Genomic DNA, 72,089 nt, shown 5'->3' on the forward strand with positions numbered 1-72,089 from the left:
TGAGTTTCCTTATTTCCTTTTGTTATACTTCATTTTCCTCCTCTTAGGGACGTGATGTATAAGTTCTTTTCGTTTCTTTTTTTGAGTTTGAACAATCGATCTGTAAAGCGGGATGTTTTTTATTTAATAGACTTATTGTTGTTGATTGATGTCATGAACTACACGTGTGCTATAAGTATGTTGTTGTACACAGAACCCTAAAATGTGAACCGCGGTCGTTTCTTATTATTGCCATCCATTATTAGTAGGATTATTAATTACAATAAAATTTTAGTTGGATTAGTTCGTGATTGAAGAGGTTTTCAAATCACTTTTACTTTTCCTCCATCTCTCGCGTGTGTATATATATATAAACCAGCATGTTTCTTATATCAATTACTATGTATATGAATATTGTAATTTATTGTCTTATTTCTTGTTTTATATCTTCATTTGTAGTTTTATGCAAGTAGCATGGAAGGTGCCTTAGCTTGTTGGGGAAGAGGCGAAGAGGGGAAGTAGTGAGGATTTAATCAAAGTTTGAACTATTGCAATTTTCTTATCTCTAGCCAACAAAATGTGAATGATACTACTCCTTACAAAGTCAATGGATCAATGATACTTGAAGTTAACGTAAACAATATACTCCCTCCCATCCTTTCCTAAAAGTTCAACTCGTACTTTGCATTTATATAGGCTCTAATTAGCATCTTTGACCATTAATAACTTTGGCTATGTATAAGTAAAATTTTTAAAAAGTTGATTTTTGAAAATTTTTATAATTAGGGAAATCTTATAAGATCAAACTTGTTAATTTCTTTTGATTGTATAAATCATAAAATAAAGTCAAAGTTTTTTATTTTGACCACATGAATAGTAAGTGAGTCGAACTTTTAGAAACGGAGGTAGTATAATATCATATTATTTTTTTTAATTATTAATTTTCCTTTGGATGGATTAACTATTAGTCCTAATGTGGATTTTGAAGTTGATGAGAAGTTCGTTCCTTTTTCAGAAGCTAATATAAGCAAGAAGAAAGTTAAATAAGATCTATGTTACATTGTTACCCAATTAAGAAAAGGAAGTAGTGATAGAGTCATAAGACTTATCATTTATCTTACTCAATAAAGTGAAGAGGTCGTGTAAAATTATGCATGCATACACTTATCTTTATATAAAATTTGTTAAGCCTATACATATATTGTATTTAGTTTGTTAACGGGACGTTTAGACCCTTGGCTTAGGTTGTATATATATATACCTTGTTTATACTCAATGCAAACTAAGAATACACATTTTTGACATGATATCAGAGCCTACCTAAACCCTAAACACTGACAAGTACTCCAATCGAGCAGAATCATACTCAGGCAAAATCAGAGACACCTCCTATTACAAACCCCAAAATGTAACGGCGTCTTGTGGGCCATTTGATCTATTTGTCTTTCACTAGCCAGACCTCATCTGGCATACACAGTTCATCATATTCTGTCCCAATTTATGCAACAACCTCGTCAGGATCATTGGGAGGCGGCCCTTCGTACGGTGCGCTACTTGAAGGGTTCTCCGGGTCAAGGGATTATATTGAGTTTAGATTGCAATTTACATTTGACAGGTTGGTGTGACTCGGATTGGGCTAGTTGTCCTTTGACGAGACATTCGATTACTGGTTGGTTGGTGTTTTTTGGTGGTTCTCCTATATCTTAGAAGACTAAGAAATAACGGGATATTGTTTCTAAATCTTCGACCTGCTGATCAATGAGGCAAAGTATCGTTCGATGTCTAAGGCCATGAATGAGTTAAAATGGTTAAAGGCACTACTCTTAAGCTTAGGAGTTTTGTGATAGTCAATCTGCGTTATATATTGCGCAGAATCCGGTTTTCCATGACAACGCTAAGCATATTGAGATTGATTGTCATTATGTTCGGGATGCAATTCAGGAAGGGATCATAAGTCCGTCGTATGTGAAGACAACAGATCAACTAGCGGATATTTTCACTAAGGCGATAAGTAAACACCAATTTTTGTATTTACTTGACAAGTTGGGCACTTGTGATTTGCATGCTCCAACTTGAGGGGGGGGGGGGAGGGTTAAGCCGGTACATATATTGTATTTAGTTTGTTAACGGGCTACGTTTAGGCCCTTGACTTAGGTTGTATATATACCTTGTTTATAATCAATGCAGACTAATTGAATACACATTCTTGACAAAATTCTCTATAATAGTTGGACGTGCTCATACTTTCTCCATCACTCAATTTTGGTCGAGTATTATACTTAAATTAGTTTCACTTGTAAATGCGTACTTTCAACCCTCAATAGTAAGCAATAGTTATACATACATATGCTCTTTTGATGTATTTGTTTTATTTTCTCATTTTTCATACCAAAGAGTTATCCAAGTATTTTTCAGTGCTCATCTAAGCTAGGTCAATAGTCGCCTCTAAGTTGTGGTGTTTGTTTTACTCAATCTTCGGCTTTACTCAATGGTTGCTTTGGGAGGTATTCACGTTTGGCGTACTTCCTTAACCTATACATTTAATGTCGATTGGTTGGCTGGTTGTCAACAATCTCAACACAAACACAAGGCTCAAAATCATCTCCATTTAATGTTTTTTGACAAAAAGACTGCTCAAGTGGGTTTTCTAAACAAGTCTAGCCCAACACTATGGACCCAAATCACACCAATGGTGGGACTAGAGCTAGTGTACTAATTGTTGAGTAATTAAGAGTAAATATATGTACGAAAATGGATATGGAGATGGAGATGGATCCTATAGTAAATTGGTCGTGTTGGTGATTAGTTGATTACTAACAGTTTAAAAACGTGTATTAGCATTCTACAAGATGTACACTTCAAATCACTCTACAAGATGTACACTTCAAATTACGTCTAATTCGTACAATTTATGTCATGTTAATAGTTATGTTTAATAGATGTATGTCTCAAATATGAAATATTTTGCTTTCCAATTTATGTTAAGTTGTCACATTAAATTAGAGAAAGTCAAATTTATAAAGCTTCATACTCTTAAATTCATTTTATTTGTGTAAGAAGTGTTAAATTCAATTTTATTCAACAAAGATAAGCATTTACTTTTTACTTTTTATTATCACTTTCTTGATTTTTAAAGATCCATATGAAACCATTATCAATTGAGTTAGTGATCTAATTGATCAAATAGAATAATGCCTTGCTCCTTTTAAATCCTACACTACATTCCGAGATATCATAGTAAAGTCAACTAGGACGGTATATTTATATTACATGAATAAATTAAAATAATCCCCTTAAATCTATTTTGTTCATCTTATTTAAACGGGAAGACAAAACACATTTGTAAAAACAAATAAAGACGGATAGAGTAATAATAAAATACTCGTAGTAATATATACAATTATCTATCTATCCAAAGGCGGATCTATGTTGATCGTTTGAAATGTTTGAGTTGGAGGTAGAGGCAGGCAATTAATGGGAGCATTAAATGAAACAATGCTGTTGTATATGAGTTAGCGCACCTCTTTATTTCCACCATCCCCCATCTTATTTCCCCCCTAAAAATGTTTTTTTTTTTTTTTTTTTTTTTTTTTTTTTTTTTTTATTGGAAAGATTTTCTTAAAAATATTTAATTTAATTTATTCTGTGTAAAATAAAGAGGTCCCCAATTTCTTCCTCCAGCAAAAACCAGCTAATTTTGCTGAAACTTCAGCTGACCCCACTTTCAGTGTTTACTCTACTGCTGCAAAAACCAAAAACCCCTCTTCATTTCTTGTTCTTCAATTTTTAGAACACTTTAATTTGTGAAATTACCTTATATTCAATTCATTTTTCTTTCAGAAATCTTCCCTTTTAATGCTTTGGGTACCAACTAATTTCTCTTGTTTTACTACTTTTGGCATTTTTCTTGTGATTTTACCAGTTTTTGGGCAGGAATGAGAGGAGGGGTCTTCACTTACTTCATCAAGCTTCAGTTTTTCAGCTCAGTTCTTGTATTATTCTGTAAGTTTTGCTGATTTTCGTACTTTTTAAGGTTGATTTGCTTGTATTTTAGCTTTTTTTGTTCATTTCGAGGGTGCCTCACTTGGTAATCCAGAGCCTACTAGACTCCGACTAATCTGGTTTAGCCCCGGGTTAATCCCTAAGGGGCCGAGGGGGCAAAGCTCCCCCAATTAGGTCTTATTGATAGTGACCTAGTTATGAGTAATATTGCAGTGAATTTCAGATTTATGTGATGTTCTTTGCAAATGAGGAAATGGGTATTTCATTATTTTGGTTATTTTTATAAAATGTGGTTTGGACCTTTAAATTTTGGTTTAAGGTAGTTGTTATTTCAAGATTTTATAGCTTTGGTAGTATGTGCTGTACTCTCATTTCAGTCCAGATAATTTTATCTTATATTGCTAGAAATTTGTCTTGGACAAAATATATTTTTTGTCTACAAGTGAGCTTAATTCCCTTTCAAGTTTTTTTACTAGTTTCTATTGTCTTGTCTTACTTGTATTTCTTTAAAGATTATTATTATTGAGTACTATAAATTTTACTAGCATCTGTATTGGATTTGTTTGTGTTTTCTATTCACAATGTCACATATTTATTTTTGTGCTTAATGTTTCAAAGGAGTAATATTCAGGATAATGTTGACTGTTGAGGAGAAACTTATGTAAATTGGCCCTTTCTTTTCTTAGAAGGTTCTTTAGAAAATGCTCTTGAATTTTGTTGGACTATGTCAATTAAGTGGTTAATCCAATATAAAAACCTTTGTTGTATACGTAGAGAGCATATGTACTTCAATTATTGATGAACTAAGCTTACACTGATTGGATACTTTACAATGTATGAAAGATCACCACAGATTCCTAGCTTTTCCTTCGAATTCTTGACTTAGTATTGAATTGTATGTGATCTTAGCTGAAAGCCGTTTTGTATTATCATTTATAGTGGAATGCTAAATGAAATTATGCGTTGAAGAATGCCTAAGTGAGATGAAAACTGCAAGTCCGGTTGAAACATTGGATATTTCTGTTGTGTGGCTGTCTTTAAAACAGCTTCATATAATAGATAAGTGTTAAAAAAAATTCTGTAATACTACATAGATTATTTAAGCTTACAGATTATTCTTCTACAGATGCCACTGAATTGTATTGTACCCCATTGAGTTATTTCGGAGATCCTGCCCCGGATGGCGGAGACTTCTTACCTATGTCGCCATTTGGGGCTCCTCAGCCCCTTCTTCCTTTTCTGGCACCTTCACCTTTGACTCCATTTACAAATAGTACAGTGCCCAAATTATCAGGTAGATACACAATAACCAGCTTTTCTTGATTTCCCAGTAAATGATGCACATTCCACTGAGGTATCAACTAATAGACTGTTCATTGTAGGAGCATGTCCTTTTAACTTCACTGCTGCTGAAAGTATGATGGGAATTACAGCCACTGATTGCTTTACTGCGTTTGCTCCATATTTGGCTAATGTAGTATGTTGCCCGCAATTACATGCCACCTTAGTTATTCTTATGGGTCAGTCCAGTAAGAAGACCAAGTTGCTTGCCCTGAATGAGACACATTCTAAGCAGTGCCTATCTGACGTTAATCAAGTATTGGTGAGCCAGGGTGCAAATAACGATCTTCAGCAGATATGCAAAATTCGAGAATCCAATCTCACTGAAGGCTCTTGTCCTGTCAAGGATGTCAGTGAATTTGAGAAATCAGTGGACACTTCCAAGCTTCTGGCATCTTGTCAAAAGATTGATCTTGTCAAAGAATGTTGCTCCCAAACTTGTCAGAATGCTTTATCAGAAGCTGCTAGAAATCTCAGCTCGAAGCTTGGTGATCTTAATGATGTCCCTCAGCTTTCAGATATTGATGATGATTGTCAAAGTATTGTTTTGCGGTGGCTGGCTAGTAAACTCAATCCTTCCCGTGCAAAAGAAGTTATAAGAGGGTTGTCAAATTGCCATATCAACAAAGGTGAGAACTGTGCTTGATAGTTGTTGTAGCAGAGTTTAATTTTAGCTTAGGAAGCTAGGTGTAGGATCCTGAAATAATGCTTCATTTCATTGGAATAATTATGCATTAGAAAAGGTGTCTAAATGTTTACAAATGAATCCGAGATGTGATTTTTTTGCCTTGGAGCTTGAACACATGCGGAAAGATTGTTTGTTACTCACCCAGTAGGCCGGCACAATCTAAAGGGATTAAAGATCTAAAAAAACCTTGTGTTTGGAAGCTCTAAACAATTCTAGTGTCTTATCTTTTTACTATAATATTGCATCTGGATCAGTATGCAGAGTCGTAGAATGACTTGTCGCTGGCTTGAATTAGTACCACTAGAAGCTGTGATGTAATTTACCAAGTCAATGTTAAAAAAAAAGGACAAGAGGTATTGAACATTGTTGATCATTAAACAAATGCTGTAAAGAATAGTCTGCTTGTATGATTTTTTCATAGCGCTATCTAAATACTCTATTGCATTATAAAAGTCAGAATTGCCAAGATAGAACAAAAAAGAATAGCCTGCTTTTCATCGATGACCCTGTGCATCTTTTCTCATCTCCAGTGTGTCCTTTAACTTTCCCTGACACAAGACATGTTGCAAAGAAGTGTGCGAATGTAATAAGCAACCAAACTGCATGTTGTAGTGCCATAGAAAGCTATGTGAGTCACTTGCAGAATCAGAGTTTTGTCACCAACTTGCAAGCACTCAATTGTGCTGCTGCGCTTGGATTGAAGTTGCAAAGAGAAAATGTTACTACTAATGTGTACGATCTTTGTCATGTGAGCCTCAAGCAATTCTCTGTACAAGGTAATTTGTTCATGCATTATTGCTTCCAATTCTTTATATCAGTATCAATAACAGAGCTAACCTTCATTTCTTCCCTCTTTGGGCCTTTTGCTTCTTCATTTGGCCTTGTCGCACCGGCTTGATATGATATATGGCAATCACACCAGCTGGAACACAAGGTAAATGCTGAACTGGTTGATTATATAGCTTTGAGAAGATGGTCCTGTATAAACTAGTTTGGTTACTTTCCCTGTTTTAAATCAGTAATTTTTTCTGCATTATCTTCACCTGGATGTGTAGCAACTGATTGTGGCACTTGCCATGCTGAGTTGCTTTCTCGATGAGTCATTTAACAAGAAAAGAATATATAAATTATTTTATATACATTGCAAATTAATGAGTTAGAGCCTCCCAATCCCATTTGGTACAAACTTAATGTGCAACTTTCTGCTGCTCAATATGAGTGAACACACAAAGGAGGGCAGAATTCTTTTTCAAGCAAGAAGAATGAAACAGATGTATACCAAAAGTTTATGCTGCACTACTGAATACGTATCTAGTCTGTTTGATGGAGGGCTTTTTAGTCACTTAAAATTGCATGCGTGTTTATTTTGTATTCCATTCTTAGATAATCATAAATGAAACCACAATTACCCAAAATTGTCCAAAATCTCAACTCCTTAAGTATGTGCTAATGCAGTATTGCGTAATGCATAAAAATCTTTAAACCTAAGGGCCAAGGGTTACCATTCTATTGCATTATTGGACAACTGTAGTGACTTTTGTCATCTATCCTCACCTAGAATCCACATTTTTTGTATCATAATTTGATATTTTTGGTTCCAGAATCTGGATGTCTTCTGCAGAGCTTGCCTTCCGATGTTACATTTGATAAGACATCAGGGATAACCTTCCTCTGTGATCTGAATGATAACATTCCGGCTCCTTGGCCCTCCGCACTTCAGTTGCCAGCTTCTTCGTGCAATAAAAGTATGTTTTGTCTACTGTATGCTCTTTTGTTTAATGCTGAATTGCTGATTATTTGGCTATTGTTGATAAACAAGATGTGTTTATATTGATCATTTGCATTGCTTATCATCAATTAGCTGCTCATGTTCATAATTCGGTTTTCCCTGCAGCTTTAAACATTCCTGCTCTTCCAGCAGCAGCTTCTGGTGAAACTGGTGAGTCAGGCATCTCGTTATTTTCTAGTTTGTAGGGTTTAAAAGGTTAAGATGAGTGCAACATTACCTCTTATGATTGACAGTTAGATGGGTAGATATTCTAGTTGGATAACTCAGTAATAATCAATCCGTGATACTCTTTGCTGATTTTTAGTTATATGATTTACGTGTTTCAGGTCTGCATAGCAAGCATCATAGGAATTACTTGCTCATGGTCTTCTCATTGATTATGATTCTATATTGAGCTGGACTATTAACTCCAAACAAAAGGGTTGTTGCTTGTACATGGAAGAAAAGCAGGGATATAAAATTTGAGGGAATTATGGTTCAACTGGGACGGAGCAAGTTAATTATACGCGATGTTCTATCAAATATCCTCGAGTACCCAGAGGCCAGAGCTACTTAGAGGTTAATTCAATTTATTTCTCATTGTAGTGATAGTGAAATTTCTTCCAAAGATTTTGTATAGGAAGTCGAGAATACATGAAAATATTTGCATTGTAAAACAATCATAATACTCCTATTGGATACTGTAACTCACCTGTAAATTTAGCAAGCGAGTAATCTACGATATCTTTATTCGGCCATGTTAACTCTAATTTATTCATCCAAACGTACTAAGATATGCTTAGCTGAATTGTTCTGAAAGAATACTAAATTACTAACTATACAACTTACTAGTTACTACTATGTAATAAGTCAGAATGCTACTACTACGTACTAGACTAAGAACACTGGCATCGTTCTCTTGTTCATGGCTCTGCTGCCCTTGGCGCTGATGTATAGGCTTCTTGTTAAAACAAACTAGAGGCAAGTTCTAATACAGGATCTTTGAGAAGCATCTCCAGTTCAGATTCATCCATCTCTTGCTGGTAGCAATCAGAGGCAAGCGTATTTAGAGGCTCTGGTACATAAGCTTCTTGTTGGACACAACCAGAGGCAAGTGTATTTAGAGGCTCCGCTACATAAGCTTCTTGTTGGACACAACCAGAGGCAAGTGTATTTAGAGGCTCCGCTACATAAGCTTCTTGTTGGACACAACCAGAGGCAAGTGTATTTAGAGGCTCCGCTACATAAGCTTCTTGTTGGACACAACCAGAGGCAAGTGTATTAAGAGGCTCCTGCACATAAGCTTCTTGTTGGACACAACCAGAGGCAAGTGTTTCCAGAGGCTCTGATGTATGAGCTTCTTGTTGATCGGGACCATAACCAAGTTTTTGTAGATACGCGTCTAGTATTTGAGGTGAAAGTTTCCCTTTTCTACAGAGATCGTGAGCTTCATCAACACTGACGGTAGTAATGTTATGGATGCTAGACCTCTTAGTGACTTTCGGACAGTTTTTCTTGTTACAGAACTTTTGGGCATGGCTGGCTACCTGGGTTGCAGACCTTGTTAACACAACCCACCTTGATATGCTTTTCCAAGCACCCAATCCATAAAGTTCCAATCCAATTACAAACAACCTGTAATAGGAAAATTAAAAATTTAGGCGGGTTTAGGATTTTTATTTTAGGTTGTCAACATCCAAATAGTATGCAAAATAAATACTACTTCCATTAATTATTATGTGCAACAAAGGAATATTTTATATCTCGCAAATAATACCCCTTTGTTGTACATAATAATTAACGGAGATAGTAATTAAAAATAAATACGTAGTAAAAGAGTAGGGTAACAAGATATACTTACATACAACAAAAATCCAAGGTACATTTAAGCATTATATCTTCACAAAATATAGTGTATCATAAAACTGTAAAATAATATTACCTGATTATATTACATGAAATAAATTTAACATTGATGATGTGTCATAGATTTATGATCAAGAATTCAATATTATTAATGTGTGGCGCAAAGAGTACAAAAATTTTTAAGGTAAAAGAACTGTGTAATAAACATTAAACATTGATGATATATTAAAGATTTATGATCAATCAAGAATTCAAGATTATTAAATCATGGTAGAAAGTACAAAATTTTAAAGGTAGCCACAAAAAAAAAAAAAAAAAAAAAAAAAAAAAAAAAAAAAAAAAAAACCTAGTCTCTCAAAGAGTACGTAAATACTAATAAAAAAAAATAATGAAACATCATTGATATATCATAGATTATGATCAAGAATTCAAGGTTATTGTGTTTGAGACAATAGTGACTATATATAATAAACTTTTAAAGAAAACCTAGTCTCTCAAGAAAACTAAAAATTAACCCTAGAATATTAGATGAAATAAATCAAATACCATTGATCAATTATATATCATAGTTTATGTTCAAGAATTCATCAAGATTATCATTGAAGAGTTAAAATTTGTACTCCATATAATTAAAGAATTTAAAGATTAATGATGATCTATATTAATTGTAAGTGATGTAATTAACATTGATTAATTATTCTATTCAATTTCTAAAACCAAAACAATAAAGAATAATTAAGCCGTTGATCAAATTTCATACTACTACGTTGTAATAATAACAACAATGTACGTACCTGTGTTCATCCTTAGACCACTGAGCCCCCCCTTTGCTGCTATTCTTTTTCTTTTTATCCGGATGGGTTGGGATAACGCGACAACTATTCTCCTCCTCGTACCAACGTGGTGGGAAGTAATCAGCCAGGCCAGCTTCGATCCTCCCAAGGTCGTACAAAAGTTGGTCGAAGTGAAGTTTAACCTCTTGCGGAGTTCTTGATTGGCCGAGAAGTTTGGAGATTTGTTGGAAGAAACTATTTGCGTCCATATTGTAAAGATCATGCAATGTAAGACACTTTTCAAAGTTCTTGTTTTCTTCAGGAGTCCATTGTATGTAATCTGAATTTGATGTTGATGGAAAATTATTAGTAGAAAGATGCATTTTTTTTTTTTGACTGATTAATTAAAAAAAAAAAAAGAAGTGCTTTAATGAAATTTAATGAGCTCAATAATCTCAATTTGATGTATATATAGACACAAGTCAACCCTTTGTCAAAACATAAAAAGGTAAGTCAAACCTCCAAACTGTCTAACCTCCTTCAAACCCTAAGCCTATTAGGATACGGCTGTATTAAGAAAAACTTTAAGCTTAATAAGAGCTAAGTTAGTTATGAATGTAGGTTTTTTTTAAAAAAAAAATAATAAAATAAAAGATATTATTTTATTGATCAAACCCTACGCCTAAGCCTGAGCCTAAGCCTAAGCCTATTATTGATCCAATTGGATTCTTGTACGGACTACGTTTACCTGAAAAGATATTATTTGTCAAAAATCTAATTTCTAATTTTTATTATAATAATAATAATTTTAATTTTTTTTTTATGATAGTGGTAGAGTTTGTTATATACGACACTCGGGTGCATCATACATTCAACTAACTCAAGTTTTTTTTTTTTTTTTTTTTTTAAGGAAAACTCACAGTTAGTTTTTGCTCATCATTTGATGATTATATGAAAAACAATCATCAAAATAAGAACAAAATACTCATGGGTGTACGGTATACCCAGGTGTATATAACAACCTCTAATTTCTAATTTTTATTACTTTAATAACTTCATTATAAATGTGACGTGTCTGACCCTTTCTTATTATTAATTTATCTTATGTTTTTGTTATTGAATTTATACAGTAATATATACTTTTAGTAGGTTTAAAAAAAAATTAGTAAAAAATTGTGTGAGATAAAAAAAAGTTTAATCCTTCAATTACAATTTGATGAATCAAAATGGAAATTATCTTTCACGACTACAACAGTTCAATAGACCCCTCGTCGAAGAAAACTATAAATTAAATTAAATATTTATTTTAATTTGAATTAAACTAAATATTTAATTAAAATTAGACATAAAAAAAAATATACGTTCAGACTAGATTATATTATCATACTTAAATTTATATTTAATAATTCAAATTAGACCATGTAAAAAATACGTTCAGACTAGATAATATTATCATATTCAAATATATAATTCAAATTAGACAGGTAAAATAATACATTCAAAACTAAATCAAATTCATCAGATATTTCATTCAAATAATAATACTCTTGATCGAGAAATCACTGATTGACCGAATAACCCAAGTAACTCCAATCACACGGTTTGGCTAGCCATATATGAAACTTTGTGCTTTTAACCATAGCGTTAATTTATTTTACACTTATTATACATTTGACCTTCTTTGTTATTTACTTTGCAGTCGTATGCATATACACTTTTAATTTATTAAATTTTTATATATTTTTTTATCTTACTAAAATATGGTTGAAAATATTAATGTTAAAGTATATACATTTATTGCTTGTAAACCTTTTTTTTTTCACCCAGATGCTCACTCGCATAGAGCTATAGCTCGTCCGCTCGTCGTAATTTTCCAACTTCGTCAGGTTTTCGTAAAACGGCCATAACTTTCTCGTTTCTTATCGGAATTGGGCATATGACCTATCGTTGGAAAGCTCTTGAATCAAGCTATCATCTACAACTTGAACACCTCAAAATCACTTGTAGTTTGAGAGATATCTATGTTCAAAATCTTCCCTACTAGATTTCGAGTCACAATCTAACACATACTATATGAATATATGATAAGCTAAGATATGTTTTAGAAAAAGGAAAATTTGTCAAAAATAACACCACCTTTCACCGATCTTCCAAGAATAGAACGACATTTGGATTATTCCAAAATGAAACGACCTTTGATACATATTTTCCAAAAATGAAACGTAACCGGTTGGTAACCTACTAAATAGGTTACTAGTGACACGTGTCACAATCTCATTCGTCAATTTTTTAACAATTTTTTTAAAAAAAAACCTTAAATTTTTTTAAAAAAATGCTTAAAAAAAACTGAAATAAAATAAAAACCTCCCATCCTCTCCTCTTCGTTCACCGGGCCACCTTAACCCACCACCCTCACCGCCTAGTCTCTCCCTCGTTGGCCCACCGTCCCACCCCACCTCTAGCGTCGCCCCTCCACCCAGCCCTAGCAGCCAACCCTTGTGTCGCAAAAAAACCCCAACTCCCTCCCCCATTCACGAAAACCACCAAACGTCCCTTCCGTTTCAATATGATAGTCTCTTATGGAATCAATCACATAAACATAAAACAAGAAAAGAAGAATATTTGGAAACTAACATTAAAGTCAAAAATACTTCATAAATTGTGTTGTATTATTTAAACTTTTTTGTGTTTTTTTAGGATACCGTCGACCATAATTGAGTAATTCAAGAGAATAATTTCTTTACTTAGAGTCAAGTCATCAATTCACAATCAATTAATTTAACCAATAAGAATTCAATAGGTATAAAATAAGAAATAAAAACTAAGTTAAAAGTGGAATACATTCAATATAGTTAGATCTTTTTGAAACGCCCAAAATAGCATATGGGACTAACATATGGAAACTGAGGGAGTATAATAATAATAATAATAAATACAGAGTACTAAAATAACAATCATTTTTTAAAATAACAATATTTTTTTAAAATGGTACACGTGTTAGCTTCTCCTTAAATTTTTTCCCGCCTAAACTTTTTTTTTCTCTTCCAATTTTCTTTATTTATTTTTATTTTTTATTTTATTATATTTATTTTGGAAAAGCTAAATATTGACTTCAAAATACTTTTATCTTAAGTTACATTTAGCTAATCTTAAGGAAAACAAATATTAATACTGTATATAGAGCTGTCAATTCAGATAAACGGGTCGGGTAAGAGTGGGTCAGGTCAACTCGGGTCGGGTCAATTCAGATTAATTCCATAACCTATGCGGGTCGGGTTTGGGTTGGGTCATGCTTGAGTCGGGTCACGTCGGGTCATACTTCTTATCGGGTTTGGGTCAGGTTACATTCGGGTCGGGTGAACAATAGGTCGGATTTAATTTGGGTTAAAACGGGTTAGGGTAATTATCGGGTTAGAGTCGGGTCCGATTCAAGTCAATAATTTGCGGGTTAGAATTAGGTCGGGTCAATATCGGGTTTGAGTCGGGTTCGGTTCAAGTCAATAATTTGCGGATTATAATTAGGTCGGGTCATTTTCAAGTCGGGTCATTCTCGGGTTCAAGTCGGGTTCGGTTCAAGTCAATAATTTGCGGGTTATAATCAAGTTGGGTGATTTTCAACTCGGGTCATTCTCGGATTCAAGTCGGGTTATGTTCAAGTCAATAATTTGCAGGTTACAATTAGGTCGGGTCATTTCCAAGTCAGGTCATATTCGGGTTCAACTAACTATAAAAAAATAATTATCATTTTTATTAGGCTAATTATTTCCTTTGACTATAATATATATGACAATATACTAGGGAAATATATCACTTGGTCTCCCATAACACAAAATGCTTTGATCAACAAATGCTATTTGATAATCCTTTATTGAAGTCAACCCTTGAGGCCTTGACATCTGAAGTACTCCCTCTATTTCACATTCAACTTTGCACATATGTCGATGCAATAATTTGATTTGATTTTTGTATAACTAAATATTAATGAAAATTATATTAAAAATTATATTATGAAATTACATATGAATACTTATGTGACAACATAATTTATGATAAAATTATGGTTTATTATGTTAATGAAAAATTATGGTCAAAGCTAATACATGAGTATAGAAAAAAGTCCAATATCCCAATTATTATTTTAGTACGAAAAGAGTAATATTTACTAATTTATTCCGAATGGAATAAATTGATTTTTACTTGACATGTCTTTATATAGTAATGTTTGTGATTTTTTTTTAATGGAATAAACTAATTTCAAATTAATTCAATTTATTTCTCATTGTAGTGAAAGTGAAATTTCTTCCAAAGATTTTGTTTAGGAAGTCCAGAATAAATTTAGCATGCGAGTAATCTACGATATTTTATTTGTATTCGGCCATTTTAAGGGCGTATTCGGCGCTAGCTTTTGAGTAGCTTTTAGTGGTTTGACCAAGTCAAACCACTACTCAACAAAAAATGTGAGTGTTTGGCAAAGTAATAATTCAAGTAGCTTTTAGTGGCGGAGGTAGCTTTTATTAAAAGTTAGGATTATTAGCTTTTGAAGTTAGAGGTAGCTTTTAAAGTAGCTTTTGAAAATTTAATGTATAGTTTTAAAAATAAAAGATTGATTCTTAAATGTAACAGCTAGTCAATCACTACTTTACCGAACAATCATACCTAAATTATCTTTTTTCACAGCTAACAACTTGTTGACAGCTAACAGCTATCTCCACAGCTACAGCTACCTTCACAGCTATATTTTGCCGAACATGCCCTAACTCTAATTTATTCATCCAAACGTACTAATACTTTCCCCTAGCTTGGCGCTGATGTATATAGCTAGGCTTCTTGTTGAACCCAATTAGAGGCAATCAAGTACTTCTAGAGTGTTCAATACGGGTTCTTTGAGAAGCATCACTAGAGACTCATCCATCTCTAAAGACTCTGGTGTACGAGTCTCGTGTTGGTGGACACAACCAGAGGCAAGTGATGTTGTTAGAGGCTCCAGTACATAAGCTTCTTGTTGGACACAACCAGAGGCAAGTGTTTCTTCTTGATGAAAGTTTCGTTCTTCTATAGAGATCTTTAGCTTCATCAACATTGACGGTAGTAATGTTATGGATGCTAGACCTCTTAGTGACTTTCTGACATTTTTTCTTATTAAAGAACTTTTGGGCATGGCTAGCTACTTGAGTTGGAGACCTTGTTGGCACAGCGGACCTTGATATGCTTCTCCAATCACCGTGTCCATAAATTTCAACTCCGATGATGAACAACCTGCAATAGGAAAATCAAAAGTTAAGGCAGGTTTAGTTTTTTTTTATTTTTTATATATATATATAGGGGATTAAGGCGGGTTTAGGGTTTTTATATTCAGGTTGCCATCATGCAAATAGCTAGTATGCAAAATAAATCAACAATATATTTTCAGAAAAAAATAAATAAATAAAAGAGTAGGGTTACAAGACTTATATACAACAAAGTATTTATTTTTTTCCAAATCAAAGGTAGGCTTCAAGCATTATATCTTCAATTAATAAACTACACTGTAAAATAATACGACCCGATTATATTACATGAAGAGTCATAAGGTGCAAATTAAGAGTGCAAAATATTTTATAGGTTAAAAAACTGTGAAAACATTGATGATATATCAAAGATTTATGATCAAGACTTCAAGATTATTGAATCAAGGTGGAAAGGTACAAAATTTTAAAGATAACAAAAAAAAAATGTACATAAATGTTAATTAAAAAAAATAATCAAACATTAATGATACATCAGAGATTTATGATCAAGAATTCAAGGTTATTGTGTTTGAGACAATAATGACCATATAAGAAAACATAGTTTCTCAAGAAAATTAAAAAAAATAAATTAACAGGCCAGGTAAATATTAGATGAAATTAAATAATTTAAATCAAACATTGATCATAAACAATTAAGTATATCACAGTTTATGTTCAAGAATTCAAGATTAATTCAGGATTGTTATAGTAGAGTTAAAATTTGTACTTCATATAAAGATTAATGATCATTATTAATTGTAAGTGATGTAATTAACATTGATGAATTATTCTATACAATTTCTAAAAGCAAAACAAAAAAAACAATTCAGCCATTGTTCAATATTCATACTACAATACTACATAGTAGTAAATAATAATTAGGTACCTGTGTTCATCATTAGACCACTGAGACCCTTTGCTGCTATTCTTAATCTTTTTATTCGGAGGGTTGAGATAATGTGACAACTATTCTCGATCTCCTTCTCATCGCACCAATGTGGTGGGAAGTAATCAACCTGGCCACCTTCGATCCTATCAATGTCGTACACTAGTCGGTCGAAGTGAAGTTTAACCTCTTGCGCAGTTCTAGATTGGCCGAGAAGGTTGGAGATTTGTTGGAAGCGAAGATTTTCGTCCATCTCGTAAAGGTAATCCAATGTAAGACATTTTTCAAAGTTGTTGTTTTCTTCAGGAGTCCATTTTATGAAACTTGAGTATGATGTTGATGGAAAATTATTAGTAGGAAGATGCATTATTTTTTTTTTTTTACTGCTTAATAAAATAATGAAGAATGTCAATGAAATTTAATGAACTCAATAATCTCATGTTAATGTTTATATATATATACAATAAGTGAAAACTTTGTAAAGTAAAAAGTCAACCCTCCAAACTGCCTACCCTCCTTATTAGCTTCAAACCCTAAACGTATGATACGGCTGTATTAAGGAGAATTTTAAGCTTTTTTTTTTTTTTTTTTTTTTTTTTTTTAAAAAAAAAAAATAAAGTAGTAAAAAGTAAAAAGAATATTAGTTAGTTATGAATGAAGTTTTGTTGATAAGGACTAAGCTATGAATTAGTTGGAAATTTGTGGAAAAACTAATTTTTATTATCAATAAATTCATTATGAATTTTAATTCAAACAAGATAAAAAAGTTCTCTTTTAATTTTTTTTTTTTTTTAAATGGCCATGGCTCATGGTATGGATCTACAACTAGATACGATGTTTTACTCACCTTTATCAGTAATACACTGTGTTATATTTACACTGTGTTATATAATCAATATACTATTTTTTTAAATTGGCACTCTCTTATTGTAATTTACACGAAAATTTTCTTTGCTATATGAAAAAGTATGAAAATTGTATAATTTGCAACAACAACCGTTTTATTGGAATTATAAAAAGTTGATATTGTGAAAGTATTTTACGAGACGAATCTAACAAAATTTCACATGACTGAATAGTGCAAAAGTCTAGTTGTTGCAATATTACTAGAACAAAGGAAGTATCAAATTAGACAGGTTAAAAAAATACATTTCGTTAAAAAACAAAAAAAGGTTCAGACTCATTTAGATAATGTGCATTTACCGCTTATAAACCCAAAAGCTATTTTAAAAAAAAAAAATTAATATTCAGTTAAAACTAGATTATTCTGTTCACTTTTAGTTGCGCCTCTTTGAATAAATGTGTCAAAACCCACCTTAAAAAAAAACAAAATTCAAATTTTGACTCATATGAACACAATGACTTAACGTGACTCAAATTTATAATTAGACCTAATTAACCCGACCTAAGTCACCGACCTCAACGAATTCGACCTAGAAAACAGAAGTAACACCTCTAGATAAAAGAGTGAATTGTTTTGTTCAAAATTAATAAATTATTGAAATACTATTCACAATTGTACTTTGTGAGAATTTTGTGAGAATTTATCTTGTACTTTTAAACAAGATAAATTTGTTCTCCCTTAAGATCGATTTCATCTTGTTTAGATCTTATTAAAATAGTCGTATAATATGAATCTGTATTTTGACACATTTTTTAGTCAAGTTCATCAGTAATAATAAATTGTTAATTATTTTAAAGGTTACGGAGTAATTTTTTTTTTTTTTTTAGGAAATAGAGTTATATTTGTTAATTATTTTATCAAACTGATTTTTAACTGACGTGTGCTGTTATTTTTTCAAATGGAATAAATTGATTTTTAACTGACACTTCTCTAGCTTTAATTAGGTAACATAAATATACTTGACAATAGTGGGATAAAGGATTTGCACCCTATTTTTTATCATCAATATATTTTATTAAATCAATAGTTGTTTTTTTAACATAAATTGTACATTTAATATGATATTAGGAATAAATTAAGTTCTAGATTAGATCCGACAAAATTAGTTGTTACCATCGAGAAATTGTTATATACACCCGATGCAAGGTGCATTCAAGGGTATTATTTATTCATTTTTATGATTATTTGATTATTTCTCATTTGAAAATACTTTTGGGTGCACCATATAGGGCATACACCCAGATGTGTGTAATTATTTTCAGTTACAATCTGTCAAAAAAAAAAAATTGTAACAATAAAAAAAAAAAAATCTACTCATTAACAAAGTCTACTCAATCATTGTTTTATTTATAAAAAAAGTCTACTCCATCCTCGAATTTTTCGTTCTCAATATTTTAATAATATAACCATATACTATGTACGGAGTATATAAAATACTTGTATAAGCAAAGTATATTAATGTATTTAAATATGATATAGTAAAATTTAAATTTTATATGCATATTAATTTAGCTTTAAAAAATAACCTCTATAGTTTAATTTATATTTTTAAATTTAGCCTATTTCAATTTTTAGGACCTTTATTTATATTCATAAGAAGATCAGTAGGTCCCTTTTTTCTTTAACCATTTTTTTCATTTTAGTGACCCTTTAATTTCGCTACACATTCTCTCTAAAAATAACAAAAAACCAATTTCCTTGTTCCCCTTGCCGCCGCTCATCAACGGTCGTCGGCGAGCATCAATTGAGGGTTTAGTTTAGTTTAGTTTTTTCAATCTCCTAAGACACTCTAACGCTTTGGTTAGCAATTTTTAACTGAAAGTGTTAAGTGGTAGCAATTTTTAACAAACTTGCTTTTGTATGGTAGTAAAATAAAATAAAAAATTTATCCGATAGCAAAAGTGAAATGCATGTATTTTGCTGTTAGCAAAAGTGAAAATTTTGTTCCTCTCTCTTCCGTTTTCCCACTACCAAAAAATAAGTGTGCCAACTTCTATAGTGCAATCATAAAATAACAGATGAAGTATAAAAGTATATGAGAATTAATTCAATGGACAATGCAATTTCCTTCCTATTAACCAATCATGATTTTTACCGTTCTTGGAAATTTTTACTTCCTATACTTTCTTATTCGTCTCTTATTTCGTGTTGCAACTAGAGATGTCAAAACCCCACCTGACTCGACCTGATTCGAAACTGACCTGAAAAATATCTGATTCAAATTTAGACTCACGTAGACATAATAATTTAGCATGAGTCAAGTTTAAAAATTAACCCGACCCAATCCAACCTTTTCAGACTCGATCCGATCATTCGAATTGAAAAATCTACTAGTAACCAAACCAGGCCTAAACCAAGTAACCAACCATTTCTACCATTTTCCCCTAGTTTAGCAAAAATGACCAAGTTTTCCCTCGAAAGAAAAAGTAACAACAACAAAGTGAAAAGGAAATCGAGCTTAGAATACTCGGCGGTCTTGCGACTCTTGTGGTCTTGCCCCCTCTTCCTTCTTCCCACAACCCCTCTCTCTCCTCCTGCCGGTCATCGACCACCGCACCACCACCACCTCCGCCACGGCCGTGCCGTGTAACAGTTGCTGATTGAGTGATTTCAACGGCCGACACTGTGAATCAATTGCGAACCAACGAGATAAAGCTGAGAAATTATTGGAGGAATTAGTAGGGGAAGCTTTTTTTCAGCTTGTTGATAATTTTCTGACAAATCAAATTGGTGGGTGTTTATTTGTTGAAATGGGTAATATTTTTGTGAAAAAACCCAAGATCACTGAGGTTGATCGTGCAATTCTCTCTCTAAAAACTCAGAGACGCAAGCTTGGTCAATATCAGCAACAGGTAATTAATTCCTTGCTTTTTTCCCCCTTTTTTGAATTTTGTTTTCTGGGTAATAATTGTAATCTTTTTAATTTTGTTGGGTTAATGTTGAAATGCCGGATTATGTTGATAAATGTTTTAGTTTATGTTGATCTGATTCTCTTTGATTTTGATTATACATTTGGTTTTATAGTATGTATATTAAAGAAAAGAATAATGCACACATTTTATTAGATAGATGGGTGAAGATTAGTTTTTGATTAAATGGGGTGTTGATTAGCTCAATTAGCTTTATTGTCCTCAATTAGGTTATGCATTGTTCTGCTTAGGGATGAAAGTATGTTTGAGTTTGGGTTCGATTTTGGTGGATATGGAAAGGATTTCGTGCTTAAGTAGAAGCTTTCTGTTGTCTGAAGTTAGTATAAAACACGGTAGATTTGATTATTGATGGGGTGAAGTTTTAAACTTTTAATGCAAAGGAGTCCAATTACAACTATTTGGGGGTTTAGTTATCAGCCTATGGTGAGAAAGGTAGCTTTGGTGGGAAGTAAGCCCAATATGCTGGAATTCTGTTATGGTTGCTTGTTGCATAGAATTCCAAAATGTTTGACTTGAATTGGGTATATCTATGTTTATACTACGTATTAGTTATGCCATTTGCTACATTCGGTTCATTTCTTTGATTGATTGGGTGATATGGACAAATGGATGATTCTAATGAACAAGCCGGCTATTGTAATTCGTTGTGTATTAGAATATGGTTGTGGGTGGAGTGATTAAAATGTTTCCAAACAAACTTACTTCAAAGAAGGGTATTGATACTATCTTCTTAGAATGCCTGCTTTGTGAGAGCCATTGAAGGCGATCACATAATATAAGTTATATAACGATGCATCACCAATTCAGATAGAGGATTAATCTTAGAAGGTCGGCTAGTACAATCAACTGAATCAAGTGCTTATAGTTTCAATACCTGTTGAACTAGCAAAATGTATTTTGGAAGAAAGTATATGTTTTACTTATTTCACTTTTAGGTTATTGTTGGGCATTGTATGTGATCCAGGGTGACATTATTATTATTATTATCATAAACTCATAATGCTAGTTGCTACCTGTATTTGAATTGCTTGATGATAAAATGTATCTAAATTGTGGAAATGATAGAATCCTCAGTAAACTGACCAGATGCAATGACACCTAGAGATGCTCAGTGAAAGGAGTCCTAATATTATCATGGTGGTTGGAGTCAAAATCTGATGAATTTTCTAACTGATTTCTAGGTATGTATCAATTATGCATTAGAAACTGGCTTTGGTGTCTGTTTGAATTGTCATTTCCCATTTGTCTAGCAGTAGGTGTTGAAAGTTCAGCATTGTGATTTGGCTAGCTAATCTTCTTGAAGCTTCAGCTTTTGGGGAACAAAAAACATTTAGCTGAGAAAATCTGCTTCTTGCAGCTTCAGCTTGAATCTTGTTCTTTTTCTGCTTTTTGGGAAGAGAGGTTTTTTTTTTTTTTTTTTTTTTTTGGGTGGGGGTGGGGGGTAATCTACTCCATTTAAGTCTTTGAAGACAATGAAAGCATAAATTATTGTAACATGGACTCTTCTTCAATGAGGAATGTTCTAGTTGGTGTGAGTTTGGACTTTGGGGTTTATATATATGAGAGTCAGAGCTTGTTTTGGTGAATGAGTTTATTTAGGGATATGAGTTATTGTGTGTGCTATGTAACAATGTATTTTGCTATATTATGTCCAATAAAAAATTTCTAATATGTGTCAAATTGAAGAAGAAATAGTTGGACATACCTGTATTGTGAGACAAGTATACAATTTTGCAAATCTGAAAATTTTTATTGCTTAAACATATAATACTTAAAAGGGATGGTTTATTGAAATTTCAGGGGTTGTAAATGAGATAATATAAGTGGTTCAATAACTCCAATCACATTGCCAATACAAATCTAGATTTTAGTCACTCCCTCTGTTTATTAATATTTGCATCACTTGTCTCTGTGTGGGGTTTTAGATTAGATTCGCGATTTTTGTTGTTTGATCCATTTGTATAGGTTGATTTCTTTTTATTGCCATTATGAGTATATGCAGATATGCTTCAACAGTAAAGTTAATATCTTGGTTGGGTTAGAATTGTATATTTTTCTGTGGTGACCCACTGGATAAATCTTCGTAGTTTGTTGCATATTCACTTTACATGTTTGTTACTTGCTCATCATGTCCAGCTATAGCACTTCTTCATATCTTTTTGTTGTTTTTTATTCCCCTCTTTTCAGCTTGAAGCTGTCATCGAAGCTGAAAAACAAGCAGCAAGGGACTTGATTCGTGAAAAGAAAAAAGATAGAGCCTTACTTGCATTGAAGAAGAAGAAGGTGCAGGAAGAGTTGCTGCAGAAAGTTGATGCTTGGCTAATTAATGTTGAGCAGCAAGTAAGAATGTCAACCATTATGACCCTCCAGCTTTTGATGCTATTTTAAGCGACCTTACACTTTCCGATTCATTAGTCTCACAATTTTATTTGATTTAGTTGGCAGATATAGAATTATCCAGCAAGCAAAAGGCTGTCTTTGAGAGCTTGCAAGCGGGAAACAATGCAATGAAAGCAATTCAAAGTGAACTTAACCTGGATGATGTTCAGAAGTTGATGGATGACACTGAAGAAGCAAGAGCCTATCAAGATGTATGCTTTCCTTTATTCATATTCTGAAAACTATAGTTTTCCTGCTGATTTGACTGTCATATTTTGTTTCTTTTTTTTTCCCAAAGGCTTTGGAGTTAGGGGTACATTTAAAGTTAAAATGAAGAAATTAATAAGTCCTGCAAATTGAAAAGAAAAAATAAAAATTTAAGTTTTAATAACAAGAAATAGGAAATAACCTTGCGAGTCTTGACCTTAGTCTTGATGGCCATAGTAGACTCCCATAGTCCCATGTCCAATCAATGTTCACTGTCCTCTCTCAGAGTTTATTGTTCATCTTTTCACGTTGTAATGCCATGATGTCAGGACCAGATATTTGGTATTTACAAATTAACAGCATGAAGCATTTTGACAGGAGCAGTTGCATACTTGCGTTCTCAATTTTCAGCCCTTAGTTATCAGTTCTCAACCACTAGCTGTTTATATGTAATTGTGTTATTAGCCCCTGGGATACCCTGGTCTCCTTGAAATTGATTCTCCTTCATTAGGAAGTTGTAGTTGGTCATTACTCATTAGAAAGTGTCTCGTGATCAACATTTCCTAAATTTCTTGCCATTTATGCCATTAAGTTGGATCACTTGATCCCCGAGTGTGTCCTTTAGAACGATCAGCACTCTGGTATTACCAATAGGGTAGTGCTTAGAACAAGAATACTACTTCTAGCTTCATATTTGTGCTTGGTAATGACATGTTTGGACAATATACATGGTAGACTTGACAGATTTGATGCTGTCAATACAATAAATTAATAAGAAGCACAAGTCACGGGGACAAGCCGGACAACACTTTACAGGTGCATGATAGAGTCATAGACAGAAGGTGGCTTTGTAAATCTAATTACGGTTGGCTATAACTTATGGCTACCTAAGCACTATAATTTTCCTGTCATGTCTCTTCAGAATTGCTTGTATGCGATTGGCTATAGCTGTACACGGTGCATGTTATGTGAACCTGTGTGCATTTCTTGTTCGAATTACAATATTTTTTTCAACTTTATTTGGGAAACTAATAATCTTTCATTTGGTATCTGTTTCTAGGAAATACATGCTATACTGGGGGAGAAATTATCTGCTGATGACGAGGAAGAAGTATTAGCAGAATTTGATAATCTAGAAGCAATGGTATGTTTAATTTTTGAGATACTTGTCCTTATCTATGCTGTGTCTAGTATTAAGGGCTTGATGAGCTGATTGAGACTGCATATTAATTTCTATCTATGGCTTTTTAGATGAAATCAGTCTGTAATCAGCTGGAAGGAACTTAAATGATGAGATTATGTTCATAATATAAAAACACACATAATATAAGCCTTGGGCAATTCTGTAATGAATTGAAGGAAGCATCCTTAAGTTGCCCAGTGCTCTTTAGGATCACATGTGATACAAATCCTAAGCCTAATTGACTCAGGAAATCGGAGAACCCCTTCCACAAACAGTATAAGATATTTGATTACGTGAAGGAAAGTTTCCCTACTTGAACAGTAGTCTGAGACTCTGAGGGGAGAAGGCTCCCACATCTTCGGTCTTCCTCAGAACTTCTTAGAGACCATATTTATTCACCACTTATAGCTATTACTTATGGCTTGTTTTATCATAATGTGCTCAACTCCATATCTTCTGGCTCCCACAAGCATATTTTTGTGCACATCAAGTAGGTCCAAAGCATCATTTCTGTATGATATAGAGATTTTTCAAAGAAGAAATTGTAGAGAAGATTTCAAATGCTTTATCGCAAGAGAGAACTTAGGATTTATACATTGTCAAGCTTTGGTGGCACCGTGGCAATATGTAGTATATTAAGTTTTGTTGTCATTATTTTTTATGGGACCCCCCCCCCCCCCACACACACACACACACACAAAAAAAAAAAAAACGCACACACAAATTAATAGTGATTTTGTATTTGTTCTGCTGTGTAATTCTGTAATCAGGTATATCTTTATATGTACACGGACATGTAGAGGCGTGTTCTTTCATGTGTATCTACTGAAATACAATTGCACATGTGAGGATGAATTTGATTCACAATGTTGTTGTGAATGTTTTACATTGTTGGAAATAGCTTATTCAACTATACTCTGTCCACAAACTGTGAGAAATATACTTGTTGCATCAGATATTCTCTGAATTAGCTAAGTTCAATGAGAAAAAAAGGGTAAGACTTTATGCAAGAAATGCTAATCTATATGCATATTTATGGGGAACTTAGATTGAGATGTAAACTCACTTGTTCATTCAGATGTAGTGATGTACTTAAATAAATTTAACAAAATTTTCCTGTATATCATGACACATTGATACCATCCTAAGAATATATGCTCATATTTTGTATGAACTTGGTAGTTGGTAGTCATTAGGCATGGAAATAATTATGAACCTTGAACTTTGATCTTTTTAGATTAATTCATACTTAACTATACAATTGAATACACACACCTGTGCACATGTGGCACAGCAAGAACTAAGGGCTGTACACCGGTCCAAAACCGGATCGGGACCTGAATCCTTGATTTTTAAGGATCGGAAACCGGGCCTGAATCAGCAGGTCCGGTTCCGGTCCAGACCTGAAAAATCAGGTCCGGTCCGGGTTTGGACCTGAATAGACCTGATTATTGATTTTTTTTTTTCATTCTTTTTAAAATAATATTGCTGACCTGTTTTACTGTTTAGACCTGTTTAGACTTATCAAATAAAAAAAGTAGCTTTACCGGTTTCAGGTCCGGACCTGAAAATTCTGGGTTTTACCCGGACCGGACCTGAAGCCCGGAATCCTTGAATTTCAAGGACCGGGACTGGACCTGAATCTACAGGTCCGGGCCAGTTTTTGTACACCCCTAATCTGTACAAACCTTATTAGAACTGAACAAAGATATGTAAACTATGTGACAAGGGACCATGCCTATGTATTTGGAATATGCTTCATTTGTATGCAGCCCTACTAGAAAATCTCTGATCTCAAATGCAGTCTTGCAGCCCTACTAGAAAATCTCTGATCTCAAATGCAGTCTTGCAGCCCTACTAGATATTCTACTATTATATCTTGTGGTTGCATATTACACTCTAGCATCGTGTATGTTCTTGTTGTAGTCTTATCTGATGGAGGTATGCTTTTGTTGGTGTAGCTTACTGTCCAAGATCTACCAGAAGTTCCCACTACAGTTCCTGAAGAGGAAGAGAAGTTGGATCTACCTGATGTTCCTACCAAGGCTCCCGTTGCTGATGATGTTGAGGAGGTTTCAGATAAAATTCCTGAGAAGAGAAAAGGTAGATATCCTTCCGTCTTCCACATTCTTCACTCTTTGTTTTTCACCTTTTCCATTCTAAGATAGTGATGGCATTTCAGAAATTTTCTCAAAGAATTTCTCTTTTGTTTTTTTTCTCCTCCTCACCCTCTCTGTCAACAATATATTGATGCTTTGGCTCTTCTTTGGCAGTTATGGAAGAGCCATTGCCGGCATAGCCTGCCTAAGACTTTGGATCTGATCGTGGAGTGTGAGTTGATGACACAAGCACACAAACCCTTCTCATTGTTTCAATAGAAGTGATGTTCAGAAGGCCTATATTTACGCCCCATTATTTTTTTTTTTTTTCCTTTCTGGTTATGTATAGTATTGCAGTTGTGTACATTTATCTTTCAATCCTATATTCCTATCCCAGCTAATCAGCCTAAAATGGAAGAAATCGGCTGTTTGAATCTTCAATGTGTACAGATTTACAACTGTTTATTCAGTTTACGATTTACCGGACATGTCTTGTTCAACTTCTAGTTTACTTGCCCGTGATTATTGCTATTCGCCATTCCTATCATATGTTTGAATAAGCCATAAGTTCTTGAGTATTTACAATGTCAATCCTGCCTTTATTGGACTCACATGTCAAAATGGTTAATCTGTCAATAATCCTCCTTCAAGTTAGATTCAAGTCAAAGGAACAACACTAAGCATTCACTATAGATTCCTTCAAAAAAGCATTCACTATGGATTGAGAAAGAAGTGTAAATAGTTACTCGTATATACTTACTCTATTTAGCTATTCAGTATTTACTATGCACTAGAAATTACAAGGATAAAACAACAAATCCACGACAAAGAACTATATGGCTTATTCAAACATATGTAGCAAAATATTTGTGTACATGAATAATTGAATACCACTAACCTTTCGTTGCAAGTAGAACTCGTATTTACCAAGGTCAAGTGGTAAAGGTGGATAACTTGATTTATATGCACCTGGATAAAAGGTGTACCTGAAGCCATTTTATGCTCATTTTAAAATTTAAAAGGAGTAAAAAGAATATCAAATGAGGGAAAAACCACCCTTAATTGTACCTACTTCTATATACACCTGGTATATTATAAAAAGTAATGAGTTTTACAACTTTGATGCTAGAGGTTCAACTCCTATTAGAGTCACTTTAAGTGTAGGAAATTCCCTTATCCTCTCTCCTAATAACCTAGGAGAAGTTTCATTAACAAGTAACAACTTTAAATTTATGTTCACACTGACACATAATGTTGTACTCCGTATTATATTATTTTTGAGGGAATCATGTTGTATTATATATCATCAATAATTATAACTGATTAATAATTTAATAGTTAAATACGCATTTCACAATAGTTTATGCTTTATGGTAATGTATGTATTTCAATATTTGGTAGCAAAATTTTTATTTTCGTATCATTATAGTTTGATACTTGCATATTTTCTATATTTCAAATTAGTTGACACGTTTTGACTTTTAGCACTATTTACCAACTTTATTTGGATATATTTTGATGATTTACCGGAGTACATAAAAAGTATTCATGCAAAATTTTTTAAACTAAGGCCCTGTTCACTTCACCTTAAAAATATAATATTTTATACAAATAATTTCAATTTAGTAAAAATAAGTGCAGTTAATAAAATTAAATTCAGTTCAGTAAAAATCAGTAACTTTAAAGAACAAATGTACGGAGTAATAGAAAATCAGTTCAGTAAAATAATTTTCAGTTCAGTAAAAACAATTTAATTTTAGCAAAATAATTTCATTTCAGTTTAATTAATTTCAATTCCGCGAAAATAAGGTGAAATAAACGTGCCTAATTATAATGGAGTTTTAGAGTTGGTGGGGGTACTCATCTTGTGATTTTAAGGTCACAAATTTTCAAGGATTCTCTCACCTAGGGCCTATCTTAATTTACTAAACTGAATATTTTATGAGAAAATGAAATTAGAGATTGAACTGAAGTGAAATAAAATAAAATGAATTTAAATGAACTTATTAGAGTTGAGATGAACTAAACTAAAAATAAGCTCGCAACGAGGGTTATGAATTGAGTATTCTGGGGTATTCAATCGTTTTAGAACAAACTTGAGAGTTAGCAACAAACAAAGCTCGCAACTTTGCAAAAATAAGGGTTCTCAATTAAACATCCCTTTTCTCAGGTTCGTCCTTTTTCTCCCTAACCTAGCCGCCGATTTTTTCAATCTCTTCTTCCCAATTTCTTGTTCAATTTCTGGTTCAAGATTGAAGCTTTTTAATCTCTCTTTCGAGTCTCAATTTTTTCTTTTTTTAAATTTCAATTATAAAAGCAGATTTGAATTCCCAGCTATTTTTAATTCTAACCCTTTTTATTTGATTTATAGGTTTTAATTGAGCGAAGAAATCATGGCTTCTGAAGACAACGTCACCGAATTGAAAGAAGAAATTCCTGATGTGGGTATTTCTTTTTTTTTTTTTTTTTTTTTTTTTTTAATTTATTAGGGTTTTCTTTTTTCGTTTAATTTTTCTGTAATTTTCGGCAATTGATTTCAATATAATTTACTGCTTATTTGTGTAGCTTTTGAGGTTACAATTATAATTTACTCGTATCATCTTTTAAATATTTTTGGGTAAATGAAATTGCAATTAGGTGTAGCAGTTTAGCCCAAAATCTCGTATTTCTCTTAGTTTACATGGAATCTTGGAAAGATTATATTTTTATAACATTCAGGTATATGCATATGCCAAAGTCTTAATTCCAAAAGGATGAGGTTGGCTTGGTTGTGTGAGCTAGAAATTATCTGAATGCTGATAGTTTCATTCACGGATATATGATTGATATGAAGTTTTTAATTGCTACAAAAAGTAGTAGTTGATTACAGGGGTGTTTAATTAGTATGGGAATGAGAGAGGTCTTTGAACTTCATAGAAAACGTGCTAAAGTGGCGATGAGAATCGAATGAAATTCAGTGGGAATCGCATGCACGAGAAGCTATTGAGTGCTGAAAATCTTGCAACCCCAGCTTGTGTAGAAGATGCTAATGTTGGGATTAAAATAGGGCCTTGGTTAGTAAGTTTTAAAGTCTACATGCAAGTTTTGAACTGGTTGTCAAATGTCTTATGTAGAAAAGACCTTAGAACACCTTCTCTTTGATTCACGGCTTTGTATAGGCTATAGAGTATAGGGTGATTTGATTGTCACAACAAAGAGGTCCAACTTCCTAGTAATGTACCCTCTGTCGAAACTTCCTCTTTGACTGTTGATCTGTTTTAAAGAGATTTTTAGTATGCTCATTGGAGTGAATGACTTTTTGTGGAGCTTTGAATTATTACATGATCAAGTAGTATGCTGGCAACTCCGAACAAATAAAACAAGGCTTAAATTGGATAAGCTCGCAATTTAAGTGTTGCGTCTTTGGTGGTCTTATCATTCTTGCCAATTTAGCGGCCTTCATTGTGCTGTGGAACATAATTCTATACTCTGCTTCCATCTCAAAGTAGTTTGACCAAAAAAATATAAACAAGTGATGTGTCTTTGGTAGAGGCTTTCAGAATAATACCTTGATATGAAGTGTTTTAAGTATTAAGATACTCCAGGCTTGAGCACTTGCTGGAATGAAATAAATTGGGACCTTCTACGGTCTTTTCGATATTTATTGAGTGTTCAGCTACAATAGGCAAGTCAGCTCTGGTACGTGACTACATGTCATACAGTTAAGATTATTAACTATTAAGTTTGTCAGCATCCTATACGCAAAATGTAACAGGAAAAGAAAGAAGCTTCCCTTCATTTTTTTTTTGGGGTAGTTTTCTGTATGGTTTGAAGGAGTAAAAACACTTTTAGGAGAAGACTGGCATCTAATCCTTGATCAAACTAGCTAAGAAAACTTAGTGAGCTTTTAAATCTTCTCCTTTGGTTTAGAATACCTTCTGGCCCTTAAGTTTCATCTTTGGTATCTTTATCGGTAGGAGCTGAGGCTTTCCATATGGAGATTAGAGAGAGATAGTCTCATTTCAGTTACGGTTGTTAATTTGGTTGGAACTTCAATTTCCTAACTTTTATTAAAGCCAATATTGAATTTCATAAGATGTCTACTTTGTTGACATCATATCCTTTTGCTTTTCTTCATTCAGATAGTACCATTTGATCCGACTAAGAAAAAGAAGAAGAAAAAGGTTGTCATTCAAGATCCTGTTGATGAACCTCTGGATAAATTGGCTGAGAAAACAGAGAACTTGTCAGGTATGTGTCTTCCTCTCTTGTGACAGTTGTGTAAGATGCTGAACACTTGTCTTTTTCATTTTGCATTTGGATCGGTGTAGCTTAAGTGTTCTTGAAATTATAATTTAAAATGTATTGTATTTGATCATCATTTTGCAATGAACTTTTATAATGTGGAAGGATTTTGCATTTGGATTGGTGTAGCTTAAGTGTTCTTGAAATTATAATATAAAATGTATTGAATTTGATCATCATTTTGCAATGAACTTTTATAATGTGGAAGGTCAAGCATTTGAGTATTTTTCGACTCCCTCCTTCCTATGGTGAACTTTACACTTTGTTTTTTGTGTTTTTCCAAGTTAAACTGCACACTTTTTTCCCCCTCCCTTTTGACTGTATTTTTAATTTCCATGCTGAACTCAGATTTAAATTGCATAATGGGACAGAGCGAGTATTAAGATAAAAGACTAATTTGTGATTTAGGGTATAGGTGTTGAAGTTGTCTACTGTTATTCACTATTTGAGAGATGTTCACCTCTGATATTTCTGCTCCTCTGCAGTATCTGATGGAGTTGAAAATTCCTTTGCTGGCTTGAAGAAAAAGAAGAAGAAGCCTGTAAGAAGGGGGAAGATTTATATTACTTTAGGAATATCTTATTTATTGAATAACTTTTGATGAAGAGATTCCGTTTGCAGGTCGAAAGTAACCTTTCAGGCGATGATACTGCTGACTTTGGGGAAGAGAAAGATGGTAGGATTTTTTTATTTCTTTTCGCCACCAAATATGTAGAGAAGAGCTATCCCCATAAGTTTACCATTTTTGTCAACTATATTAGGGAGCCTTTAGTAAATTATGCCTGACATGGCTTTTGACTCAGATAACATTGAAGAAGATGAAGAGGGAGAGGGGATAGTTTTGCAAGGAGAACGAACGCTATATCCTTGGGAAGGAAGTGACAGAGATTATACATATGAGGAGGTCTGTTTCATACATTGTCTCTCTTGTTTGCAAACCAAAATGCTAAAATTGCTATTTCTGTCATTGCCTTATAACTTGTACAATATCATTTTTCTTACTACCTCCGTTACATATTAGTTGCAACTTTTACCAAAACGGGATGCTACACATTAGTTGCAACTTTCCATTTTTTCCCTTTTTAGTAAGTTTTTTAAAATATAAGGACAAAAATACCCTTACTAAAAAACTCATAAACACAATTAACTACCTAAATCTGATTTCATTAAACTCTTAATCTAACTTAAATATACATCAAAACAACTCAATTTCAAAATTCATTCAACTGGATAACTTACACAACTCCCACGAATTTGTGAACAAATTCTCAATGTCACCGTCGCCGACCCCGTTGCCGCCGCATCTACCAGGCCATCACCAACAATGTCGCCACTGCATTTACCAGGCCACCACCAACAATTCTCTCTTCTTCTTCTTCTTCTTTTTGTAAAAAAAAAAAAAAACAATTGCTTAGATCTGATGGTTTGAGGGGTAAATTGGCTAGTTTGGGGTGATTTCAAGTTGAATATGGGTAGTTTTGCATTGGTTTAGGGTGAGTGTGGATGGTTTTGGGGCTGAATTAGGGTGGTTGTTTCGGGGTGGTTTATGGTGAGTGTTGGTGATTTTGGGGTGGTTTGGTTGAAAGGGGTTGGTTTCGATGCGATTCGAGTTGAGAGGAGGTGGTTTCGGTGTCTTTTGGGTTGAGAGGGGGTGATTTGGGGTTGTTTGGGCTAAGAGAGGGTGGTTTTAGGGTTGTTCGAGGTGCGTGGTGGGTGGTTTCTGGGTTGTTTGGGCTGAGAGGAGGTGGTTTCAGGCTGCTGTTGGGGGTTTTTGAAGTGGCTACTTTTGGGAGACGGTTGCGGGGTGGCTGCTATTGGTGGTTTCGCGGTGGTGCTGGTTTGGTGGTATTCAATTTATTAATTATCTTTACTTTCTCTCTCCTACACTTAATTAATTCATTAATCAACTATAATGAAATTTTGTCTTAAAAACCGTGTCAAGGTGAAAGTTGCAACTAACTTGAAACGGAGGTAGTATATGCCATTAGATGTTGGATTCCTTTCTGTAGTTGTAATGTCTCAAATGTTGAATAAAATTTGTTACTAGAGGATCTTATTGAGATGTTTCTTTGCCTTAAAGCAGCATTTATTGTCTACACTTTTATTTTCTGGATAATTTTGAGGTGTATATACTGCCTCCCTCACACAGGGAAATTGACAAGAAAATGCTTTTCCACCATCCCTTCCATCTCTGTATTAGTGGATTAGCCCTGCGCTTCAGAAAAGATTGATATTATATATGCAACTTATGTCACAAGAAAATGTGTAGAATACTCTAATTACTAATTGTTATCTACTTGCTTTTACAATGAATGTCCTGGGGTAACGTGTTTTCAACTCTTTGTAATTGCAATACATGAACTAATACAATCATTTGGTCAAACAAAAATAGAAAGTTAGAAACTAAGATAATTGCGGTGGGATTAGAGTAGTACTTGTTGGTCATTTACCATGGTATCTCTGTGAATTGCAATACTGTTGGTTTTGAATAACCAAGGCACATGATTACCTCAACAGTAAACTAGTAAAGCTTGGTCCTTTCTGACATTGTTCTCCTCCATGTCATGGGGACATCTTCTGTGGCATATTGCTTTCCTTCCTACTGTGTATGAGATGGATCTTCATATTGAGAATGCAGAATGTTGTTTTCCCTTTGATGTGATTGCTGTTTGTTGTTAGGCACTGCTGTATATTGTGTTTAATCTTATTTATAACCTGCAGCTTCTTGGAAGGGTGTTCAACATCCTTCGTGAGAACAACCCAGAACTTGCTGGAGACAGGCGTCGAACAGTTATGAGACCTCCCCAAGTGTTGCGTGAAGGCACAAAAAAGACCGTTTTTGTTAACTTTATGGATCTATGCAAGACGTATGTATAACTCTTCTAATCTTTAGAATATCTAAAGTTCTTAGCCCTTTGGTTTTCCTTTATTATTAGCTTTATTTCTTTGAAAGGCTACCTTTTCTTGTTTTTTGTTTTGTTTTTTATCGCCTGGGGAAGGGAGGGATAAGGTAAAAATGACCTCAAGTTCTGGTGCTTAGATTGAGCAAGTAAGGTAGCAATAGGGAGCTCAGGCTGGATAATAAATGGATTGAGGCTAGATTCATTTGGTTCAACTTTTTTTGGTTACATGTTAATTTAAAATTTTGATTTGAATCTGATGTGTGATACACTTGAAAACACAATAAAGAAAATGAACAACCACTGAAATTATACTGAGAAAAGTCGAAGGTTGACTAAGCCTATCCTAATGTTGATCTGATCTTCTGTGGCTCTAGGCTTGCTAAGCTGAACTGGAATTTTACTGAACTAATACTAGGCCAAGTAGAATGCTTGCCTAATGGATCAATAGTCTACTACTGATATCAAAGTGTATTGCTAGGCAATGCCTTTATTAAGTATAAATGTGAGTTATATATGATGTGTCGCTCTCCATTTCTGTTTTTAATCTGGTTTAGCTCTTCTAAATTTCTATTTATTAAAAGAGAAAGGTCTCTTACGTTAAACATTCTGTGTTGTTTTTCAGGATGCACAGGCAACCAGAACATGTCATGACCTTTTTACTAGCAGAAATGGGAACAAGTGGATCTCTTGATGGACAGCAGAGATTGGTGGTGAAAGGAAGATTTGCCCCAAAGAATTTTGAAGGAATATTGAGGAGATATGTCAGTAAGTACCTGCTTTCTATCATTGTCCTGAACTAAGTTGTTTAATGTTGTAACAAATGCTTTTATGCTTTGCTCTATTTGACTCATCTACCTATCCATGAATACTGATTTTATGCATTAGAAAGTCGTATGTATATATAGTGCGTCATCCTTATATATAATTATTATATTATGACCGACTAATTGCATGAATAGAAAGTCTCTTTGATATGATGAACTTTATTGCAAATGGCCTTGCATTATCTTGTGACGGCCGTAACTGGATATATTTAGCAGCCTAATTTTCATGACAAAAATACATAATTCTCCAATCATGTTCTACACTGGTTTAAACCATCAGATCTAAAAGGCAGCATTTTATAATATTGCAGATGAGTATGTTATATGCAATGGGTGTAAGAGCTCAGACACCATATTGTCGAAGGAAAATCGACTCTTCTTCCTCAGATGTGAACAGGTTAGTCTTCCATTGAAATTTGCTGCTTTCTATTTGGTGTCCTTGTTCAGTTTTGACTTGGTCTATTGATATTCTTGTCTTTGTGCATGAGCAACTCGTGTTTTTCTGAAGTCCTTATTTGTCAAAGCTGTGTGAAAGGCCTATGATGACTAGTGGTATTTTTGAGCACTTGTCAATGTGCCTATGAAAAAACTATTATCCGAGTTCTGAGGCCTCATCCCAGCTTTTGTGTATCTTGAAACCTTGCTATGTGCATAGGTTAAGCTCTGCTGTGTAAAGATACTGATACGTAAGAGGTTTTTATACCTGTAATAAAACGTGCATTTTAATTCCCATGTATGTTATTGAGAGCTTCAGTTACTGGTTTGAGAGAAATTTATCCCAATACCCTCTATAACCCCCCTAATTACTGGACTGTCTAATGTCTAATCATCATCTTGAATCCTGGTCCATGTGCGGACTTTTATGTACAGTTAGATATTTGCCAAATGCATCCCATTGATGATCGAAGTCTTTATGTATAAGTTTTTATGCCTCTCCTCCTTGCGTAGGCCAATGATGATTTAAAAATATTTTGCCTACATTGTCTGACTTACAAGTCCATGATAATGATTATTAAGTTCTGAGGCCTTTTTCCTAGAAGTTTTTCTCTCAAAACTCCGACTTTGTTCGTGTAATAAGTGAATTGCCATTTCCTTTAGTATCTATCTTTAAATTATATCCACGCATTGGATTCACTCATTACATATTCTGATACTCATCTCTGTTGGATGTCTGGTTATCATGGATTGACTGATAGCTTGAATTTTTTCCCTCTAATGTGCTTTGCTAATTTGATTGATTTGTATTTTGCAGTGTGGTTCTGGAAGGTCAGTTGCACCAATTAAAGCTGGATTCGTTGCTCGTGTTGGACGTAGGAATCAAGGATCTTAAGCAAACCAAAATCATTTTTCTTATTTGTTTGCGATATAAATTTTGTTCCACCGGTTTTGAGAAAGAAGAAAATAGAACCCGGTAATTGTTGGATTTTAAGTTATTGGCTTCACAACGATAAAGATGATGTTTTGTTTCGGTTACAAGTGTAGTGAGCTTTCTTTTCACCAGTTTCATGTGTCCAGCTTGATTTGCAATCGCACTTTCTTTTGTTAGAATCATAATTGTGTCATGTTAGAGTTCATGTCAGAGTGGCAAAATAACAATACATGTAAGACTAGGGGGTGCTAATCAAGTGAGTCGATCACGAGCTGAGTGATGCTTGACTCGACGCGAAAACTTTTTACATGTGCTCGACTCATGCTCGGTGCTCGCTTAGCTTAATAAGACTTTGCTTGACTCGTGCTCGTGTTCATTAGAGTTTTTGAACGAGTATGAGTGGAGTAGCTCAAGATATGCTCGTTAAGGTTTTATTCCTTCTAAAATGTATCATCTGACTATTTTTTTTTTGTTTACTTAATATAAGTTTTCTTTTTTTTATTAAATTGTCAATTAGACTTTTTGCAAGCCTTTTTTGTTCAACTAGCTTATCAAGTTGAGTCAAACTTTTTAAAATATGTCAACTTTCTTAAAAAATATATATTAATAAAAAATGTTATCGTGGTGTTCACAAGCTTATTGATGTTAACGTATTGAGTTGAGTCGAATTTGAGTCTAGTCAATTCGAGTTGAGTTTAGTGATGAACATTAGGTATATTACTAACATTCTTTTGCTTGCAAACGACCAAACTTGAGTGTTTAATGACTTTATGTCAATTTTATTTATTTTTTAGCAAGTTGGTGTCAATTCAGTAAGTGATATGGAGTAAAGCTGTTAATTCGAGTAAACGGGTCAGGTAAGAGGGTCGGGTCAATTCAGATTAATTTCATAATCTATGTGGGTCGGGTTTGGGTTGGGTCATGCTTGATTCGGAACACATTGGGTCATACTTCTTATAAGGTTGGGTCGGGTTTAGATCGGTTACATTCGGGTCAGGTGAACAATAGCTCGGGTTTAGTTCGGGTTTTCACGGGTTAAAACAGGTTAGGGTAATTCTCGAGTTCGAGTCGGGTTCAGTTCAAGTCAATAATTTGTGGGTTATAATCAGGTTGGGTCATTTCCAAGTCTGGTTATTCTCGAATTCAAGTCGGGTTATGTTCAAGACAATAATTTGCAGGTTACAATCAGGTCGGGTCATTTCCAAGTCAGGTCATATTCGGATTCAACTAACTATAAATAGATAATTATCATTTTTATCAAGCTAATTATTTCCTTTGACTATAATATACGACAATATAATAGGGAACTATAGTCTATAATTTAGGAAGATAATTATCTCCTTTGGTCATACAACAAATATATACTTTATTTAACTCTTAAATGTGAGGATGATGCTCCTTTCTTTTGCTGGCCTAGACCGACTTGTTCTCCCAAGACAAAATGTTTTGATCAACAATAATAAGGTAGTCTAAATTGCATTTAAGGTGATTTGAAATCGGGTCAGGAATAATTTGGGTTGAATTTAGGTCGAATCAATAACAAGTCGTGTTAATTTTGAGTCGGGTTAGTAACAGATCGGGTTGAATTTTTGGGTCGGGTAAGTAATAGGTCTGGTAAAATTCGGGTCAGGTCAATAACAAGTCGGGTTGAATCTGGGTCAAGTCAATAACAAGTTGGGTTGATTCGGGTCAGGTTTGTAACGGGTTGGGTTAAATTCGGGTCGGGTTAGGATCGAGTCGGGCTGAATTGAAGTCAGGTAAGTAACAAGTCAGGTTAAATTCGAGTTTAGACGGGTTAAAACGGGTTAGGGTCAATTTAGGTTCAAGTCGGGTTCGGTGCAGGTTAATTAAATTGGTTGTTGTAAACCGGTAAATCGGTGCAAGTTATAAACCGGTAAATTGGCCGTTTAACAACAAATTGGATGGTTCCACACACCCAATTGGACTCTCGTATGATATTAAGGACCATGCTAAACATTTCGGTAATTTTTATTTCGCGGCAAAAAGAAGTCAAAAAATTCCAAAATTGAAGGCTTAATATCCATGCATTTTGAGAAATTTTGGAGGTTTCGGAGCCCAGTGTCAAAAAGTCTTCAAATTCTATAGGATACATCTCAGGGTCATATAATGCCGTTCGGAACCATATATGATCATTAGTTGTAGTCATAAATGTTCGTGGTAGGCTTGAATTAATGAAATCGGTGCAAGCTGTAAACCGGTAAATTGGTCGTTTAACAGCAAATTGGATGGTTCCACACACCCAATTGGACTCCCAGAATGTATTAAGGAACATGGTAAACATTTCGACAATTTTTATTTCCGGGTGAAAAAAGTCAAAAAATTCCAAAATTGAAGGCTTTTCCACATTTTTTGAAAATTTTTGGAGGTTTCGGGGCCTACAGATATTTTAGGGGATAAATCTCGGGGTCATATAATGCCGTTTAGAACCATATATGATCATTATGTGTTGTCATAATATTCGTAATATGCTTGAGTTAATGAAATCCGTGCAAATTGTAAACCGGAAAATTAGTCGTTTAAAGGCAAATTGGATGGTTCCACCAACCCAATTGGACTTCCGGAGGATATTACGGACCATGGTAACATTTCGGCAATTTTTATTTCCGAACGAAAAACAGTCAAAAAAATTCCAAAATTGAAGACTAATATCCACGCTTTTTGAGAAATTTTAGAGGTTTCGGGGGCCGATGTCGAAAAATCTTGAAATTCTAGGGGATACATCTCGGGGTCATATAATGCCGTTTGGAACCATATATGATCATTATTTGTTGTCATAAATGTTCGTGGTAGGCTTGAGTTAATGAAATTGGTGCAAGTTGTAAACCGGTAAATTGGTCGTTTAAAGGTAAATTGGATGGTTCCACCCACCCAATGGGACTACCGGACAATATTAGGGATACTGGTAAGCATTTCAACAATTATTATTTTCAGGCGAAAAAAGTCAAAAATTACAAAATTGAAGACTAATATCCACGCATTTTGAGAAATTTTGGAGGATTCGGGGCTCGGGGTCGAAAAGTCTTGAAATTGTAGGGGATACATTTCGGGGTCATATAATATAGTTTGGAGCCATTTATGATCATTATATATTGTCATAAATGTTTGTGTAGGCTTGATTAAATGAAATCGGTGCAAGTTGTAAACCGGTAAATTGGCCGTTTAAAGGCAAATTGGATAGTTTAACCCACCCAATTGGACTAGCGGAGGGTATTAGGGACCATGGTAAAATTTTCGGCAATTTTAATTTCCGGGCGAAAAAAAAAAGTCAAAAAATTCCAAAATTGAAGCTTATATCCACGCTTTTTGAGAAATTTTGGAGTTTCCGGGCACGACGTCGAAAAGCCTTAAAAGTTTAGAGAATACATCTCGGGGTCATATAATGACATTTGGAACCATATATGATCATTATATGCTGTCATAAATTTTCGTGGTAGGTTTGATTTAATGAAATCGTTGCAAGTTATAAACTGATAAATAGGTCGTTTAAATGCAAATTGGATGGTTCCACCCATCCAATTGGACTCCCAAAGGGTATTAGGGACCATAGTAAATATTTCGGTAATTATTATTTTCGGGCGAAAAAAATATAAGCTTTCCAAAAATAAAGGCTAATATCCACGCTTTTTAAGAAATTTTCGAGGTTTCAGGGTCCGGTATCGAAAAGCCTTGATATTTTAGGGAATACATCTCAGGATCATATAATGTCGTTTGGAACCATATATGATCATTATTTGTTGGCATAAATGTTCGTGGTAGGTTTGAGTTTACGAAATCGGTGCAAGTTGTAAATCGGTAAATTGGTCGTTTAAAGGCAAATTGGATGGTTCCACCCAACCAATTTGACTCTCAGAGGGTATTAGGGACCATGGTAAACATTTCGAAAATTTTTATTTCCGTGCGAAAAAAAAGTCAAAACATTCCAAAATTGAAGTCTAATATCCACGGTTTTTGAGACATTTTGGAGGTTTCGAGACCCTTTGATGAAAAGACTCGAGTTTTTAGGGGATACATCTCGGGGTCATATAATGCCATTTGGAACCATATATAATCATTATATGTTGTCATAAATGTCCGTGGTAGGCTTGAATTAATGAAATCGGTGCAAGTTGTAAATCAGTAAATTTGCCATTTAAAGGCAAATTGATTTGTTCCACTTACCGATCGAATTGGACTCCCGGAGGATATTAGAGACCATGGTAAATATTTTGACAATTTTTATTTCCGGGCGAAAAAAGTCAAAAAATTCAAAAATTGAAGGCTAATATCAACGTTTTTTGAGAAATTTTGGAGTTTTCGGGGCCCGGTGTCTAAAAGTTTTGAAATACTAGGGAATACACCTTGTGGTGATATAATTTCGTTTGGACCCATATATGATCATTATTTGTTGTCATAAATGTTCGTAATAGGCCTGAGTTAATTAAATCGGTGCCAGTTGTAAACCGGTAAATTGGTCGTTTAAAGGAAAATTGGATGGTTCCATCCACCCTATTTGAATCCCGTGGGGGGGGGGGGGGTATTAGGGACCATGGTAAACATTTCGGAAATTTTTATTTCCGTCCGAAAAAAAGTCAAAAATTCCAAAATTAAAGATTAATATCCATGTTTTTTTAGAAATTTCGAAGGTTTCAGATCCCGATGTCGTAAAGAAATAAGATTTTAGAGATTCATCTCAGTGTCATATAATGCCTTTTGGAACCATAAATGATCATTAAATGTTGTCATAAATGTTCGTGGTAGGTTTGAGTGAATGAAATCTATGCAAGTGGTAAACCAGTAAATTGACCGTTTAAAGGCAAATTGGATGATTCCGCTCACCCAATTGGACTTCCGGAGGATATTAGGGACCATAGTAAACATTTTGGCAATTGGATTCCCATAGGGTATAAGGGACCAAGGTAAACAATGTTTAATTCCGGACGAATAAAACTAAAAAAAATTCGAAAATTAAAGGCTAATATCCACGTTTTTTGACAAATTTTTGAAGTTTCGGGGACTATTGTTGAAAAGGCTTGAAAATTTAGGAGATACATCTTGGAGTCATATAATGTCGTTTGGAACCATATATGATCATTATAATTTGTCATAAATGTTCGTGGTAGACTTGAATTAATGAAATCGGTGCAAGTCGTAATTTGGTGAATTGGCCGTTTAAAGGCAAATTGGATGTTTTCACCCACCCAATTGGATTCCCATAGGGTATAAGGGACCGATCGAGGTAAACATTTTGGCAAATGGATTCCCATAGGGTATAAGGAACCATATATGATCATTATATGTTGTCATCTTTGAGTCCTCTGCTATAATAATGTATTTGGAAGAGAAGTATCCTTGTTTGGGGTAAAATTACCCTCTATATGTGGACCAATGCCACCGCGACACGTGTCCGCAAACTCAACTCTCTATGAGCCAATTAGAGCATGACACGTGTCACTCGATGATAGAAGAGTGATAATGGGCTCTAAGCCCATAAACCTAGAGCCTTTTAGGTTAAATGACCTAAAAGGCACATATCCCAATGCTCTATAAATACTGATCTTCACATCAGTTCAAGGGGGGTTAATTCATTCTCCAAGGGCCATGCCCCCCACAATCACTCTCCCTTCTCTCTATTTTCTCTCTAAAAATACATTATATCGATCACTAACTTGATCGTCGGAGGCGGACCTCCGGCCCCCTGGGGTCCGTTGTTTTGCAGGTGATCGGGCCGTTCGAGTGTTGCATTGCGGATCTGTCTCCCGAGGGACGTACATACCCTCCATTCGGGTACGAACAAAAAACCCCAAAACATTTGGCGCCTTCTGTGGGGAGGCACATCTGTACGGATGCTGTGTACATCTGGTGTCTTGAGGCCGAATGTCAAGAGTCAGACGGTCAAGAAGGCTTGTCAGACTAAATCATGCATCTTTTATTCTCTTAATGGATGGTTAAAAGGCAATGCCATTTGATCTAAGTTGGAGGATGGTACATTAGGGGTGAGGCGGCTAAATTGGCCAACTCCACTATTTTAATCTGACTCATTTTATGAGTCGGTCGCATGCTCAGGCCACCTCAACCAGCCGGATGCATACAAGCGGTAGCCGCATGCTATTTTAATCATTGCTCATTTACTGAGCCAGCTAGATGCAACATTCGTACTCTATCATGAGACCAAGACATCTAGCAAAATTAATTCAAGCCTATCCAAGCTATTTGCTTGAAGATAGGACAGGCGGCATCCGTATGCAATAAAGCAGGCGGCATGCTGCCAATCATTGTGATTGAAATTTGATACTATATATATATATATATATATATAATATATATATTATATATATATATATATATATTATATATATATATATATATATATATATATATATGTTAATATTTGTATTATGCAAAATGTTTTTTCAAGAATAAACTCTTGAAATTAGTGGGGGACATACGGCCAAAGCATTCTACTCCACTAGTTATGACAGCTAATGGAACTTGTAAAAAAGAGAACAATTTAATGGTTTTTAATTAAACAAACAAAGTGGGGGACATGCGGCTAAGCTTGAGCATCCGTCCTTCATGAGGAAGCCTCAACTTGTATAATTAATACAAGTGGTAATTATTTAAACTCAAAGTGGCTGCCATCTATGCTACAAACGGCCCACTAATAAGCTCAGCCGTATGCTCAGCCGGATGCCCAACTACATGAGTGCATATAAACCGGCCATGTATGCCACAAAACCACCAAGCTTTCAAACACTGCTAATACAAGCGGCACCATTGAGCTGCTCCACCATTAATATACAAGCGGCTCTAACGTCGAGTCGACTGGGATTATGTGCGTGAGTACACTACAACAAAATAAAGCAAAGTGGTAGAGACTGCTTGTTACCCATTGTAGTACAAGAGCTCTCTTACAAAGACACAAGCGGCATTACTAAATTTCTTGCCGCAAAGACAATACTACTAGCTTAGTTTGTATGTATTACATAGGCGTCGGCAAGCTTCTTGGCGTCTGCTACTTCTTGCAGCAAGCGACATTCTATCATAATTATTATGATGAGTTAACCCATCTTATAATTTGCATGAGCTTGGTGGAAAAAGTTGCCAGGCGGCAATATCAAATGGTGATTACCTACGTACTCCATTTGTTTTAATAAAATGGTGATTACCTACGTACTCCATTTGTTTTAATAAAGTGGTGATTACCTACGTACTCCATTTGTTTTAATAAGGTTCCTCTTTATTATTCTCATGCATAATAAAGGAATAAGCAGAGAGTTTGGTAGCTTGAGTTCTCAAGCATGAAAATAATAAGAGGCGGCAGCCGTATGAAATAATCCAAGCATCTGGTTATTCATTCTCAAGCAGCTAGCTAGCTTACTCTTCCCATGTGTTATTTTTCATGTTTATATATGTCAAAGATTTTGAAGAGTAATATCCTATTTACAAGGATATACATGCGGCATTAGTGTGATATCATTATAAAATAAATATGCATATATCTAGATATATGTAAAGCCGCACGTAATAGCATGAGTTCATGCTACAGCCGGCCTTAGTTAACAACAAGCTGGTATTATACACAAGTATATACAACCGGCCATGTATGCTATACAACCAACAAACTTTCAACTTCACATATGCAAGAGGCTAATATTCGCCGGGTCAATGTGAGGAAGCGACTTTGCAAATCCAAGCGGCAAAAATGCCGACTCAAACTATCAAGCAAAGCCTCTTGTGACTATAAGACAACCAAGTAGCTTCTCAATCAGTCAGGAGCCTAAGTTAACTCCAATACAAGCGGCGAATATGCCGACTCATTATAGCAGCTGGTTACCATTATCCATGGTGTTAGCCGGGTTGCGCATGATTATAATCTTAGAGAAACGGCTGCACGGAGAGCTAGTAAGAGCTCGATTGTAAGCTAGTTCAAGCGGCAACCATAGTTAGTCCAACAACCGTAATACAGGCGGAATGGGGCAGCTTTGCTCTAAAAATTAAGGCCGGTTGTAGGGCTGCTATCTGCCACAATTAAGTGCGACAGCTTTGCCTCCTGTCCTACCTCGACGCCGGCTGCCATTGTTGCCTTAATCAACCTCAAAGCCGGCTGCGTAGCTTCTACATTCACCACTAAGTCAAAGTGGCCGCATGCAGCAAAGCTTGTAAGCTTTATACTTTTTATCATATCATTATTATGATTGTAGAAGGAAATAATTGTTATGATAAATATTATCATATCAAGCTACTCCAATATTTCTTTAATTGGAGGGACGCATGGGGCTTTGTTCATCAACACATGCGGCTATTTTGCTCATCATTATCATTAGTCAATCTTTGTTAAAGGAAGAAGAAAGTGGGAAAGCCGCCTACCTAACTAATCTACCTTTTTCTATAAATATACAACTTTGGTGGAAAAAAGGCAAGTATATTTCCAAATAATTTACAAGAGCCGCATGTTGACTTTTATGTGTTATTACTGACATCAAGCCACCTTGCATACAAACACACAACTGCCAAGTGGTTTGGTATGAGCTAGCTGACACTATAATTTTGCATGGGAACAAAAAGGTGCCGCATGACACTCAAGCACTACTACTTACATTATCATTATAAAAGTCTTTGATGATTAAGAATAAGCTAAAACCCCACCGGTTTGGCTAACAAGAAAACTGGTTGCAAGTTCTTAGCAAGCGGCATCAAGTTAGGCGGCATTATGATTGATACTAATACAATTATCTTCCAAACATGTACTCATGTGAGAAGTACGGTACAAGCGGCAAGGGGTGTGTGGCAAAAATGTCGTATGTATATATTGCTACCCCTTGTTTTATTCTCAATTGAAGCCCACAGCCAGCCCCAGTTGCTCCAATCCAAGTGGCAAAAATGCCGACTCGTATTAAAGCAGCCGGTTACCACTATAAAAGGTGACGGCTGGTGATCACAATCAAGGCGGCTGCAGGGCTGCTTTGTTCCCGATTACGCCGAATGTGGGGCTGCATCCTGCTTCAACCAAGTCCGGCTGCAGGGTTACTTTGCGCCCAACCAATCCCAGCCTCAAGGGCTGCTCTGTTCTTTTATCAAAGCCGGCCGCGTGGCTGCTATGTTCTTCATATAAGTGGTTGCTTTAATCACCCTAAAAGCCGGCTGCAAGGGCTGCTTCGTGCATGCTCAACCCGGCTGCATGGATGCTTCGCTCATCAAATAAGCACAGCCGTAGGGGCTGCTTTGTTCTTCATTAACACCGGATGTTTCATTGGCTCATTGAGCTCGATGACTGGGGCTGCTTTGTTCCCCTACACATCCGGATGCTCTGATCATCATTATCATCATTGTGAGCTTAGTCCAACGGCTACTAAGCCAAATAAGTTGCAAACTCAGTGACATGATTGTCAACCGGCTCTAATGCCAAGTTGGATGTGTTCGTCTGTGTGAGCAGGGGCTGCTTAGCTCCCATTACCGATAGCAGGGGCTTTCTTTTATATAAATTAGTGCTATCAAGGAATATATGTCAAAGAAGCAGAGCATCTGGCTACTACCGTCTGGCAGCAGCTCTAGCCCGTTTGTAACACTAAAACATGAAGCCATTGTGGTATTTTGTTACACTCGGCACTTCAAGGTTGAATAAGTAAAGTAGCAAGAATGCTCACCCCTTTGCAAGCTTACCCAAGCAGCCGCAAATGGGAAAAGAGCAGTCGGATTCCGAGAACTTGCGTCCTATCTTGTATGAGTTAGCATAGGAGGCAAACTAAATTGAAAGCAAGCGGCAGATGTCGCATGGCACTCTAGCAAGGAGCTGAAATATCTCCGGCTCTGATTTTTAAGCATTTAAAGCAACTCCAAATCCGGCTGTCATTGCATATGCTCCAGGCAGAAAATACGCCGACTCACCTTAAGGAGTCCAGTCGGCTAGCAGCATTATTATGAGCTGCAAGTTCACTTAAGTGGCGTGGAGCCGCATGTTTATATGTGAAGCTGCTCTCTCATATAAGTGGAGCAACATCACCTCAAGAGTATGTATCTTACTCTCACTGATGTGAGCATGAGAAGCCGCATGTATATTTGTGAGATCGACTCTTTGGGAGTATTATGGTCAAGCGGCATAAATGTCAAGCAACCTTCGTATTCGGTTAAGCTCGGCAACCGGCCTTTCATGGTCCTTCAAGTAAGACGGTTAAAGCTTATTTGAATATTATTATTATTATTATTATTATTATTATTATTATTATTATTATTGATTCATTAATTAAATAAACTAAGTTAAAAACTTAGTAGCTAAACAAACGTCCAAGTGACGTGAGGCCCATGGCCGGATGATAAACTAAGTTAAAAACTTAGTAGCTAAACTAACGTCCAAGTCACGTGAGGCCAATGGCCGAATGATAAACTAAGTTTAAAACTTAGTAGCTAAACTAACGTCCAAGTGACGTGAGGCCAATGGCCGGATATTATTATTATTAGAGGCCGACGGCCACAATCTGCTCGAACATGAGTATGACCGTCTGCTCCAACATGAGTCAGATAACCGGCGACGTCCATTCGGGCGAATTCGTCGAGGAGAAGCATCTCCCATTTGGGTGGCACATTGCTCTACTAAAACATCAAGCGGCCCTACCGAATGCTAAGGCAGCACTCGCAGTTGTTTGATTTAATCTAAAGTGAAATCTAAAAAGCATAGAGTTTTCCAACTGTTCTAGTACAAATGGAAAACGGCTACTGTTTCATGATTAGAGGCTATCGAGGCCAATGGCCGGATAATAAACTAAGCTAAAAACTTAGTGGCTATACAAACCGTCTTAAAAAGACATGAGGCTAATGGCCAAATGGTTATCTGTTTTCTATAAATTTGTCTGCTCCAACATGAGTAAGGCCGTCTGCTCCAACATGAGTCAGATAACCGACGACGCCCATTCGGGCGAATTCGTCGAGGAGAAGCATCTCCCATTTGGGTGGCACATTGCTCTACGAACACATGCAGACGGCAAAGATTGAACGACCTAATTGGTCAACTCATAGTCGCCTGACCTGGGTAATCTAAAGAACGACTAAGTTTTCGGGAACCGAATGTCTAAAAGACATCAGTAGGTGACCGGCCGAAGTTCTTACCTAGATTACCTTCAGAAATTATACAAGTCCTCCCAATGGGGTAAAAGGACATTGAAAGTATAATTACAAAACTTTCCAGGCAGCCATTTGCCTCCTGTCTTGTCAGGCGGCCATTCGCCTCCTGCCTTATGAGATATCAAACGTCTCGAAAATATCCTACCATAGTGGGGCATAAAGAAATGAAAGTCGTCATCTGTCTAGTTCAAGCGGCAATCATTATTATGATTGATTAACTTAGAAAATGTCATACCATATAAGGTATCAAATTTTCCAAGTTAATCAAATCTCTCTTTTATTGACCTAGACACATGCCGACCAAAGAGCTTTTGAACAAGCGGCAAAGCCTTGATTTCGAAAGAAGCAATTCCTCTTGAAAGAGAAATTACCCCTTCCGAGGGGCTAATGTTTGGGGTAAAATTACCCTCTATATGTGGACCAATGCCACCGCAACACGTGTCCGCAAGCTCAACTCTCTATGAGCCAATTAGAGCATGACACGTGTCACTCGATGATAGAAGAGTGATAATGGGCTCTAAGCCCATAAACCTAGAGCCTTTTAGGTTAAATGACCTAAAAGGCACATATCCCAATGCTCTATAAATACTGATCTTCACATCAGTTCAAGGGGGGTTAATTCATTCTCCAAGGGCCATGCTCCCCACAATCACTCTCCCTTCTCTCTATTTTTTCTCTCTAAAAATACATTATATCGATCACTAACTTGATCGCCGGAGGCGGACCTCCGGCCCCCTGGGGTCCGTTGTTTTGCAGGTGATCGGGCCGTTCGAGTGTTGCATTGCGGATCTGTCTCTCGAGGGACGTACATACCCTCCATTCGGGTACGTACAAAAAACCCCAAAACAATCCTCAACCCTCTTTGTTGCCTCCACCAAATGATCTTCTAAAAAGAATTCTCAATTACCAGGTCAGTTATTTTTCTCTTTTCTTAATTTCTAAATTTATATCGTTGAGAGGTGACTTAATTCTATGTTATGTTATTTTACGTTACCATACTAACACGTAGTACTTAATGTTTGTACGTACGGAAATGATAAAATAACAGGTTGCAAACTTGGTAGCCTCAAGTTTACAACCGTTTGTAAATATACAAGTGCAAAAATATATTGAAGACAGACTTGGGTCAAATGAGAAGAAGGGTTTGGCAAAACATCAATATATAATAGGGTTTGCAGCATTGGAGAAGTTGTTAAAACAACATGCTACCAAATATGCTACTGGTGATCAAGTTTCACTTGCAGATGTGTATTTGGCACCGGAGATAGATTGTGCAATCAAGTTGTTCGACATGGATATTAACGACTTTCCATTGCTCAAGAGGTTGTATGATTCATATAATCAACTAAGCACGTTTCGAGATACTGTTATTCAAACGCAATCTGATTCTCCAGATGAATGAATGAATAATATATGATACATATAATCTATTAAGAAAATGATTAATTAATCAAGCTTCCTCTGTTATTTACGTGATTTAAATAAATAAAAAGTTGATCAATATAATAAATTAAGGTTTCTCTAGGTATTGTAGAGACTAGTGAGTGTAGAATGTGGATACATTAATGTGGAATGTGGATACATACATATATGGATACATTTATCATGTTTATAACATGATGATTGGCTTAGATTGTTAAATAACGTTTGATTAGGGGATTTTTATCCACCAATCACCGTCTGACAAGTGGACCAACCAGGTTCCGCCACGTGTCCTTCACGAAGGCCAATAGGAGCCTGCCACGTGTCAGTCACAGATACGTCCTCTACGGACCAATCGAGGCACGCCACGTGTCCACCCATGCCAAATGGGAAAACCGGCCATCAAGGCCCAATCCAGTCTAGAGGCCCGGTCAGCCCTAGGTTTACCTTAAACCTAGAGAGTGGCACGCTTCTCAAGGCTATAAATACTTAATTAATCCTCATTAGTTAAGAGATCAAGCAGAGAAGAACAGAAATATTACGGAACACCAACAACCGGCTAATCTCGCTAACGACGCAGACTACCAACACTAAGCACTCTCACCTAGAGAGATCTTATTACTTTAATTTCCGTATTAATTACTCCTTAATCAGGTACTAACTTGACCGTTGGAGGCGGAGCTCTCAGGAGTCTCCGTTATTTTGCAGGTACAGGCGTCCGGTTCCAGTCTCGGAATTGTAACTCTCCCGCAGGACATCAGAAAACCCCGAAACATTTGGCGCCGTCTGTGGGGAGAGTACTTCAGAGATGGCATCCAAGTCTGTACCGACTCCTGAAGAGAGGCGTCCCCTAGACGATCCTCAAGTTCAGTCGGACCATGATACCGAAAGTGAATTTGAAGTTGAAACTCATACAGCTCCAGACGGGACCCTAAGGGCCCGACGTACCCGTCATACCGAAAGGAGGGAACGGGAGCATCTTCAAAAAGGAAGCGAGCCAGCAGGCGCACCGCCTGCTCGGCAACAGCCGACTGATGGGTCTGCTCCCATCACAAGGAACGAACTCATGACCTTCATGAGGGACTTCAAGGGAGAGATTCAAGAGTTGATCAACAAAAAACCGCCTGCTTCAGTCAAAGAGCAGTCGGCCAAGAAACCTTCCACTTCACTGAAGAGGAAGCCAGTTCAAGGGCGAGAGGCGACTCCTCATCCTAAATCTAAGAAGCGAGAGCCACCTGCTCTTGATTTCACAAAACTCCGTTATCCTACGGGAAATAGGAAACCGGTTCGTCATATTCAGGCGGATGGGTCAAAGCAAACGTTCACAGATGCTCGGCTCCTGCTAGAGCAGAAGAAGAGTGACTGATTATCAGAGTCGGCTTCTACTTCAAATTTTCAAGACAGTTTGCGAAATGCCTCGATGAGGCATACTCAGTCGTACCATGAGAGTCAGTCAGGCGGCACCTCCCGTCAGTCCGGCTTTCATAGTGCCCAGGCGGTACCAAACTTACCATTTGTGCCGCAACAACAGTATTTTATGCAGCCACCTCCATTTGGTGGACCTGCAGCAAAAAACGTCCAACCTATGGACTGGCAGCTACGGCTGCTTAGACTTGGTGAACAGCCATCGGCTTTCTCCAAGGAAATTACTGAAGCCGCTCAGCCGGCCAAAGTAAAAAATGTTCTAGTAGGCGCCTATGACGGCACTACTAACCCAGAAGACCACCTAATGGCATTCACCAACCTGATGTACCTTCAAGGGTTGGATGATCCCACTTGGTGCAAGTGTTTCCCAGCGACTCTCAAGGGAATTGCACAGCAATGGTTCGGCAACCTGCCGACTGGTTGTGTAAACAGCTTCAGGACGCTTGCTTACTTATTTGCCTCCAACTTCGCTATGAACATCCCTGCGAAGAAAACGACCCTTGATTTGGGAACAATTCAGCAGGGCGAGAAGGAGGGGCTTCGTTCTTACATCAGGCGGTTCAATCTGATGAGAATACAGATTCAAGGGTTACCGGATGAGGTAGCTTATACTGACTTTTTTAGAGGTCTCAAAGACGGGTCTACCTTCAAATTTGATTTAGTTCGAAAAAGGGTGGCGACTCTTCAAGAGGCCTTGATTGAAGCAGAAGCCTATATACAGGCGACTGATCTGTGTACAATAAAACAGTCGGACGGGAAAAGGTTCGACAAAAGAGAGGGACGACAGAAACAGTCGTCCAACAAAGATGAGAAAAGAAAAGAGGTCTGGGCGGCTGATTCCTCTAAACAGCCGGCCCAGAAAAAGAAAAAAGAATTCAAACCATACTCCCCAAAGTATGTGTTTAACAAGGATAACCAGTTTATCCTAAAAGAAATAAAGGGACGGTTCTCAATTGAGAAGCCGCTCCCCATGAAGGGTTCTGCAAACAACCGGAACCAAGATAAAATCTGTGCTTATCATGATGACGTTGGTCATCACACCAATGACTGCATCAGTCTCATGCGGTACCTAGACCGCTTGGCTGAGCAAGGTGATCTTGACACTTATGTCAAGAAACCTACGGGGAACACTTCCTCAAAAAAGCAGTCGTCCAAAAAGAATCAACAGGCTGACAGTTCTGATACAGATGATGCAGTCGTCTACACCATTGCAGGCGGCTTCTCAGGAGGCGGCCCCACTATTAGGGGCAACAAAGATAATATAAGGCGGTTAGATGTAAATTCCGTTCACCAAGAACGGCCGTCCAAATATACATTTCCTGAGATTGTCATCACTGAAGAGGATCTAGGAGGGGTAAGGGGGCCGCATGACGACCCTCTCGTTATTGAATGTAAAGTGGCCAACCAGAGAGTTGGCCGAATTCTCATAGATACCGGGAGCTCCTCAGATCTCATCAGCAGCAAATGTCTGTCAAAACTGAAATATCAGACGAACTGCATACATCCGGCCTCCCACCCTTTAATAGGGTTTGGAGGAGGAGTCGTCCACCCACTGGGACGAGTAGATTTACCCATTCGCCTGGGCGAAAAAGGGGAAGGACGACACATGGTAGTCCGGTTCCTAGTAGTAGAGGAACTCTCGGCCTACAACATGATTCTGGGTCGACCAACCCTGAATAATTCCAAGGCTGTTATAATCCCGTCTCTTATGCTGCTTAAGTTTGAGAGGGATAATGGAACAGTCGGCTCCCTAAGGGGAGATCAGAGGATGGCCCGAGAGTGCTATCTCTCGGATGTCAAGCCCACTGTTATGGCCACTGGGTCAAGTGGAGAAAAAACAGACCTTGACAATGTCAAGGAGAGTGCGCCTGTCCAAGAAACAGGCGACAAAAAGAGAAAGGCGTCCCAGACAGAGTCCGCAAGAAAAGCAAGAAAATAGCAATCATTGGCAGAGGAGCGGCCGGATGAGTTCCGCCCTCAGCCGGCTGGTGAGCATGCGGACCTGATATTAGACGACTCACGTCCTGACCGAACAGTCAAAGTTGGGACGACTGCTCTGAGAAACCTTGGTGACGACTTTCACAACCTGTTGAAAGAATACAAGGACATCTTTGCATTTGAAGTCCATGAAATGCCAGGCATTAGTCCTGATCTGGCAGTACATAAACTCGCTGTGGATCCGAAAAAGAAGCCGGTACGGCAAAAGAAGCGGAACCATGGTGAAGAAAGAGGTCAGGCGGCAGCCGCCGAAGTCAAAAAATTACTTGATGCAGGGTTCATTCGACAATGTTACTTCCCAGATTGGGTTGCAAATGTGGTGCTTGTAAAAAAGCCGAATGGCTCCTGGCGAATGTGTGTAGACTACACAGACTTGAACAAGGCGTGCCCCAAAGACAGTTACCCTCTGCCTAAAATTGATAACCTGGTCGACTCAACAGCCGGCCATGCCTTGATGAGTTTTATGGACGCCTATTCTGGTTTCCATCAAATTCCTTTATGGAAGAAAGATCAGGAGAAGACGGCCTTCGTCACTGATCAGGGATTATACTGTTACACGGTCATGCCGTTTGGTCTTAAGAATGCCCCGGCTACCTTCCAACGAATGATAAACACAGTGTTCTTTGATCAGATTGGGAGAAACGTCGAGGCATATATTGATGATATGATTGTCAAGACTAAACTTCAGAAAGATCATCTGGCGGACCTCCGAGAAACTTTCGCCACACTCAGGCGGCACCATGTCATGCTCAATCCCAAGAAATGTGTATTTGGAGTTGAGTCTGGGAAATTTCTCGGATTCCTTATCAATCAGAAAGGAATAGAGGCGAACCCTGAGAAGGTACAGGCGGTCATTGACATGCAGTCGCCTCGTACCGTCCGAGAGGTTCAGAAGTTAACAGGTTGTCTGGCGGCCTTGGGGAGATTCCTAAGCCGATCAGGCGACAAATGCCTATACTTTTTCCAGGCAATTAAGAAAAAGTCAAGGTTCGAATGGGGGCCGGATGCTGAGGCCGCCTTCCAGAAATTAAAGGTTCACTTGCATTCCTTGCCGAGGCTGGTCAGCCCTTTGCCCAAAGAAGATCTCTACATGTACCTGGCTGTTTCTGATCATGCGTTAAGCGCTGTGCTCCTTGCTGAAAGGGACGGCTGTCAGCTCCCGGTCTACTTTGTCAGTCACGTACTGAAAAATGCCGAGTTGAGGTATCCCCTAGTGGAGAAATTTGGTCTTGCACTCTTCATGGCTGTTAAAAAATTGAAGCCCTACTTTTTGGCACATGCAGTCGTCGTGTATACCGACCAACCAATCAAGCGGCCCCTTACCATCATGGAGTCGTCAGGACGAATGATCAAATGGGCCATAGAAATACAGAGCCTCGAAGTTACTTTCGAGCCTAGAAAAGCAGTGAAGGGGCAAGCCTTTGCTGACTTTATTGTAGAGATGACTCGTCCTCCTGACTCTCAAGTTCCAGACCAAGTCTGGAAGGTATATGTGGACGGAAGCTCTACTTCAAATGGTTGTGGAGCAGGCGTCGTATGTCAATCTCCAGAGGGCGACAGGTTCGAGTATGCTCTACGCTTCAGTTTTCAGGCTTCAAACAATGAGGCAGAATATGAAGCTTTACTAGCCGGGATCCGCATGTGCAAGGCGGCAGGGGCAAGAAAAATAGACGCCTGTTCTGATTCACAATTGATAGTGAGTCAGTACAATGGCGAATACGAAGCAACCCATCCGGCCATGATCAAGTATTTACAGGCGGTCCGACAAGCAGTCGGCTCCCTTGAGGATTTCCATCTGATCCAAGTGCCGAGATCAGAAAACAACCAGGCAGATGCACTGTCAAAATTAGCATCATCCGCCTCCTCAGATACTCCTCGAACTGTTTTTTGGGAAGTAATGGAGAAGAGAAGCATCGAGGAAAACCCTATTGAAAACCCTATTGGAATCCTAGACAGAAGCTCAACCTGGATGGATTCAATCAGGGCATATCTGACAAACGGTACACTGCCGGATGATCCTCAACAAGCGGCAACACTGAAAAAACGATCCTCCTGTTTTGAAATGATACAGGGAGAACTTCACAAGAGGGGGTACCTTCAACCCTTCTTAAAGTGTGTTACTCCTGAAAAGGGACGAGAGATACTAGATGATCTTCACTCTGGTTACTGTGCTTCTCACATAGGTGGTAGGATGCTTGCTCAAAGGGCAAGGCGGCAGGGCTACTTTTGGCCTACTTTGGAAGCAGATGCAATGGAGATGGTGAAAAAATGTGACAAGTGCCAAAGGTTTGGAAAATTAATTCACCGTCCGGCTACTGACCTCACTACCATTCACAGCCCACTACCGTTTGCTAAGTGGGGCATGGACATTCTGGGTCCATATACGCCTGCTACAGGCGGCAGAAGGTATATACTTGTTGCCGTTGACTACTTCACTAAATGGGTAGAGGCGGAGGCTGTAAAGGGAATCAAGACGAAAGATGTAATTTCATTCATTTGGAAAAACGTCATCACTCGGTTCGGGGTTCCCATGTCTATGGTTTTTGATAATGGTCCCCAATTTGAGACGCCTGTTCTCAAAAGCTGGTTGGGAGACCAAGGAATTGCACATTACTTTGCATCTGTCGGTCGTCCACAAGCAAACGGCCAGGTAGAAGCCTTTAATAAAATCATCTCAGACGGTGTCAAGAAAAAGATTGAACGAGCAGGCGGCCTATGGGCGGATGAACTACCACATGTTCTCTGGGCCATTAGGACGACTGAAAAAGGGGCGACTGGAGAAACTCCATTCCTCCTAACTTATGGTGCAGAAGCTGTTCTTCCAATAGAACACTACGAGCCGACTCTTCGAGTAATGCTGTATAACGAAGAGGCAAACTGGGAAGCCATGCGCCTGGCATTAGACTCACTTACTGAAAAGAGGGGCAATGCTGTTTTGCGCCATGAGATCTATCGCCTGAGAATGACTAGATCATACAACAAAAAAGTACACAGGCGTCCACTCAAAGTAGGGGACTTTGTACTTAGAAAAATGGAAGCAGTTGGTAGGGCTAATGAGTCTGGCAAACTAACTCCCAACTGGGAAGGACCCTACCGAATCTATGAGGAAGTCAGGGACGGTACCTACCGTCTGGAAACACCAGACGGACAACCGTTGCCTCGAACTTGGAATGTAGATAACCTTAAAAAATATTTCTTCTGAGAGATGTAAAGTAAAGAGCTACTTAATAAAGTTTGCACTTACTATTTAATTTTGTATTACGAGGGGCATGTCGTCTGTACCTTTACAGTCGGCTACTCTCCATTGAGTTTTTTCACTCTATCTTCTGAGGGGCATGCCGTCTGTTCCTTTACAGTCGGCTACTCTCCATTGAGTATTTTACTCAAAATACTTAGCTAAAAAGATTAGGGCCTGGCCGACCCTGCGCCTAACAGGCGGCTACCCTTCTTTTACTTAGCACCTACGTTCACCAAGAACTTACCAAGGCCACCGGCCGAATGATCAGACCAGGCGCCAAGCCAACTGATCAAATCTACAAAACTAATACGACCTGTCCCAACATCATAGCAGGCGTCCGACGGCATCCCTCCGGATGAAATTCGTCGCAGAGAGCAGCTCCCTTTTGGGTGGAACATTGTTCTATAAACTAATTACACGGCACCTATACGACTGTCCCCAAGGGCAACCACGTAGCTGTTTTTGAGACAAAGATAACTCTATCACTAACCAAACCAGTGGTAGCAGTTGACATCTGAGTCAGATGACCGCCTGTATTACTTGGGATAAATGCAGGGGGTACCTATTGAGTTAATAGCCAACAAACATTGGCGAATCAAGGGGTCTAGCCGGCCTACGCCGCCTGGCACCTCTACTTCTCAAACAAAAGTGACGGCGACTGAGTAACTCCAACGTTAACTCATAGTCACTCCTTCAAATTTGGTATAAAACCTAAAAAGTTTGAGTCGTCCGCCTGTTTCAAACAAACAAGGGCACTCAAACCCCTATTCCTACTAGGTAACCTATTGAGTTAATAGCCAACAAACATTGGCGAATCAAGGGGTCTAGCCGGCCTACGCCGCCTGGTACCTCTACTACTCAATCTAGATTGTGACGAAGACTAAGTAACTCCTAGGTTAATAGTCACTCAAACTTAGTATGGAGCCTAAAAGGTATGAGTCGTCCACCTGTTTTTAATAAACAAGGGCTCTCAACCAATACTCTTGCTAGGTTAACAAATTACGAGTTAAAAGCCAACATTGACAATAAAGGGAAACAACCGGCACCCGCCGCTTGTTATCCTACTTAATTCCTTGGCAACTAGGTAATACTATTTACTTGGTCAGACCAATTGAATAAATAGTTCGAATACCGATTGAATAAATGGCCGACTGATCATCTACCCTGGAAACAGACCACCAGTCGTCCAGGGGCATAGGCGGCATACTTACTATTTGTACCTGTCTTAACGTTCGGCCATACACAACAGTCGGTCTAGTGAACAAAGGGATATTAGATATGGAATACTTAGACAAATTTGAACCAAAACAAAAATTTGATTAAAAATAAGCCGGTCATTAAAGACCAGCAGAATATTCAAAACCCCGGCCCCCTGGCCGGGTAATTACAAAGCAAACGGCACGCAGGCCGTGGAAAAAATACTTAAAGCTTAAGAAGGGGGCAGTTCAGTATCAGCAGCTGCCGCCTGGTCAGCACTCTTCTTGCTGGACTCGGCTTTAGCTGCACCCTCTTTTGATGCCTTACCCCCAAGTGGCACAAGCGCCACAACCGGCTCTTCCTCCTCCAACGCACCTTCCAACGCCTCTTCTTCAGCAGCCGCCAGGATCTGTTGATTATATGTTTCCGAACACTGGCGGTACGTTCTTTCCCATGAGGCAAAGTCGGCACTGGGGAACAGTCGTTCCCAGGTCATGCGCTGGATTTGAGCGGAGTCTTCCACCATCTCCCGGACGAGCTCTTTCTTCTCTTGCTCGGCCTTTTCCGAGAGCTCTTGGGTAAGACTCTTCTCTTGGCTTACCAGGCGTTCTTTTACGTTGGCCAAAGACTTCTCCATGGCTTCGTAAGAGTGCATTTTTTGGCGAAGAGGTTTCAGCTCGGCCTTAAGGTTTGTGACGGTCGCCTCCAGCTCGTCAACCTTCTTTTGGGCCGCCTCTAACTGAGCCCGAACAGCGGCGGTAGCCTGCGCCTGATAATAAAGAAGATCAATGGTCAGTACTTCATTTTGGGCAATTTGAAACATTGCCTTATCACAGCTGGAGGCGGCCATAGCTTTTGCGGCCTTTACCTCTTTGTTTTTCCGATCAATCGGCTTGCGAAGGCTGTTGACTCGGAGCAGGGCCTAAGTACAAAGAAAAACAGGCGTCAGCTTCCAAACAAAAAAGATAACAGGCGTCCTGGAACTCAAAAACTCAAAAATATGCTAAGTATACCTCAGCAAGGACCCCTGAAATCCCATCAAGGTCAAGGGTGCCGGCACCCCTGACCGCCTCCCTTTCAGATGGAGGAACTACTTTAACCATGGACTTGGCTACCTCAACCAAGTCAAGCCCCTGAGGGCCGGCTGCATTAAGCGAAAGGAAAAAACAAGTTAGACCTAGTCAAGAAGGAAGCAAGTGTGAAAGTTTTTACAAGTGATTGTCCATACTTCTAGGCGGCCCCGCCGGGGTTTTAGAAGAAGTGGCCGGCTGCTTCTCAGCCGCCACTGTTCTCCTGGAAGACCCAGGAGAGCTTGCAACAGTCGTCCTCCGGGCCTTGGGGTCCGGCTGTTGCGAGGAAGAAGCCCTTGGAGTGCCAGACTGAAAACAAAAAGAGTTAGTATATGCATAAGACAACTAAAAGAGGAAGAGTTTTCGAAGCTTACCAAGGGTGCCCCCTTGTTGGGGGAGTCGGCATAAGACTGTTGCATGAGCGAGGCCCGCAACATGGCCGCCGCAGTCTTGGATGCTGTTATTTTACTCATGGCGTCAGCTGCAAGAAATAAACAGCAAAGTTAGTAAAAATCCAAAGTAAACAAGGCGTGAAAAAACAGAGTATTTGTCCGGCCGGCTACCTCTAGAGCACCGACTGCTGAGGCCACAGGCGGCCAAAAAGTACTCGTCATAGAGCCACTTGAAGCTCGGGACGCAGTTTAGGGGTACTTGCTCTCGTACCCCTGACGTAGGGTTCACCCTAGTCTCTACTTTGAAGAGTCCTTTGTCTAGGATCTCTCTTTTAGCCTTTGGGGGAACAGGCGGCATGCTTCGGCCGCCTGCGAGAAGAGGCGGATCCCTATTCCACTTGTTAAAACGTTGGTTCAGCTCCGTGTCTGAACCCTCAATGATAAGGAAGGTGTTCCGCCAATCCTTCCATTTGTTCGCCTTACCTCTCGTCATGAGGTAACCCCTATGGCTTGTTAATTGGTACCAGCCGGTACCTCCCGACTTAGGGGTCCGGCTGAGATAGTTCATGTGGGCGAAAGCCTCAAAGCTTGGCTCCACCCCGTACATTTCGCACCCGGCCACATAGCCGAGTACGTTTACCCAAGAGTTGGGGGCTAACTGCCATAACCCCAGATCATACCCATCTAAAATCCGCTGAACAGCCGGATGTAATGGGAAGCGCAGTCCAGCTTTGATGGCCGCCACATAGCAGCCAAAGCAGCCGTCATCATAGCTGGTACCAGCCGGCCAGACGACAGTGTCTTCTAGATCTGGCACGAACAGCAAAAATTTCGGGCCCATTCTGTGGTTAGCAATAAAGCTCGCCACGTTGTCTTGCATGGTTGCGATTCGGCCCCGGGGTACCATGCAGTAGTAGGGGGCGTTTTCCTCTCTGTAAGAGGCGGACGGCTCCGCCCAATTGTCCCCCTTCTCAACTGCGTGAGAAAGTCTCGCCTCTTGTAGGCGGCTATGTTTTTCTTCTGAGCCTGGAGAACTGTGGCCAGAAGAGCTGGACTCGGACTCGTCCTCTGATGAGTCCGAAGAGGACGACTCCTCCCCTCTCCCAGAGGGGCCCGCCTCCTCTCCCTTAGAAGGGGCAGGAGGAAAATTAGACATGTCAACGGTAAGATGGGAAGGGACCACCTTGGCCCCTCTCTCAGAACTGTCGGCTTGGCAGTCGCCTCGTTTCAATTCTACATCTGGCGCCTGGTCAGATGTTTCACTAAGGAGCACCCTTTGGGAGGAGCCGTCTGAGTTTGATATCATAGCAGTCTGTTTCGTTCTGGCCATCACGTTTTGCATAGACACAGATACAGTCGGACTTTGTATAAAGGGCAAAGATGGGTCCAGAAAAGGGCAGGCGGCACTCCTAGTCCTAGATTCAGCCGTCCCCGGTGACCGGCTGATCACTAACTTAGGTCGTGTCGTGTGCTTCCGTGGTGCCATTTCAAAAAATAAAAAGAAAATTAAGAGTAAGAGAACTGAGTTACCTGAACGGGTGACGGTTGATGAAGTTCTGGAAGTCCGGTGCAATCGGCTTGTCAGAACAGGCGGTAGGCAGAAAAGGTCCGAAATGTCAGAGCAAGTTCAGGGGTCCGAATGTTCTCGCAAAGTTCTCAAATGTGAAAATGACCGAAGTCAGCACTTCCTTTTATAGGCAAAGTGAGAAGGCGAAGGGTCGCTTCCAAATTCAAGATTTGGGCGGGAAAATCTCTCGGCCGTTTGCAAGGTGACACCTGTAGCAGGCCGTCGCCTGTCACCGTGCGACACCTGTCACAGGCGACACGTGACCAGTCACGTGCCACCTGTGAGGGGCAAATGATTAGGGGATTTTTATCCACCAATCACCGTCTGACAAGTGGACCAACCAGGTTCCGCCACGTGTCCTTCACGAAGGCCAATAGGAGCCTGCCACGTGTCAGTCACAGATACGTCCTCTACGGACCAATCGAGGCACGCCACGTGTCCACCCATGCCAAATGGGAAAACCGGCCATCAAGGCCCAATCCAGTCTAGAGGCCCGGTCAGCCCTAGGTTTACCTTAAACCTAGAGAGTGGCACGCTTCTCAAGGCTATAAATACTTAATTAATCCTCATTAGTTAAGAGATCAAGCAGAGAAGAACAGAAATATTACGGAACACCAACAACCGGCTAATCTCGCTAACGACGCAGACTACCAACACTAAGCACTCTCACCTAGAGAGATCTTATTACTTTAATTTCCGTATTAATTACTCCTTAATCAGGTACTAACTTGACCGTTGGAGGCGGAGCTCTCAGGAGTCTCCGTTATTTTGCAGGTACAGGCGTCCGGTTCCAGTCTCGGAATTGTAACTCTCCCGCAGGACATCAGAAAACCCCGAAACAACGTTTGTATTTTCTGTTTATAACAGAATTAGCTAAGATGGAATTATTTGAAAAATGAAATTAAAATATATATATATATATATTTTTTCCGTCTAATTAGTTGTATTTTCCTCTACAAACACTGGGCTTCTTATTTCGGGGCCTTGAACACAAAATGTGTTGTTTCGGACATAAGTGAAGTAAGCTTTCACTACACCAATTTCATATGTTTAGGGTAAGTTTATCCCAATACTGAGATTTATACTTCATACTCTGCCACATTAGATTTCCACTAACTTTTAATTACTTTTATATTATTCAGACTCATACAAGACTTTCTCCAATTTCACATATTATTCCAAGATCCATTCCAAATTTACTTATCCAATTAATATTTATAACATTAATTTATTTATATAATTATTAATTATTTTAATATGGTGAGTTGGCAACTCACTATTGGACAACATAATAGTCTCAAGATGGGTTTTGATAGACATTATTGCTAGAATCTTGTTCAAGACTTGTCTAAAGACTCATCTTAAGACTAGGGATAAACTTACCCTTAGCTTGATTTGAATTTATTTTATCTTTTGTTGGAAATTTGGAATCATAAAAGTGTCATGATAACAATTTCATATCAAAGTGGGGTAGAATAACTCATACATGTACGAAGTAATAACTTCCCCCCCCCCCCCCCTTTTTGAAGAAACTTTAATGGTGTAAACAGTAAAGTTTAAAGGAGATGTATCATGTCAGAGTTGTCACCTTAGGAATTTGGATTTAGAGCCCGTTTAGGCTAGAAGTGTGGATGCAGTATGAACCCTCATACCCAACGCTTAATATTCCACTTGAAAGTGGGGGGTGGATATGAGATTTGAACCCGTGACCTTTGTGTCACGCTGGCTCAGATGTCATGTTAGAGGACGACCAAGTCAACTAAAAGCTTAACCTGATGGTTGAGGCCCAAAAATATGTTTTATACTCTATCATAAACAACTACTCTTAAGCACATTTTCTATGAATTTTTATTTTCCCCATTATTAAAGTGGAATCAAGGCTTAAGTATCAATGTGTCATTATTATTTCTAGTTTGAAAAGTGAGACGAGATAATATGTCACGGCGTTTGTATTTCTGAAGTGGTGTCCTGAAATAATGTATCTATCTCTAAGTAATAAATTAGCTAGCGTGTACTATTATACTAAAAAAACAAATTAAACAAACTTTGTTAAGAGAAAATTTATATTAATTATTTTGTTAAAAGCTCAATCAAAGTAGTACTATTATGTAGTAAGTACAACAACAACAATGGTTTCATAGAAATAATATAAAACCTGGCCTACACAGTACACACTACTTAATGTAATTGATGTTCCATATAATTCGTAAAAAATTTCAATACCTATTGAGACAATACAATTAAAAGCAAAAACTAACTCTCAAAAACCTATCAAAAAGAAATCAACAAAAGCTTACAATCAATCATCTACTCACTATTTTTAACATGTTTACTTTATCTCTAATGTCTAGGAAAGCTCAGACAAACGATATTTTAAAATTGATAGGCTCAAGGCAAAACATAAAAGGTTGCATAGAAGTATATAATTAATAGACTAAAAATTAAAAGTCACATAACTATGAAATAAATTCTAACGTATGTAAGACCAAAATGTTTTGATAGGTTTATGAAATTAATTATTAGGTGGTCCAATATAATATTATGAAGTCATGCAATACGTTATAAAAAAGGACAAAGTTAGCAAAAATTACATACAAGTACGTAGTATAACAAAACGTTAAACTAGCCGTAACTCATCTTATTTGACCATCAACCAAAAAATGACATTTGTTATTGCTATTCAAAACATGAACTACTACTTCTATCATCTGGGAAATTTCCCCCAACTCAGATGAAACTCTGTTTGTATTTACTCTGCTGTATTTATAGTTTATATGTAAGAGGGTACCTCTTTGTAATTTATTTGAGCTATTTTTATTTATTTTATTTAGAAAAATCTACAATACGGTATTTTTTTTTTTTAATATATACGAGCGTTTTTATTTTTTAATGGTTATTATACTACATTTTTTGGGAAAGTGATACAATATTTTTTAGTATAAGTGCCTCATCTCTTCAGCTTTTTTTTTTTTTTTTTTGAAACCCTCTTCAGCTTAATTTAAGTTCAATTTAGTTCAGCTCCTAATTTCCTTCTCTTATAAACAATTCATTTCATTTCAATTCAATTGAGTTCAGCTTATTTTAGTAAATCAGAACATGCTCTAACTCTCTCCTCTCATGGTTTCCTCCCCACACATACCTACTAATACTACTACATTAAAATAAATAAATAAATAAATAATAATAAAAAAAAATTAATACCTCATCTACCCTGATTATACCTAATTATACTAGAATTAAAATTTATGTTTCGCTCAAAGCTTAACTCTTAAAATAAAGAAGAGAATTGAAAATTGTACAGACTGGAAAATTAAAAACACAAATTCTTATATGTGGTTGGTTATATGGTGTGGACATCTATCATAGGGGTCACTTCGTGAGTGTTATAGCCTTACAGGGTTACCCAATTAGTGTAAATGGTTACTTTGTCAGTGTTATATGAATTACTCGATTAGTGTCAAAGAGATTACTCTGTTAGTGTTTTAGGGGTTATTTTTTATTTTTAACAAGTTGGCACACGGTGCGTCCAACCACAGACTAGATGCGTTGATTTTAAAATACTTAGTATAAAGACTTTTTTGTTTTGTTTTGTTTTGTAACGAGCATAAAATAACTATTGGAGGAAAATAATCACCCAATTAAATAAGGAAGGAAATCAAGTACAAGTATAATTGAAATTTTTATACACTTTTGCATCATTATTATTAAAGTTGTTTATTTAGGAAACATATCAAGAAAATTTATAATTATCCTAGTGCACATATATGTTACCATCAAAACAACTTATCATGTTCTTAAATGCATTTATATAATTAAAGGCCTATTCACATTTACTTAATTTCAGTTCAGTTCAGCTCAAATTAGTTCAGTTCACTTCAACTCCTAATTTCCCTCTCTCATAAAATATTCATTTCAGCTCAGTTCAGTTTAGTTTAGCTCCAATCAGTTCAGTTCAGTACATGTGAACAGACCCTTATCACTAAATACCAATATACCATGCTCAAGCTCAATATATTTGTTGAAAAAAATACCTTCTTCGCTTCATATTATTCGAGACTGTATTTTACCGAACATATAAATCAACAAAGATAATCAAATAATGCTTCTGAAAATAATGTTACTAGTGTAATTTTTCAAACATGTAACTAAAAATTAACGGAGAAAGTATGTTATAAAAAGCTACCATCGTTGATATAGTACGGAGTACTTTGTATGTATAAATAATTAACCATTTTACAAAATCTAAAATTTAAAAACATGAAACACACTCCATAGTTCATAGTTCCATACTATAGTACTACTGTACTATATGCTTCCAAACATGGCTCTAATTTACCCACCTACACAATTAAACTTGTGGTTTAGTTGATATTTCCAAATTCCAACCCCTTTATTTTATAGATATCCCACAATTATTTTATAGCCATAAAATTACATAAACCCCCCTTTTTTTTTCTTCATATTTTTTTTATGTACCCCACTAGGCCACAACATTTCCCCCACCCTCAACTTCTCAATATAAATTCTCCCAAATTTCTCTATTACCAAATTATATTACCAAACAATTCACACCAACCCAAAAAAACACAACACAACACACCACACCATACCACCCATAACATGGGCTCTAGAGGTGACTTTGAGGAGCCTCTCCTCACATCCCAACCTCCTCTCCTTCCGCCGAAGAAGGCGGCGGCAGAGGAGACGAGTTCGGCTTTAGAAGAGACTTTAAGCGACCGTGACACGTCATTCCTCCGTCGTATATGGCTTGCCACGTGGCTAGAAATGACCTATTTGGTCCCACTTGCGGGACCCGCAATTGTAGTGTACTTGCTAAACAACATGATATCGATGTCCACACAAATATTTTGCGGTCACCTCGGTAATCTTGAACTTGCGGCCACTTCTCTCGGCAATAACGGCGTTCAACTCTTGGCCTACGGTCTCATGGTACCAACTTTATTCTTTTCCTACATATTTTTTTTTATTTTTTAATTAATTATTAATTTCAATCCTATTTCCTCGGCATAAGTTTCTCGTATATCATTAATTTTCATTTTTTAGTATGTTGAAAATAAAATATACAAGTGAGTATACTAAAAAAAAAAATGTAGTTGTTGCGTCATGTGTTGTAAACTTTTAATTACTCCGTATTAAATTTATTTTTAAAAAATCGCGATAACTAAATAGGTTCAGTTTTTTGTGGTGATTAACTTTTGGCTATTTTCCGTTACATATTGTTTACAACGATTTGACGTTAAGTAAACAACAAAAATGTTTAATCGTTGCAAATAATATATAGTGGAACTAGTAATTATTGAATGTGGGCATTGAATACAACCAATATGTAACATGAGACATGACATAAGTAACCCACATGATTAGACATTTAAAATAAAAATCAACTTCGATCATTTGAGATAATCGTACTTTTATACGATATACCCGTTGTATATTAGACCAAGTTCGTATAAATAATTTTCTCGTATTGAATTTGAAAATAAGGTCACAAAAATAGAATGTTCCGAAAATTTCCAACCTTTCATTATCTTATCTAGTCTTTTGTCCATTTTAGTATACTACGTGTTAATTTCTCATTAATGGTAATCAGTTAATTACTGCAGAACATGCCAAAATTTGGTTAAAAAAAGAAATGGGTAAGGTAAAGTAGAATATAATAAAAATTAATGGTAGGTATCAAAGTTTGATTTGAAAAGAACAATTCAGTAATTGGACAAATTAACATGACACGCATATTTTGTTAAGAGGAGTAGATTTGGTGGTAGTCATGTTCTAAATTTGTAGAATATGGAATACTTGTCAATATTATATACTGATGTTGTTTGGAACGTATATACCATTTCTTATTTATTGTACTTGTATTTGAGACGGACTTTGAGTTGCGAGAAACATTCACTGTCGTGATAAAGATGGCTTTATAATAAAAGTCCACTAGTACTCAAACGGGTTGTTTGACTTTAGTCTAAAGATGGTTGTGAGCGATGTCGAGCATGTTTTATGGGCTAATAGTAGTGGCGGATCTTGGATCATAAATTGAGGGGTCAAAGTTTTAAAGATAATATACTTAATTACTATGAGTCTGTTTTCCTTGACTAAAATGAGTTAAATTGAACTAAATTGAAATGAACTGAACTTATTAGAGCAAAACTAAATTGAAAATAATCGTATGAGAACAGACCCTTTATCAGAATTTTTTATATACACGTATATATATCATATTGCACATCATATTTTTTGTGCTTGGCGACATTGTGCCATAGCGTGAATAGTTGACGTTAGATGAGAATTATCATCAATCATGAAATGAAGGACAATATCGAACAACACTTTTCACATGTTAGTCCAGCGTCCAGCTTGCCTTCTAGAGGGGAAAGGAATTTAGAGAATCCCTCTATTTCTAAGCAAATGTAACTGATGCGCTCGTTGAGCGTTTCCATTCAAAAAAAAAAAGCAAATGTAACTGATGAGACTTCAGTTCCTGACTTCGAAATCACAAGGTGTGCTCCTTACTAATTTCACCAAACTTGCTTGGCTAATTGACGCTAGATTTATCCTTTTTTCATACATATTTCTAACTATTTGATTGTACTACCGGGAATAATTTAATAACAAAGAGATACTAATTGACATTAGATTTGTTCAAGTACTCCGTATTAAATAAGGAGTATTAAAATTTCAGCTTACAATTAGGAGTAATATAATACGATTACTTTGGTAGATACTTTAATATGGAAAGACTGAAAGTGTAAGAGTTGGTAAGATAAAAAAGGTAGATGAATGCTTTTGTCTTAATGTAGACGTGCAGTAAGGACAAGACGGCTGTGGCCTGTAGGCATGGACTTGTCAACGTGATCACGTGACTTTCTATGACTGTATGCAGGTGTATCTTGCAATATCTCACTTTACTCAAATTTTGTATGGAAAATGACATATGGGGCTAAAATCTCACTCATGTCAAATTACTATTTCCGTTTTATATTATATGCTACGTTTTTTCTCTTTACTTTATGTCAAATCGTTGCAAATAATATGAAATAGAGGTAGTAACTTAATTTTGCGAAAATAAAAAAAAGTTTTTTTTTTTAAGAGTAGAAAGGAAAGGATAAAAGAATATTCGTCACCTAATTGTTTTGTAAGTTGATTTGACCCTCATAATCTTATGGCATAATTTGTAAGGGATTTCAAATAGGTTTGCATTTGTCAATTTTATGTGCATTTAAATTACATTGGTTATTTATAATTGTACTCGTGAAATGGTTTCGTGCAATATACACCCTTTATATTTTATATCGTTACTTATTCGTTTAATAGAGTAACACCACCTTATTAGTTGTCACATTGTCAACGACCACGTATATGTAGGGCTGTACACCGGTCTAAAACCGGATCGGACCTGGACCGGACCTGTTAGGACCGGGACTTGAATCAGCCAATTTTGAGGACCGGGGACCGGACCTGATTCAGCAGGTCCGGGTCAGGTCCAGACCTGAGCAATCAGGTCCGGGTCAGGTCCAGACCTGAACAGACCTATTTTGTGTGTTTTTTTTAAAAAAAAAGAAAATAAATAACCTGTTGGACCTGTTTATAGACCTGTTTATGGACCTGTTTACATAAAACCTAAAAATATCAATAACAAAAACTACATAAAATCTCTAAGTCTCAAATATAACAAATAATTCATTAAATTACATTTGATTAGTACACTGTCCAACAAATTTACAAAAATTCACAGAATACTACATTGCATATATTCTGAAAATATAAACAGATTTTAAACTGTTCCATAAGTTATACAACAAGTAGAGTAGCCTATCCCTGATTTATCAATCTACTCCCAGCAAATTCACAATATAAACAGATTTTAAACTCACAAATCGAAAGAAACCAAAATTCAACATGAATTCGAAACAATTGAACTAAAAAAATTCAAAAACAGTTACTTTAAATAAATAAAAAACTAAAAAAAAAACATGAATTCGAAAAAAATGAACTAAAAAACAGAATTTCAACATGCAAACATCAAACAATCATTATTAGCAATTGAAACATGAATAAACATATGAATGCCTCACATTTAATTCAACATTTCAAATTAAAAAATATCCAATTCAAATATAATTCGATTTAATTAAAAAAAAAAAAGAACTTACAAATCCCACCGTGAAGGAGTTCGTGCAGGTGGACGAAGATGGTAGTCTGGCTGATGCAGCGTGTAGAGGTTTCCGTGCTGTTGGTCTGGTGGATGGTGGCGACTGGTGTCTGGGCGGTGGCGACTGGTGTCTGTGCAGATCTGCTGCGTGAGGGAGTGAGTGTTGGTGTGGTGTCGGTGTCGGCTGAGAGAGAGAGTGCGTGAGTGAGGAGTGAGTTAGGGTTAGTGGGTAAGTGGGTTACAAAAATGAACAGACTTGTTTTGAAATTTGGATTTTTTTTTAATAAAAAAGGCATTTTTACCGGGTTTCAGGTCCAGACCTGAAAACCCCGGGTTTGGACCTGATCCAGAACGGGACCGGGAACCTTGATTTTCAAGGACCGGGACCGGACCTGAATCTACAGGTCCGGGTCAGGTCCGGTCCAAACAGGTCCGGGTCAGGTCGGTTTTCAGGTCCGGTCCTTTTTATGTACACCCCTACGTATATGTACAATATGATAACGTTAGGCAACATATGTACCTTGATTTATTACTTATACTATACTATGTATGTATGCACATGTAGCTTGGTATGGGAAGCGCGGTGGAAACTCTATGTGGGCAAGCATACGGTGCTAATAAGCACGACATGCTTGGAGTTTATATGCAACGGTCCACTGTCCTCCTAATGGCCACCGGTATACCATTAATGATTGTGTACCTTTTCTCTAAGGACATCCTTTTACTACTAGGGGAGCCAGAGAACATAGCCTCAGCAGCCGCGACTTTCATATATGGTTTGATCCCACAAATTTTTGCGTACGCGTGCAACTTTCCTATACAAAAGTTCCTCCAATCACAAAGTGTGGTGTTCCCAAGTGCATACATCTCAGCCGCGGCCCTAGTGGCTCACATTGGGCTTACTTGGGTTGCGGTTTACAAGCTTGGATGGGGCCTCCTTGGGGCTGGTTTGGTGTTGAGTTTTTCGTGGTGGATCATAGTTGTGGCACAATTTGTTTACATTGTGGTTAGCTCAAGGTTCAAGTACACTTGGACCGGGTTTAGTTGGGCTGCGTTTAGTGGGCTTTACGAGTTCTTCAAGTTGTCTGCTGCCTCAGCTGTGATGCTCTGCTTGGAAACTTGGTATTTTCAGATATTGGTGTTGATTGCTGGCTTGCTCGATAATGCTCAACTCGCCTTAGACTCCCTCTCAGTAAGGTATGAGTTTTTTGCTCTACAATCTCAAGTTAATCTCAACTCGCCATTTTTCCTATGCAATACACCCTAGTTGGAAATAATAGTCACTTATACTTATTTAGTGATAGAGTATAAAACATATTACTAACACTCAACCATTACCTTAAGTTCCATTTATATGGTATCAGAGCCAGCGTGATATAAAAGTCACAGATTCGAATCTCATCCATCGCTCCTTTTAAAGTGGAATGTTTTGTGTGAGGAAGGGGTGTGATAGAGTATAAAACATATTCTTGGGCCTAAATTATTACAAGTCATGCTGAATCTATGGAGTATTAGCTACTCGTAGGCTCGTAGCTTGTTACTTAGATGGAATCACAAATGATATGTGGTCTTACATCATCCAAAAAATATGTAGGGTCTAAAATTTTATATCATTCAATTTTGTTTTTCTTCTTTCATTACTGATGAGTGGGTTAAGGAATGATGGCCTCCATTGAAAATGAATTCATTTAATGTCTCCTTAAATTAGGATACTGTTACTATAGAAGTGTTGTACAATAAAAGTATGGCCTCTTACTTTACTAGGATGATGTTACCTCTAATAAATTGAACAACTTGGACTCACATAATGCATAAAAAGATGCATCAACATTTATTCATAGATATTCCTATCTCATGGGTGGTGAAAGAGAAAAAAGCAACTGCAATTAACAGGCTTTTCTTCTTAGTATGATGAATATACACGTGTCATTTGTCGTATTGGTCGAAAAAGGTTACTATTCCTGCATAAGGACAGATGAACATGAATGCATGTAATAAGTTGTATAGTATGTTCCACTTTTGCATATAATTAGCTACTACAAACATGTCCCAATTAATCAACTTATAATTGCTAAATGTATATTAATTACATTGTACTGAACTTTGGCTTAGCATAGATTTTTTTTTTTTTTTTTTTTTGCCGGGATGAACTTATTTTTGCTAAACTTGACTGATTGCTGAACTAAACTGATTTTTATTTGATTGTTAGTTTTAAAAGCAATTTATCTTATCCGTAACTTATTTAAGTAAACCGAGAAGAACATAGCCTTAAAACTCCGTGCACATGACTATACATTCATGATTTAAGCTTATGAGTTGTGACATTGTGTAAATCTTGCAGCATGACAATTTCTGGATGGGTGTTCATGATTTCGGTGGGATTCAATGCAGCTGCAAGGTTAGCTGCTACACTCGATCCTTCAGTAATTGTAATAAGTAAGAAAACATGATTTCAGTAATTAAATTGTTTGTTTTTGTAATTGACAGTGTAAGAGTGAGCAATGAGCTAGGAGCAAAGCACCCAAAATCGGCCTCATTTTCTGTTGTAGCAGTGACAACCATTTCCTTCTTGATCGCCCTTGTCTTTGCCATCCTTGTGCTCATTTTCCGGTATCAGTTGAGTTACATCTTTACTGGTGGAACGGAAGTCTCTGAAGCTGTTGCTGATCTTTCCCCCTTCCTCGCCATTTCTATCCTTCTTAATGGTGTCCAACCTGTTTTATCAGGTAACAAAATTTTCGAGTTTTGTTTTTCATTTTGGAACTTAAAATTTAACATAAAAATGTTACAAATAACTTTGTGCATCGTTTAAACTTGGTATCTAATGAGGTGAACAGAATAAGGTCTCTATATCAGTAGGTAGAACGAGCATTATTGTAACGTGTTGTACTCTGTATAATAACATTGCTATGAAATGAACGCACATACAACAAGTCACACAGTTTCCGTTGCAAATTAAATGGTTATTGATGCGGATCTATGTGATGTTTGTCTTAGCGATCTCTTAGTACAGGAATATGCATGCTTTGCTAAAGTTAATGATAATTTGCAGGGGTGGCGGTTGGATGTGGATGGCAATCCTTTGTTGCTTATGTAAATGTCGCGTGTTATTATGTGGTTGGAATCCCTGGTGGAGTACTACTCGGATTTTACTTTAAGCTTGGTGTTAAGGTAAATTCTTTTGTTCATTACTCGTATAGTTGTACGTTATATTCATACTTGTATTAATCGTCCTTACAAAATGTCGACACATTGTCTCATTGTAGGGCATATGGGGTGGAATGATCGGAGGTACCGTGATACAAACTCTTATTCTACTATGGGTCACATATCGAACGGATTGGGAAAAAGAGGTATTGTTATTTGCTATTCATGCTTATTCTATATTTATGTGATTTAGGTACGTATCTTTATGAATATGTTGTTGTGGTCGGACTGTCGGAGTACCTCATTTAAACTTTTAAAGGACTTAATTGGAGCGTTGTACCAAATATAATACGGGAGTAATACTAATACACAACTATACGTCTATACTTGATAAAAATGTTTTGGTCTAACTTTTTACTGTCTCTAAGATGAATCTTTAACACGAATTTCCTTTTCCATTCTATGATTAATAGGTAGTACAAGTATGGACCATTTTGTAAAAAAATTGTTTTGGTCGGACTTTTTACAGTCGACTAGTCGAATTTCAACAAGTATGGACCATTTTTTTTCCAAAGGAAGTATGGACCGTTTTATAGAAGAGATAATTGAGATGTTAACTACTGAAATTATACCGTAAATGTTCGTATTTGTTTTCGAGTTTAATTAGGCAGTCCACAAGGACAGTGATATACTTGGATTATGTCTTAATTTGTCGAGAATTCAGTTGATAAAGCCATTTAATTCTCTATAACAGACGTGTTTTTGAAGTATTTAAGTGGTTGAAGAATCGAATATTATCCAAAATCATGAATGATGATGAAAGAAATTAACGTGTAACACATAATTTTGATGTTACGAATAGTCCCAAAATCTTGCATCTTTGATGTAACGTAGGAAAATTAATTTTGATTTAATTCCGCAAATGAGTGCATATTGCTAAATTAATAAGGTTGATTGAATTTCTACATGACAATGTTTATTATAGTGTACCATCATAATACATTCATACACCTTTAATTGTCGTCTTACAATTATAGATTACACCTTTAATTTCTCAACTCTATAGCTTAACTCTTTGTGACGATTGTTCCATAATAGTAATATATTGTTGTCGTATGACAAATTAATATTGAGCGTACGTTTACTCCAATTATGTGTCCGATAATGTTTGTATGTGTTTGTTGAACAGATCTTAGCTTTAGCTACTTTGTATGTATCAAAGTATAATTGTGAAAATGGCTATGATTAATAACTTTGTATGTTATATTTATAGGTAAAGAAAGCTGCGGAACGACTAGATACATGGGAAGCCATGAAAGAGCCATTGATAAACAAGATTAGTTGAAAGTAACCTTCATTAATGATCAAATTTGTGCGACGAAAACTGGACAAAAGTGCAGTACTGAGTATCTCATCTGTATACAGAGCTTCAAATCAAACATGAAAGCAAATTTTGTTCGTAGTGAAAATGGATGCATATTTGTTGTGGAAACTATATCCATGTATAATGTCGCCTGCATTCAAGAGAATTTCAACAATGTTTTGATGTTATGATTTGGGGGATTGGATTTAGTCATCGGTTTTAGTTTGCTGTAAAGATAGCTACATTGTTAAGTTAGTCGACTACACCATTGAAAGTGATTGAAAACGATAATTATTTTGACCAAATAAAGGTAATCTCTCCGTTCCATAATAA

At 36.9% G+C, this 72,089-nt stretch overlaps 4 protein-coding genes across 4 annotated transcripts; all 4 read left to right on the forward strand.

The window, feature by feature from the left end:
- Nucleotides 1-3,376: 3,376 nt before the first annotated feature.
- Nucleotides 3,377-8,548, forward strand: LOC110731344 (uncharacterized GPI-anchored protein At1g61900-like). Its single transcript, XM_021911193.1, has 8 exons — nt 3,377-3,981; nt 5,108-5,275; nt 5,364-5,951; nt 6,541-6,786; nt 6,933-6,944; nt 7,612-7,755; nt 7,905-7,949; nt 8,126-8,548. The coding sequence occupies exons 1-8, from the start codon at nt 3,915-3,917 to the stop codon at nt 8,191-8,193; spliced, it is 1,338 nt and encodes a 445-aa protein (XP_021766885.1). The 5' UTR covers nt 3,377-3,914; the 3' UTR covers nt 8,194-8,548.
- An 11,318-nt stretch (nt 8,549-19,866) lies between these two features.
- Nucleotides 19,867-26,760, forward strand: LOC110731345 (vacuolar protein sorting-associated protein 20 homolog 2-like). The gene is made up of 6 exons (XM_021911194.1): nt 19,867-20,326; nt 22,592-22,744; nt 22,843-22,995; nt 24,051-24,134; nt 26,135-26,276; nt 26,447-26,760. Exons 1-6 carry the CDS (start codon nt 20,225-20,227, stop codon nt 26,470-26,472), a joined length of 660 nt encoding a protein of 219 aa, XP_021766886.1. The 5' UTR covers nt 19,867-20,224; the 3' UTR covers nt 26,473-26,760.
- A 1,547-nt stretch (nt 26,761-28,307) lies between these two features.
- On the forward strand, nt 28,308-35,797 carry LOC110731346 (eukaryotic translation initiation factor 2 subunit beta-like). The gene is made up of 10 exons (XM_021911195.1): nt 28,308-28,442; nt 28,644-28,713; nt 30,394-30,502; nt 31,042-31,097; nt 31,178-31,232; nt 31,360-31,460; nt 33,278-33,423; nt 34,082-34,224; nt 34,595-34,680; nt 35,536-35,797. Exons 2-10 carry the CDS (start codon nt 28,666-28,668, stop codon nt 35,611-35,613), a joined length of 822 nt encoding a protein of 273 aa, XP_021766887.1. The 5' UTR covers nt 28,308-28,442; nt 28,644-28,665; the 3' UTR covers nt 35,614-35,797.
- A 27,727-nt stretch (nt 35,798-63,524) lies between these two features.
- LOC110731347 (protein DETOXIFICATION 40-like) lies at nt 63,525-72,089 on the forward strand. The gene is made up of 7 exons (XM_021911197.1): nt 63,525-64,026; nt 67,812-68,443; nt 69,588-69,644; nt 69,734-69,972; nt 70,299-70,417; nt 70,513-70,599; nt 71,667-72,089. The coding sequence occupies exons 1-7, from the start codon at nt 63,547-63,549 to the stop codon at nt 71,736-71,738; spliced, it is 1,686 nt and encodes a 561-aa protein (XP_021766889.1). The 5' UTR covers nt 63,525-63,546; the 3' UTR covers nt 71,739-72,089.

The sequence above is a fragment of the Chenopodium quinoa genome, unplaced genomic scaffold, assembly GCF_001683475.1.
Source record: "Chenopodium quinoa cultivar QQ74 unplaced genomic scaffold, ASM168347v1, whole genome shotgun sequence".
NCBI lineage: Eukaryota > Viridiplantae > Streptophyta > Magnoliopsida > Caryophyllales > Amaranthaceae > Chenopodium > Chenopodium quinoa.

Bases quoted from the DNA above. Each gene is read 5' to 3' on its own strand.
- LOC110731344 (XM_021911193.1), top strand. From the start codon at position 3,915: ATGAGAGGAGGGGTCTTCACTTACTTCATCAAGCTTCAGTTTTTCAGC. The intron at 5,276-5,363 runs GTAGATACACAA...TGTTCATTGTAG, and splicing joins TACAGTGCCCAAATTATCAG to GAGCATGTCCTTTTAACTTC. The intron at 7,950-8,125 runs GTGAGTCAGGCA...TACGTGTTTCAG, and splicing joins AGCAGCTTCTGGTGAAACTG to GTCTGCATAGCAAGCATCAT.
- LOC110731345 (XM_021911194.1), top strand. From the start codon at position 20,225: ATGGGTAATATTTTTGTGAAAAAACCCAAGATCACTGAGGTTGATCGT. The intron at 24,135-26,134 runs GTATGTTTAATT...TTGTTGGTGTAG, and splicing joins TTGATAATCTAGAAGCAATG to CTTACTGTCCAAGATCTACC. The intron at 26,277-26,446 runs GTAGATATCCTT...CTTCTTTGGCAG, and splicing joins AATTCCTGAGAAGAGAAAAG to TTATGGAAGAGCCATTGCCG.
- LOC110731346 (XM_021911195.1), top strand. From the start codon at position 28,666: ATGGCTTCTGAAGACAACGTCACCGAATTGAAAGAAGAAATTCCTGAT. The intron at 30,503-31,041 runs GTATGTGTCTTC...GCTCCTCTGCAG, and splicing joins GAAAACAGAGAACTTGTCAG to TATCTGATGGAGTTGAAAAT. The intron at 33,424-34,081 runs GTATGTATAACT...GTTGTTTTTCAG, and splicing joins TTTATGGATCTATGCAAGAC to GATGCACAGGCAACCAGAAC.
- LOC110731347 (XM_021911197.1), top strand. From the start codon at position 63,547: ATGTACCCCACTAGGCCACAACATTTCCCCCACCCTCAACTTCTCAAT. The intron at 68,444-69,587 runs GTATGAGTTTTT...TAAATCTTGCAG, and splicing joins TTAGACTCCCTCTCAGTAAG to CATGACAATTTCTGGATGGG. The intron at 69,645-69,733 runs GTTAGCTGCTAC...TGTAATTGACAG, and splicing joins GGATTCAATGCAGCTGCAAG to TGTAAGAGTGAGCAATGAGC.